This window comes from Narcine bancroftii, chromosome 11, assembly GCF_036971445.1.
Source record: "Narcine bancroftii isolate sNarBan1 chromosome 11, sNarBan1.hap1, whole genome shotgun sequence".
Classification (NCBI taxonomy): domain Eukaryota; kingdom Metazoa; phylum Chordata; class Chondrichthyes; order Torpediniformes; family Narcinidae; genus Narcine; species Narcine bancroftii.
In genome coordinates, this window is record NC_091479.1 from 58,820,046 (window position 1) to 58,892,134 (window position 72,089).

The 72,089-nt window shown below is 45.0% G+C and overlaps 1 protein-coding gene across 2 annotated transcripts; it reads left to right on the forward strand.

Annotated features, from left to right (window-relative positions):
- The first annotated feature begins 317 nt into the window (after positions 1-317).
- Positions 318-35,132, forward strand: LOC138745788 (interferon-gamma-inducible GTPase 10-like). 2 transcript variants are annotated; one of them, XM_069903085.1, is made up of 2 exons: positions 318-434; positions 33,087-35,132. In XM_069903085.1, exon 2 carries the CDS (start codon positions 33,094-33,096, stop codon positions 34,264-34,266), a length of 1,173 nt encoding a protein of 390 aa, XP_069759186.1. In that variant the 5' UTR covers positions 318-434; positions 33,087-33,093; the 3' UTR covers positions 34,267-35,132. The 2 variants fall into 2 exon arrangements, with proteins under 2 accessions (XP_069759186.1, XP_069759185.1); XM_069903084.1 differs by lacking the exon at positions 318-434 and adding an exon at positions 540-629.
- The last annotated feature ends 36,957 nt before the right edge of the window (positions 35,133-72,089 follow it).

The window sequence follows — 72,089 nt, forward strand, 5'->3', positions numbered from 1 at the left end:
GCCTGTAGGACTTTCAGCCTCTTCTCCTCTAAGTCGACCACTCCAGCAGCAGCTTCCAGGAAGTTGTTGAAGCAATTGACCTACTGCTCAAAGAACTCTGAAGCACCTGGGACTTGAGGATCCACTTCTAGCCATTCAGGATGCAGCAATTTCTCCATTACTGGAGAAGATTACAATTTTATGTGTAATAAATTGTTGGGCACTACCGTTGCCCCAGTAATTACAGAGACAAAGACTGAGGGGAACGATAGACTTTATTACACATAAGACTGGTGCTGGCCCGGATCCAAGCCCCTCCTCACCCCCCTCTCCCTCCACTCTTTCTTCTGCAATGTGTGGGCTGACGACTGGATTTCATGTTAAATGGTCCGAAAATTCATTATATTAAAGCTATCACTGAGATTGTAACATCAAGAAGTTGGTGGGGAAAGGAGGTAAGGAGAAGGGAGAAGGCGAGTGTGGGAAGCATTGCCCACGGTCGGGGGGGGAGTCCCGTCCACACCTTATCACGGAAACCTTTTCACTCTGGTTTCACTTTCACTTGGACCGTTTCACCGGCCGGTCGTGCAGCGACTGAACCCGTGTGGAAACGTTCTCAGCCTCCCAGAGCCCGAAGAGAAGGGCAGTGGGTGAGAATCGGGGTGGTGGGGGGAAGCGTCTCCGTCCCGTCCCGGCCTCGTTGCTCCGGCCGCTCCTCCTCTAGGGACCCCCGTCTGATGTTGGGCTCCGTTGGCCGATGGGGTGGTGGGATCCCAGGGACCGGGGTGGGGGTGTGCTCAGCTCGTGGATCCGGCTGGCCGCGGGGATATGCCGGCTCTCTGCGCTTCACCGTGAGCTGCTTTCAGGTGCTCGGAAGCAGATAATGCGCGAGCAGACACGGCTGGGGGAGGTGCAGCTGGGACGCTCAGGTGACCGCGAAGAAAATGCCTTTTTGTCGCCAGAAGTGCAATGTGGACTGTGGCCATAGTCCCACTGCTGCTTTCAGGTACAAAGGGGGATTCTTGGAGCCGGAGAATATACCTACAGGAGGAGGGTTAGGTAAGTGCTCCTCCTGGCCAGGTTCTCCACTTTCAGGTGGCCACCTGACAGCCACACCAGGGTATTTTGGCCACCTGAAAGTGCCTAGGGTCTCGGTCCAGTTTGGATGCAGAGTGAACGCTGCCCACTCAGGTTTGGGGACTTGTTCTTGGCAGCAGCTGGTGGGAGACACTGAGTGACAGGTGTCCATCATCAAGGGACAGCAACAGCTTTGGGATCAGGGGTTCAGGTGTGGAGCAAATGGGAAACACGGTTCAAACCCAGCACAGGCTGGCGGTGACGGGCCACCTCAGTCCATGCAAACCAATGAGCCGAGGGGGTAAAGTGCACGGCACCTATGATGGGACCAGGGAACACACAGGTGTGTGGGGACTCAGGCCAACACCCAATCTGTGCCCGCTGTATGTTATATCAATCATGGCAGTTACTTGGGAGGCTTCTTAAATAACGTAGGGATGCAAGATCCAAATTAACAGAAGAGACTTTACTTACTGATGCTTTCCACCATCTCCAGAAACTGATCACACTCTCATACAAACACCCCACTACAGTGTATTCTTACACGGTTACAAAATAGTGCATATCATCCTGACTATATAACATCCCTTCTTCTCAAAATAAAGAAAAAATTAGTGTTCGTTATCACTTTCCAGTGCAACTTAAGTAATTGAACGTTTACTTACACAACTGTTTTAAATAGTTCTTATCGATATCGCACTGGCAGCAGTATGTTCCTTCACCATCTTGTGGATTTGGCTGCGACCATTGGGCTCTGTGTTGCTGGTACACGGTGAACTGGAATTCATGTCTATATATTGTTCTGATGACTGGCCCCTCCCCTGGCTCCTCCCTCACCTACCCCAATATAAACCCTGGTTCTCCCACCTTACCTCAGATTCACCCTAGGGTGATTGTATCTACCAGCCATTGATTGTAAGCTATTAAAAGCGTGCTTGTGCTCCTCTCAAGTCTCTGAGTGCAATCAGTCACGTTACAATTTTAATAGCTTAACTTTGAACCAGGATTGTTGAATTGTTGAAGCCAGGCATGGTCCAGGTCAACCCTCCGTCCCCAGAGGCCCTGGAGGAATTTGCCTACTGGCTGGAGTGTTTCCAGTCTTACCCGACAGCCACACAAGATGTCTTCAACTCCGATAGTCTCTGGAGATTGGCATTTCTCTCTCAAGGTTCCAAAGAGGTTCACTGTCATTAGGGACTGTGCTACCTATGAGTCGGCCCTAGAAGGCTTGGAGCCCACTACATGAGACCCCAGAATGACATGCTTGTGAGGCACCAACTCTCTAAACGTCGGCAGCACCCGAGTGAGACGCTGGATGATTATGTCCTTGAACTGTGGGCCCTGACTAGGAAATGCCACTACGAAGCGGCCATGGCCTGGGTGAGAGAGGAGGAATAAATCCAGGACACCCACGTGGCAGGAGTGAGGTCAAGGTATGTGACTGCTGGAGTTGGAGAAGAAGGACTTGGCCAGTGCAGTTGGCAAAAGCTCTCGAACAGGCCCAACTGGGAGCTGATGACTTCACAGGTGAAACCGGCACCCTTTCAGAGGACCAAGTCATTGGGGCACCTGTGACCCCTGTAGTCCCAGCGCCGACCACTGCAGCCATGCATGATTGGGGATTCTACTGTGGACAGGGATAGCACCCCCATACCCAATTCCCCTTGAAGGACTCCATGTGCGCTGGATGCAGTAAGCGAGGGCACTGAGTGAAAGTCTGCCAGGCAAAAGGGAACCCAAAGAGGGGGACCGCGTATGCAACCCCTGAATCATCGCTCAACCCGTGCCCAAGTCCCGAAGGACCATCCTCCACCACTCTGTGCTGTTTGCCGCCAGCATTTTGCTGTGCCTTGTGGTGGGACACACCACCAGAAGTGAAGCATCACTTGAGGGCACGGCGACCATCTTGTTACGCCTCGAGGTCAACTCCACCCAGTCCTTCATCAGATCAAGATGGAGGGTGACCATTTTGTCATGCCTCAAGGTCAGCACTGCCTACTCCATCATTAGTTAAAAATGGAGGCAACCATCTTGCTGCACCTTGTGGTCGATGCCGTCTCGTCTGCCCATGCACCAAGGAGAGAGTCAACATCAATATAGGGAGTGACAGGGTTTCTGAAGCACTGGCATCGGTTGTTCTGGATCAGGCAATACCTCACTGATTGAATCCTTCAATGATGGAGGTGAGAGTAAATGGACATTTCTCTGATTGTTTGAGAGCTTTATAAACTCTGCGATGGCTCTGTGGTACAACTTCAGAGTTGACCTGACGGACTATCGTATTTTTCTAGCTTCACACTCACACTCTGCGATGATCCAGCAGTATTGTATAGTACATCTAACAATAAAAGGGTCGGGGGGGGGGGGCGGAATTGTATTTACTGAAGGATTTGTATGCTCCTGTGTTGCTGGGCCTGGACTTCCTGTGTCATGTTAAATATCTGACCATGGAGTACTTTGGCCCACTCCCTCCAATCACGGTTCCCAAATGTCGGACGCCACATGCAGTCTCTCCGTCCTAAATATTAATCACCACCCCCCCCCCCCCCCATTTCTGAACCAGAGCAGGCGATACATTGCAGGGGATTGGGAATTTATCAGAGCCGAGAAAAAGCAGCTGCTTAAAGAAAACATAATTGAGCCCAACAACAGCCATGGAGAGCCCAGGTGGTAGTCGTGAAAGGGGAAGAAAAGTCCAGGCTAGTGATTGACAATTAATTGGTTCACACTCCTCAACACGTACCCCTCTTTCAAATTTCAGACATTGTAAACGATATTGCGCAGAACCGGGTCTATTCAACCATTGACCTGAAAGCCACAACCATCAGTTACTGATCCGTTCTGAGGACCACCCCTACACAGCATTTGAGGCAGAGTCAGTTCTGGAGGGTCCCTTTTGGTATCACCAATGGGGTCTCGATCTTCCAGAGACACATGGACAAAATGGTTGACAAGTACAGACTGAAGGCCACCTTCCTTTATGTCAACAACATACCCATTTGTGGACACTCTCTGGAAGACCATGACACCAACTTCCAAAAGTTTCTCCACATGGCCAAGGCCCTGACCCCGATCGTATATGCCCCCAGTAAGACCTCATGATCCCGAGGACCATGAAAGCCTTAGGGAGGTGCCTAGGTTTCTTCTACTATATCCAGTGGGTCCCTGTCGGGGAAATCTCTTGTCAGAACGACTCAGGCTGAGACTTCAGAGTTTGCTCTGAGAGCTTCAGGCATGGACTCTCACCCCAGAATACAAACAGCAGACCTTTATACAAATGAACAATCAAGCAAACAAATCTTATCTCTCTGCACACAATACATATTCCAAAGTCTCCCATTTCAGGGGCCCCGTTTTGCAGACCAGTTGAAACTGGCTGGTTCCTTAACTTAAATAGATAAAGAAAAGGGCTTTCATTTTACAAAAGAAATAGACATGCAACACTTTCAATATAATAAGATAATTTTTCTACTACATCTCCCCCCTTGCTGATCTAACTGATCAACACTCTAAGGGCAGATATCCTGATCATCATATGGGAGTCGGTAACCCTCAAGAAAAAGGTGGATGTTTAAATCAAGCCTCTCAATCATAGCAATCTAATTTTTTTAAGAGTGTGGCGAACAGTGATGTAAGGCTGTAAGATTCACTGTGGAAGTGCTGAATGCCTTGCACCGTACGGTGTGTAGGGGCTGAAGCATAATGCCATCCAAATAGACTGCATGGATCCCTGAAATACAAACAGCATTTCTCCCTGTCTCATAAATAACCATATCGGTCTCTGGTTTCAGCTCCCACCTACATGTTCCTGCAGAGTGCTGCAAAGTACATGGTTCATATTCCGCCATCTCATAGGGGCAAACCCATTCAAAGGGCCATTGCTCACAGGCTTTCGTTGAATGTATCTTTCTCTCATCAGTCCAGTCACCATTAAAAATTGGATACCAGAAATTCTGCCCGTATAAGTGCGGAAGAACTTGAAAATGACACCACGTGTGTTGTCTCCTTGTAACCGGCCTGTTTCAGAATAAATCACTCGCCCCTATGGTTCCCCCTACATCGTCCTGTCTAATTTCTCCTATCTGATCTCCTGTTAGGAACATAGGAAGTAGGAACAGGAGTAGGCCAAAAATGGCCCATCGAGCCTGCTCCGCCATTCAATACGATCATGGCTGATCTAATTTATGACCTAACTCCACCTACCTGCCTTCTCCCCATATCCCCTAATTCCTCTATCATGCAAAAATTTATCTAACCGAATTTTAAATATGTTTAATGAAGCAGCCTCAACCACTTCCCTTGTTAGAGAATTCCAAACATTCACTACTCTCTGGGAAAAACTATTTTTCCTCATCTCTGTCCTAAATCTACTCCCCCGAACCTTGAGTCTGTGTCCTCTCGTTTTTTGTTTCCCCAGCCAGCTCAAAAAGCCTTCCTACATCTATCCTATCCATACCCTTCATAATCCTATATGTTTCTATAAGATCTCCTCTCATTCTTCTGAACTCGAGCGAATACAATCCTAGACGATTTAATCTTTCATCATAAGTCAACCCCTTCATCCCAGGGATCAACCTAGTAAACCTCCTCTGGACCGTCTCCAAAGCCAATATATCCTTCCTCAAATATGCAGACCAGAACTGGACATAGTGCTCCAGGTACGGTCTCACCAGTACCTTATACAGTTGCAACATTACCTCCCTACTCTTGAATTCAATTCCTCTAGCGATGAAGGCCAACATTCCATTTGCCTTCTTAATAACCTGCTGCACCTGCAACCTAACTTTTTGCAATTCATGCACAAGCACTCCCAAGTCCCTCTGGACAACAGCATGCTGCAGTTTTTCACCCTTTAAATAATATTCAGCTCTTTTATTTTTCTTGCCAAAGTGGATAACCTCACACTTACTAAGATTGTACTTCATCTGCCAGACCTTTGCCCACTCATCCAGCTTAACTATATCCCTCTGCAGACTCTCCACATCCTCATTACAATTTGCTCTTCCACTCAATCTGGTGTCATCCGCAAACTTGGCTACACCACATTTTGTCCCCTCCTCCAAGTCATCAATGTAAATGGTGAACAGTTGTGGGCCTAAAACTGACCCCTGCGGCACCCCACTTATCACTCTCTGCCAACCTGAAAAACTTCCATTTATCCCGATTCTCTGCCTCCTGTCAGACAACCAATTTTCAATCCAGGTCAATATACTTCCCCGGACTCCACTTTCCTGTAACTTACTGAGAAGTCTCTTGTGCGGCACTTTATCAAATGCTTTTTGGAAATCCAAATATACAACATCAATCTGTTCCCCTCTATCCACCGCACCCATTATATCCTCAAAGAATCCTAACAAGTTTGTCAAACAAGATCTTCCCTTTCTAAAACCATACTGCGTCTGCCTGATTGAACCCTGACGTTCCAAAAGTTTCACTCTTTCAACTTTAATGACGGCTTCAAGCATTTTTCCAACTACAGACGTCAAGCTAATTGGCGGATAATTTCCAGTCTTCTGCCTACATCCCTTCTTAAAAAATGGCGTGACATTTGCTGTCCTCCAGTCTGCCGGGACCTGCCCAGAAACCAAGGAATTTTGGTATATGACCACCAATGCATCAACTATAACTTCTGCCATTTCCTTTAGAACCCTTGGATGCATATCATCAGGACCAGGTGATTTGTCTGGCTTTAGTCCCATTAGTTTCTCCATCACTACTTCCTTTGTAACAACTATTTTATCAAGGCATCCTTAACATTCACATCCTTAACTCCGCACTTGGGCATGCTGGACGTGTCTTCCACCATGAAGACTGACACAAAATATTTGTTCAATGCCTCAGCCATTTCCTCATTTTTTGCTACCAGTTTTCCTTTCTCATCCTCCAAGGGTCCTATGCTAACTCTGGCCACCCTCTTCTGTTTTATATATTTATAAATTTTTTTGCTTTCTGCTTTTATATTTCATGCTTTCATAATCCTTCTTCCCATTTCTTATTATCCGCTTGTTGTCACTTAAAGTTATCCCAATCTTCCAGTTTCCCACTGCTCTTTGCAGCTTTGTACACCTGCGCCTTCAATTTTATACTCTCCTTTACTTCCTTTGTTAACCACGGTTGATTTTTCCCTCTCTTGCTGCCCTTTTTCCTGACTGGAATATATTTTTGTTGAGCATTACAAAATATTTCTTTGAAAAACTTCCACTGTTCCTCAACTGTTTCATCAATTAGCCATTCTGCCCAATTCCTCCCTCATCCTATGGTAGTCACCCCTGTTTAAGCATAATATATTAGTTTTAGATCTAACTATTTCCCCTTCCATTCTGAATGAGAAATTCAATCATACTATGATCGCTTCCTTTTCTTCATAAAGTAGGCTGACTTTACTTAAGTGCTTGGGTTGCAGTTTGCAATTTACAGTTGATTCGATAAGTGTTGATCACTATTTCCCAGATGGTCTCTGACTATTACATCATTTACTCTACCTTTCTCATTGCTCAACACTAGATCCAGGAGAGCATTTTCTCTTGTGGGTTCCTTAATATGCTGCTTAAGAAAGCTATCGCGGATGCATTCTATGAAGTCCTCTTCCAGACTCCCATGACCAACTTGATTTTCCCAATCTATGTGGAAGTTAAAGTCCCCCATGACTACTGCCGTATCATTATACTCCCATGTTTTCCCTCTGGGCTTATGTTTTAAAGTTAGCAGTTTTGTGTAACCTTGGGGATGAAAATATTTTCCTTCTTTTTGTTTTAAAAGGCACTTTCAGGTGGCCAATTGCCCCACTTGTAAAACTGTATATTTTGGCAAAATGCGGCTGTGGAAGGCACGTGAATGTGCAGGAGGCGCCTGCAAGGCAAGCTTGGTAACCCTCCTCCAAGAGGGATAATCCCCACAGCACAGTGGCCTTCCCAGTCATCTGAATGCAGCCACCTAAAAGAGGCTGCATTTGGATGACTCAGCTGGCCAGCGCCTGTCCCAGTCCCCACACTGTTGAGAGGCCGACACGGGCTGTTCCCACACTGTGGGGACTGATTTCGGGTGTGGGGAGAAGGGGGCTGGAGCAGCCGGCGGGGGAGGATGGGGCTGGCCAAAACAATACCGGTACCCGACCCGAGCGCCTCCTTCTCCCCCGCCAGTGCTCCAGCCTCCTTCTCCCCCACCAGTGCTCCAGCCTCCTCCCCAACCGGTGCTCCAGCCTCCTTCTCCCCCACCAGTGCTCCAGCCTCCTTCTCCCCCACCAGTGCTCCAGCCTCCTCCCCCGGCGGCTGCTCCAGCCCCCGTACTCACCCGCCAGCCGCTCAAACCTCCTTCTCCCCCACCGGCCACTCCAGCCCCCGTACTCCCCCCCCCCACCGCTGGACGCTGCAGCATCCTCACCCCACCGTCCATTCCAGCCCCGTGAGTGAGGAGAGAGCGGGGCAGCGGGATCAGTGTGGGGATGTTCCAGCTGATAGCCAACCATCCTGAATTGACAGCCCAAGGGACAGGAGACGGGATACGCTCAGATGCGCATCCCGGCGCAGCTGTCCTTTCAGGTGGCCAGCACTGTGCTTTCAACGTTGCCACCTGAACTGCAATTTAAAGGGCCGCTTCTGCTTCTTCAGGCGCATTGTTAGCGGAGAATGCACCTGAAAAAGCCTATAGAGAGAGAGAAGACAAAAAGTTGCATACAAAAAAGGTCAGAATAAATCACTCGCCCCTATGGTTCCCCCTACATCGTCCTGTCAAATTTCTCCTATCTGATCTCCTGTTACTCCCATGTTTTCTCTCTGGACTTCCTATCCCTAAAACTGGGTTATTTGCAAAATTTCATGCTCAATCTTCAAAGTATTCTCTCTCCCACTCCCTTTGCATCAAACAACGGTCTCCCAAGGAATCTAAGCAGAAAACTTGTCATGTAGTTCTTATCTGCACTGCCTGCATTCTAAAGCCATCTGTTGCTCATATCATTCATGGAGCCTCTCCTCAATCTAGACATCAGGCTTTCATTTTGTATTTTAATTCACTTTAATACTACATTCCTTTTCTTAGTTTTGTGTTTGGTTTATAATTTTTAATTAGCAAACATCACAATTGCATTTATGATATATGACCCCCCCCCCCTCGTGACCCTCCAAATTTCAGGTTAACCAAGCAAGCCATCCATTCTGCCCCTCAGTCCCTGTCTAAAACTAATTATTGATATCTTGTATCAACTCTAAAGATTCATCTGCACCTTTTGTAATGCACGTATCCCCTCTAATCGAGTATACACCACCCTGGGGAGCAAACTGATGATCCTCCGCATATCTGGTTTGTTGTGAGAAAAGCCTCGATTCTACCAATTCTCAATTAACAACCTCCAACCCTGCCACTGTCCCATTGCCCAACGCTGTTAAGCCACAGATAAGAAGATCGTGATTTTTGGCAGCCACCACCCCCGATGATCTTCCAAGGGATATGGAGCTGAGGACTCGCCATCCAATGTCAGATCCTAGGGTAACAGGATTGTTATGATCCTTTGACACTCCTCGGGGATGATCCATCTCTGACTCACATTTTCTGGGCATGGGACGACAAGAGGTCCTAATGTCCCAACAGCAAACAGGGCAGGGAGGCTGTTTCTTGTAACACATGGGCTTTCTTTAACTGATAACACGCGGTGGGGTCTCAGTACATTTGTTATATCAATGTCTAGGATCTCTCTCTCTCTCGCTCTCTCTGTCTGTCTGTCTGTCTGTCTGTCTCTCTCTCTCTCTCTAAGCAAATTCGAGGGTGATTTTCCCTACCCATACTTTATTTTTCCCATTTTTTTCCCCCGCAGCATCCCCACAAACTAACGGTTCCTCGAGTTAAATTCAAACATTCCTTCCTTAAACAAGTACAGGAGAAGTGTCCTTTCTTAATCTCATAATCATGTTCCCAGCAGTGTTCTTCAAAACAAGGCAAATTATCTTTCAATTTTACCATCCCACATCCCCATCTATCTCGGACCATCAAAACACATGGGGTAATTATAATTTAAGAAATATACTGGCTGTGTTAATTCAGAAGTGATTGCGTTGTAAAAGCAAGTATCTTGGTAACCCCTCTAGTCATACTGTCTATCTGATCAAATAAGTGTAGCTGGCATTCTATACACCTCCCTTCAGCTGCTTGGAACCACTTAGCTGATTCATTAGCCAATAGCCCTCACTTCCGATTGGTGCTATAAACATTAATCTTATCAACATATAAGTAAGGCACATTTAAAAAGGTATTATGTTGTCACCAAAAATTCCTCTTTTCAGTCTTGTCTCCAGTTTTCAGTTCAAGGGTGACAAGAGACATAACAATAAAGTTCTTGTATTGTACGTGGGTGTCTCTTTTTCAATCTATTTCAATCTTAATGTCTTAGCTGGGTCTTTTTCCTTCAGTCTGTTTGGAGTATCTAGTGAGGCTGTCCTTCAAGCATTAGTATAGTCAGTGTTATTACCGGGACCTGGAATAGTCCTTTCCAGCGAGTTCCAATTTTCCTCCGATCCAATTTTGTACCAGAATGTAATTCTCAGGTTTGACATTAGGATGTTCACCACTTTGATCTGTTGGATCAGCCTCCTTTAGGTTTGTTTATTTTACCTGTGAATGCATCTCTAAAAAAATTTTAGTTAAATTTCTCAAATATTTGCTTATGTCCTCACCTAATGATAATAAATCCATCCCTACTGGCAGTGCAGGCTTTGCGACCCAAGATATCCTTATTGGCTCTCCATGGATCATCTCTGCAGCAGATAGCCCTGTCTTAGCCCTGACTTAAAACAATGCTAGGGGTAGCACTTTTTAGCCAGTTTTAGCCCTGTTTCCTTAGTCAATTTGGCCAGTTTAGTTTTTTTATTTGCACATTCCAGTATTCCTGCTGTCTAGGGTTAATGGGAATAGTGGAACCACTGTAATCACCAATTCTTTTATCCAATTCAACCAAGTTTCTGCTGAAAACTTAGTCAATTTGTTCTTTAAGGACCCAGGCAAATCAATAATAACAAGACAATACTTATAGTTACGTACTTAATTCTATAAAATCAATCCATATACACTCAAATGGTAGGCATTCAATTTCTTTACTGCTGTAGGCAGATAATTCCTTCCTTTGGAAGGTCCTACTTTTAAATTAGTGACTTGCCCCTCATATGCCACTCATCCTTAGCCAATCTACATTATTGCATATATATAATTAAGTAACCATATAACCATTTACGGAGCAGAAACAGGCCATGTCATCCCTACGAGTCCGCACCACTTCACTAGAACAACTCCACTAGCTCAAACCTCCCACTCTCCGCCAATAACCCTCCAACCCCCTCACCTCCATGTACACGTCCAACCTTCTCTTAAATGATAGAAAGGTCCCTGACGCAACTATCTCATTCGGAAGATCATTCCATTCTGCCACCACTCTCTGAGTGAAAAAGCCACTGCTAATATTTTTCCTAAAGTGTTGCCCCCTTACCCTTAACTCATGGCCTCTTATTCCAACCTCCCCTGCCCTCAGGGGAAAGAGACTGTTTATGTCTAGTCTATCTGTTCCTTTCATAATTTTAAATACCTCTATCAAGTCCCCTGTCAGTCATCTACATTCCAATGAATAAAGTCCCAGTCTCCTTAATCTCTCTCTGTAATCCAGATGCTGTAAGCATGCTGTAACCTTCTCTGCACCCTATCCACCTTATCTATATCCTTTCTATATTTAGGAGACCAGAAATGAGCACAGTACTCCAAACCTGGCCTCACCAATGCCTTAAACAGCTGCAACATCACCTCCCAGCTCCTATACTCTATGCTATGATTTATGAAGGCCAGCATACCATATGCCTTCTTAACCACCCTGTCTACATGTGAATCGACCTTCAGTGAACTCTGTACCATAACTCCCAGGTCCCTTTGCACCTCTGTGTGCCTCAATGCCCACCCCTTAAATGTATATGTCCTATTCTGGTTATTTTTACCTAAATGCAACACCTCACACTTGTCTACATTGAATTCCATCTGCCATCTATCAGCCCACTCTTCCAAACAAACCAAATCCTTCTGTAATCCAAGAAAATCTTCCTCACTATCTACCACTCCCCTATTTTCGTATCATTCACATATTTGCTTACCCAGTTAACCACAAGGGTCCCAGCACTGATCCCTGAGGCACCCCACTTATCACAGGCTTCCAACCTGACAGACAGTTGTCCACCATGACTCTCTGCTGTCTCTCTCCCAGCCACCTCTGAACCCATGTCACAATCTCTCTACTAATTCTTAGTGACTGAACCTTCTTTATTAACCTTTCATCCGGAACCTTATCAAAAGTCTGACTAAAATCCAAATAGATCACATCAACCGCTCTACCTTTATCCACCTTTTTTGTCACGTCCTCAAAAAAACTCAACAAAGATCAAAGATCGTCAAACACGACTTTCCCTTTACAAACCTATACTGGGTGCCCCTAATCAATTTCTGCCCATCTAGCTATGCGTGTATACTATCTCGAAGAATACCTTCTATAACCTTCCCCACCACTGAAGTCAAACTTACTGGCCGATAATTACTTGGTCTACACCTAATGCCTTTTTTGAACAACAGAACTACATTCGCAACCCTCCAATCCTGTGTTACCACCCCCTCCTCCAGTGATCTTTGAAAAATCACTACCAGTGCGCCCGCTATTTGTTCCCTGACCTCCCTTAAAGTCAGGAAAAATCCCATCAGGATCAGGAGACTTATCCACCTTAATTGACCCTAGAAGCTCCAAAACCCTCGCTTTACTAATCCCTATCCTCTCCATAACTGAGCCCTTTGCCTCTCTTATCTCGTATAGCCCAATGTCCCTTTCCCTCATGAATACGGATGAGAAAAAATTGTTCAATATTTCTCCCATCTCTTATGGTTCCTGACATAGTTCACCGGTCCCATCATCCAGTGGACCTAGTCTACCCTTAACCCTCCTTTTACTGTTCACATATCTGTAAAAACCCTTAGGATTCACCTTCGCCTTATTAGCTATGGATTCCTCATATCTTCTTTTTGCCTAATTTCCCTCTTAAGGTTCTTCCTGCAATCTCCTCAATCCCTTGTTTTTTTTAATATTTGGTATAGGCCTCCCTCTTGTCCCGAACCAACTTCTTAATTTCACCAGAAAACCATGGCCCCCATTGCACAAATTGGGATTGTACTCCCTGGAGTTTCGAAGATTGAGAGGGGATCTCATAGAGACATATAAAATTCTGGCAGGACTGGACAGAATGGATGCAGATGGGATGTTTCCAATGATGGGAAAATCCAGAACCCGGGGCCATGGTTTGAGGATAATAGGCAAACCATTTAGGACCGAGATGAGGAGGATTTTCTATACCCAGAGGGTGGTGAATCTGTGGAATTCATTGCCACAGAGGGCAGTGGAGGCAGGTTCATTAAATATATTTAAGAGGGAATTAGATATATTTCTTCAGTATAAGGGTATTAAAGGTTACGGAGAGAAGGCGGGGATGGGGTACTGAACTTTAAGATCAGCCATGATCTCGTTGAATGGCGGAGCAGGCTCAAAGGGTTGAATGACCTACTCCTGCTCCTATCTTCTATGTTTCTATGTTTCTATGAACCTTTAGTCTTCCTTTTCAGCCTGACTGGAACATAAAGATCTGTACTCTCACTCCTAAATGCCTCCCAAATTTCCTTTACATCCTTTCCGGCAAAATGATCAGCCCACACAACTCTCTGAAAATCCCTTCTCATTTCTCCAAATCTGGCCTTCCCCCACTCAAAGACTTTCAACCTCAGATCCAACCTATCCCTTTCCATCATTAAGCTAAAGCTAATGGACCCGTGATCACTGGATCTGAAGTCCTCACCAACGCTTACCTGCCCCATTACATTCCCAAACAACAGATCTTACACTGCTCCCCCTCTAGTTGGCGTCTCAACATATTGCTGCAAAAAGCAGTCCTGAACACAATGCATAAATACTAAGCCATCTTGCCCTTTTACTGTGTGCGATTCCCAATTTATGTTTTGAAAATTGAAATCCCCAACCAACACCACCCTATTTCTACTGCACATCTCAGCTATTTCCTTGTTCATTTTCTCTTCTAGTTCCCTTTCCCCATTTGTAGGCCCATAATATACCCCCATAATAGTAACCTCATCCTTCTTATTTTTCAGCTCTACCCACACTGCCTCCCTCGACGAGCCCTCCAATCTATCTTGCCTCAGCACTGCTGTAATATCCTGCCTGATAAGTAATGCCACACCTCCCCCTCTTAATCTGCCAACTCTGTCATATCTAAAGCAGCGAAATCGTGGAACATTTAACTGCCAGTCACAACCTTCCTTCAACCATGTCTCGCTAATGGCCACATCATAATGCCACATGTCAATCCACACCTTTAGCTCATCCAGCTTCCTTACTACACTCCTCGCAATAAAATAAATGCATCTCAGGGATCTCCTACATCCAACCTGCTGCAGCACCTCCTCTCTACCATTCTCATACTTCCTGCTGTTCCTCCCTCAAATATTTTAAACGTCTCTTTCATTAGCCTACAAACCCTCTCCTTGCTGTCCTGTCCCCAACCATACCAGTAAACCCCCCCCCCCCCCGACAGCCCTAGCAAATGCCCCCACCAGGAGACTGGTCCCTCTCCGATTAAGATTTAACCCATCATTACAGTATAGGTCCCATCTTCCCCAAAAAAGATCCCAGAGGTCCAAGAACTTGAAACCCTTTCTCTTACTCCACCCCTTTAGCCATGTGTTTAACCTCCACCTAATTCTCTTTCTGCCCTCACTGTCACATGGGACAGGAAGCAATCCAGAGATTACCCCCTTAGTGGTCCTCCTTTTAAGCTCCCTACCAAACTCCCTATACTCATTCTGCAGGAACACTTTCTCCTTCCTTCCAACATCATTAATACCAACATGTACCACTATCTCAGACTCCTTACCCTCCCCTTTTAGGATGTTCTGAATGCGCATAGTCACATCCCTGGCACCATGGAGGCAAACCACCATCCGGTTTTTCTTATCACGTCCCAAAAACCTCTGTCTGTCTTCCTAACCATTGGATCTCCTATGACTATCGCCCTTTTCCTTTTATCCCTACCTTTCTGGGCAACAGAGGTTGACACCACACCTCTGCCCACCATAGTCTGACTATCCCCCTCCTCAGTATTCAATGAGGAGGACCCATTTCTGAGGATTGCAGACTCGGGTGCTTGCACATGAACCTGACCCCTCCATTTCCTCCTCCTAATGGTAGTGACCACCTGCTTGTAGCTCCTGTCTATGATAGCCTCATTCTCCCTAAACAGAGAGAGGTCATCGAGCTGCAGCTCAAGTTCCTTGACCCGGTCCTTTAGGCCACACTTTTTGTCCGTGATGGCCTCACTCTCCCTAACCAGAGAGAGATCATAAAGCTGCAGCTCAAGTTCCCTAACATAACATAACATAACAATTACAGCAAAGAAACAGGCCATTAGGCCCTTCTAGTCCGCACCGAACCAAACATCCCTTTCTAGTCCCACCTCCCTGCACAATGCCCATAACCCTCCATCTTCTTCTCATCCATATACCTGTCCAACCTTTTCTTAAATAATACAATTGACTCCGCCGCCACTATTTCTCCCGGAAGATGATTCCACACAGCTACCACTCTCTGAGTAAAGAAGTTCCCCCTCATGTTACCTCTAAACCTCTGCCCCTTAATTCTTAACTCATGTCCTCTTGTTTTAATCTTTCCTCCTCTTAACGGAAATAGTCTATCCACATCCATTCTGTCTATCCCTTTCATAATCTTAAATACTTCTATCAAATCCCCTCTCAACCTTCTACGCTCCAAAGAATAAAGACCCAATCTGTCCAATCTCTCCCCATACTCCAGATGCTTAAACCCAGGCAACATTCTGGTAAACCTTCTCTGCACTCTCTCCACTCTGTTTATATCCTTCCTATAATTAGGCGACCAGAACTGCACACAGAACTCCAAATTAGGCCGCACCAACGTCTTATACAATCTCAACATCACCTCCCAACTCCTATATTCCATGCAATGATTGATAAAGGCCAGCATACTAAAAGCCTTCTTCACCACCCTATTCACGTGAGTTTCTACCTTCAGGGAACGATGTACCGTTACTCCTAAATCTTTCTGCTCTTCTGTATTCATCAATGCTCTCCCATTTACCACATATGTCCTATTCTGATTCTTCTTACCAAAATGAAGCACCTCACACTTATCAGCATTAAATTCCATCTGCCATTTTTCAGCCCACTTTTCTAAGCAGCCCAAATCCCTCTGCAATCCTTGAAAACCTTCTTCATTATCCACTATTCCACCTATCTTAGTATCGTCTGCATATTTACTAATCCAATTCACCACCCCATCATCTAGATCATTAATGTATATAACGAACAACAATGGGCCCAATACAGATCCTTGAGGCACACCACTGGTCACCGGCCTCCAACCTGACAGACAATTATCCACTAATACTCTCTGGCCTCTCGCTTTCAGCCAATGTTCAATCCATTTGACTATCTTAAAATTTATACCTAAAGACTGCACCTTCCTAACTAACCTTCCATGTGGTACCTTATCGAAGGCCTTACTGAAGTCCATATAGACAACATCCACTGCGCTACCCTCATCCACATTCCTAGTCACCTCTTCAAAAAATTCAATCAGATTGGTCAAACATGTTGAGTGCTCCTGATCAGACCCTGTCTACCAGATGTTTATAAGTACTATCTCTAAGAATTTTCTCCATTAATTTACCTACCACAGATGTCAAACTTACAGGCCGATAGTTGCCAGGCTTCCTCCTTGAACCCTTTTTAAATAACGGAACCACATGCGCAATGCGCCAATCCTCCGGCACTATCCCCATATCTAATGACATTTGGAAAATTACCGCCAGAGCCTCTGCTATTTCCTCCTTCACTTCTCTCAATGTCCTGGGGAAAATCCCGTCTGGTCCCGGAGACTTATCCACCTTTATATTCTTCAAAAGCCTTAAAACTACACCTTTTGTAATCTCTATATTCCCCATATTTACCCAATTTGCTTTTTTTATCCCACATCTCCCAATATCCTTCTCCTTAGTGAATACCGAAGAAAAGAAACTGTTCAATATCTCCCCCATTTCTCTAGGCTCCACACACAGTTTTCCACTCTGATTTTCTAAGGGACCAATTTTGTCTCTAGCTTTCCTCTTACCATTAACATATTTGTTGAACTCTTTTGGATTAGTTTTCACCCTGCTTGCCATAGTTTTCTCGTACCTTCTTTTAGCTTTCCTAATTCCTCTCTTAAGATTCCTTTTACATTCAATGTATCTTTCAAACATCTCCTTAATTCCATGCTTCTTATATCTAATGTACGCCTCCCTTTTTCTTCGAACCAAGTTTCCAATATTCCTTGAAAACCACAGCTCTCTCAAACCTTTTGCCCCTCCTTTTAACCTAACAGGAACATAAAGCTTTTGCACTCTCAAAATCTGATCTTTAAAAGACTTCCATCTCTCTACTACATCCTGCCCATAAAACAAATTGTCCCAATGCACACCCTGCAAGTCCTTTCGCATCTCCTCAAATCTAGCTTTTCCCCAATCAAAAACCTCAATCCTTGGCCCTGATTTCTCTCTTTCCATAATGACATTGAAGCTGATGGCATTATGATCACTGGACCCGAAGTGCTCGCCAACACTAACCTCCGTCACTTGACCCATCCCATTTGCCAACAGTAGATCTAACACTGCTCCTTCTTTGGTCGGCACCTCTACATATTGTTGTAAAAAACTATCTTGCACACATTTCACAAACTCTAACCCATCCAGTCCTTTCACTTGGTCCCTTAGTCACTGCAGCTCAGCCCACTTTGTGCACACGTGGATCTCCGGGAGATGCGAAGACTCCATGACTTCCCCCATGTGACACTGAGAGCAGAAAATTGCCCTCACACTCATCCTTCCTCCTTCTCCTCACACCTTATTGAATTAACTGTGAATGTCTTACCTTTAGTCCAGCATGCTCTTCCTCAGCCTCTGCTTGCCTAAGCCATTCACTCACTGGGCCGTTCCATGCTGGCCGCTCCCCTATACTTACCCTCCTTTTATTGGCTCCTTGAGCAATTAAACCCCTCACTCTCTCCAAGCTCCTCCTCCTCCAGATAGTTGCCCGATCTCCAGTCACTGTCTCCTCCGACTCACAGCCCGAACCAAGTAGGGCCAAGCCCCGGTAAGTCCTGGAATTTAATGCTGTGAAAAACAGAAGTACCTTCACAGAAATTGCTCGAGACAAAAATTGAGAACAAAGAACATTTATTATACAACAATGCAAAGTTGGGACTTTCCCCTTATCCTGGGAATACATACACACACTGGGACTCACCCAACTTTTATACAGTTTATTTCAGTATAGAAGTACTCTTCCCCTTACATTCTTCTGCCTCCTGGATAAGTTTGGCATTAGGCAATCCTGTCTGCCTATGTGCTGTTTCTGTGAACTTGAAGGACTAGGGGGTATCCTGTTGGTGTCCCATCACGTCATTGTCCTTATTCACAACTTCCCGACCCTCAGGGCTTACTAACTTCTTATATGCAGAACTTGCTAATTCTGTCTAAGGCTTTTACTAATTACATATGTGGAACTTGCTGATTCTGTCTAAAAGGCTAGAAGACCCTTATCTTATTCAGACTAACTTTACTTCCTACATTCTATTATCTATCCTTATCCTATTCATACTGGCTTTATTCATCTCTCATATTTTCATATTAGTTTTACTCATCTCTCACAATCCTCACTTTTCTTTTAGCTACGCTTCATGAATTTTCAACTGGAATGTAACATTTTAATCGTAATTATCATCTCTTTAATCTGAAATGCTAAATCAGTTTCATATTCTGTAATTGGTGCTGGTCTGTTCCTTATTTCAATTTACTTTTTATTATACATCTTATGTGGAGAAAAGTTTAATTTTAGTCTTAAATAAATATAAGGCGGGAGCTGTCCATCTTTATTAACTTTACTTTGATTACCAAGCAATATTCCAGACGTAATTGAGATCCCCAACATTTCCTCCCCTGTGGTGCCCATTTTCTCTCCAGCTCTTATTCTTATTCATTAGTTGCTTTTCCACGGCTGTATGACTACCATTATAAATTCTCTTCCTGCTCCGTGTAATTGGAACACGAATGTGAGTGGTCCCTTTTCTGATATATCATTACCTTTTTAACTCGACCATAAATTTACCTGGCCAGCCCTTACTTGGCCTCCTGCTCAATTCCTACCTTTTTCTGAGTTGTTCAATTCACTGTCCAATTTAAATTTTCACCATACTTTATAAATAATACATTGCCTGTCCCGGGGTCCCCACATTTTGCTGCTAGGAGTGTTTCCTTTTGTTCCTCTGTTCCATTTCAGGATCCTGACCTTCGTGTGGGGATTTCCCCTTTTAACAACCAGTCTAAGGCAGGGCGTCAGAACTAGGACAACATGTTATGTTGGACAATACTTTTATCTCCTCATCAGGCAAATCCTCAAGCTCTTAACCTCTGTGTGCTTGGGATGCGACACTCATAGTTCATCTGGAGTCCATCATATATAGGGAGGGAGGGATCAATTGACCTTAAGAGAAGAACCGGGAAAGTGTCCCATGGGCCCATTCTTTAGATGCCAGTTCAACTGACACGATCCAGTAAGCATTCCTCAATCATGGACTCCTGGCTGGTTTGCCAAATGTATTGAAACTGCCACTTCAGATGCAAAGAACACAGCACTCAGAATTGGTCCAGTTCACTCTTTATTGAACATTGAGTTAACTGAGAGAAAGAACTCTTACTGTTTTCAAGGCTGCTGGTTTGGTGGTCTCTATTCAACAAAGGGATGCATCAACTTTTATACATTTGCAAAAACAAATTGAACTAAAATATTACTGTACTGACAATAACCACAACAACAGTGCGAGTATAAGACAGCTTTAATAAACTAATATATATGTACACTAAGAGGTCTTGTCTCTCTGCAAGACAAACCTGGAAGGCTAGACTGTAGCACTGGACTGCTTTATATACAAGGTCACTGGGATGACCCCTGGTGACCTAGTGGTGTAATTACATATCAACACATTCACTCCCCCTTAAAAAAAATTTATCCGCCCCCCTCCGTCCTCCTTCCCTTGTTTGTAAGTTCATAAGTCCAACATTTTTCGTGCCTTCCGTTGCCTTCTTGACCTCGGTAGTGGTATAGGGTTGGGGAGTGCGGTCTGCCTTTCGGCCTTTCTTGGTGGAGGTGTGGGAGTGGGAAGTACTGGTTGGTCATGTGGCCTTGTGGGCTGGGGATCCTCTTGTATGGGATTAGATCCTACCATCAAGTCTAGGGTGGTGATATTTTGTGGGGCGGGTGTACCCAGGGTCCTGATTTCCGGGGTGGGTGGTCTAGTCCTCTGGGGTGACTCGATGGACGACTGTTCTAGTGACTGCTGCTGCGCTCCTTGTTGATCCGTAGACATCTGTGTTTCCTCCGCGTTGTTCACACATCTGGCTGGCGCAAGATCCCTGGGGGCCATCGAATCTTCTCTTCCATCTGGGAATGTGACGAAGGCGTACTGAGGGTTCGCGTGCCTCAACTCTACTTGATCCACCAGCGGATCCGCTTTGTGGGGTCTGCAGTGCTTCTGGAGGAGAACAGGTCCCGGTGTCATCATCCATTTAGGCAGCACTGTGCCTGTCGTGGCTTTCCTTGTGAAAGAAAAGATACGTTCATGTGGGGTCATGTTAGTGGCAGTACATAACAAAGAACGTATAGAGTGTCGGGCTTCTGGCAACACTTCTTGCCATCTAGTAACAGGCAGGTCTTTTGCTTTTAAGGTCAAGAGGAACGTTTTCCAGATAGTGGCATTTTCCCTTTCTACTTGTCCATTCCCCCTGGGATTGTAACTTGTAGTGCGACTGGTAGCATTCTTCTCTCGTGCAGGTACTGCTGTACTTCTGCGCTCATGAATTTCAGCACCCCTGTCTGTGTGTATGTAGTTCGGGTACCCAAATATGTTGAAGATGGGTTGGAGGCATTTTATAACAGTGGCTGCTGATACATCAGAACACGGGATTGCGAAGGGGAAATGGGAATATTCATCTATTACGTTTAGGAAATAGACATTTCTATTATTGGACAGGAGCGGGCCTTTAAAATCGAGGCTGAGGCGCTCAAAAGGTTTGGTAGCTTTTATCAGGGTGGCTTTGTCTGGCCGGTATAATTGTGGTTTGCATTCCACAGCTCTTATTCACTGACCTCACTTCCTCTACTGAAAATGGGAGGTTTTGGGTTTTAATGAAGTGAAACAGCGACCCCCGGGTCGCCCAGCTCAATGTGCAAGTTCTGCAACTGGGACGCGTAGTTAAGGATGGCACAAGTGCCTCTGGGCAGCGCATCCGGGGGCTCGTTGAGTCTCCTGGGGCGGTATAGAATGTTGTAGTTAAATATAGCCAATTCTATCTGCCAGCGCAGGATTTTTTCATTCTTAATTCTCCCCCTGTTCTGGTTATCGAACATAAAAGCCATAGACCATTGGTCTGTGACGAGGGTGAAATGTTTGCACGCCAGATAATGTCGCCAGGGCCTTACTGCTTCCACTATGGCTAGGGCCTCCTTCTCTACTGCTGAGTATCTTACTTCTGACCTCTGTAGGGTTTGCGAGAAAAAGGCCACCGGTCGTCCATCTACTTGAAACGGGATCAACTTATCTATTGCATGGTAGCTTTAGCGATATGGTCCCTCATGTCCCTGAATGCTCTGGTGGCTGCTGGGCTCAGTGGGAAAACTGAGGCTTTTATAAGTGGGCGGGCCCTGTCGGAGTAGTTGGGGACCCATTGGGTGTAGTAAGCGAACAGCCCCAAACACCTTTTTAGTGCTTTCTGCGTGTGTGGCACTGGGATGTCTAGGAGAGTGCGCATACGGGCTGGGTCTGGGCTGATTTCCCTGTTCTGCACTATGTAGCCCAGGATCGGCAACTTTCTGGCACTAAAGACACATTTGTCCCTATTGTAAGTTTCTTCGGCTGCCTGGAAGAAGCATTTTAAATTTGTGTCATGATCCTCCTGAGTGTGGCCACAAATTGTCACGTTGTCTAAGTAGGGGAACACCACTCTGGCTTTACCCTACCCTCAATTTGGTCTATGTGTCGGCTGAGTCCAGCGTGCTCGTTGAATGAAGTGATAGGTGAAGGTATTCAGTTTCACAATCAGTTTATTACATAGCACAAGAATAAAGCTTAACAGAGCTCTGGTTCAGTCATTAGTTCATAGGTCACCTGCTTGGTGAGCTATTTCCCAAGACTGACTCTTACCGTCCAGTCTCTTCTGTTTATATATATCAACATTGTTACACTGATCAAGAGTTGGCTTTCTTTGATAGGCTCCTTGCCTAAGATTTATCTCAAACAACTTCCTGCTCTCCAATTATCTATGGTGTAGACCTCCCATCTTAATCCTCCAGGCCAGAACATTCTGTTGTTTTAATCAAGACCTTCTGTGTACCCTTATGACTCCTCATTCCTACACAAGTGGTTTATTTATTTGTTTTACACTGACATTCTCAGTCATGGTACTTTTATCACTTATCCTTGCAATGCACTTATCTTCCTGTCACTGGCCTGTTTCATAATAAATCATTCGTCACTATGGTTTCTCCAACCTCATCCTGTCTAACTTCTCCTATCTGATATCCCGTTACTCCCATGTTTGACTTTGATGTTTTCTTTCTGGACTTGTGCTTTACAATTAGCAGTTTAGTGTAACCTTGGGGATGAAAATATTTTCTCTCTTTGTATTTGGGGTCTTGTTGAGTCTCCTGGGGTGGTATAGAATGTTGTAGTTAAATGTAGACAATTCTATCCTCCAGCGCAGGATTTTTTCATTCTTAATTCTCCCCCTGTTCTGGTTATCGAACATAAAAGCCATAGACCATTGGTGTGTGACGAGGGTGAAATGTTTGCACGCCAGATAATGTCGGCAGCAAATTCTACACAGCCAACTTTTCTACATACTGTGGCTGTTACTTAATTACATTAATATTTCCCCTAAATAGTATAATTGAAGTACTTAGTAAATTGTTACATAGTAATGGATTAATAAATACATACTTTCCATGATTACTGTGATAGTACAGATCTATCACCAATGTACATAGTGTATATAGTTACTGTATCTAGACTGTGCTTACAGCGATTGGCTGAGAGCTAAGCCACACCTATTGTTTGGGCCTTAAAGGGTTGTGTCCCTAGCCAGGTCGGATCATTCCGGACTGGTCGGCCACCTGTGAAGAGCTCCGGTCTTTTGCTAATAAAAGCCTTGGTTTGGATCAACAAGTCTTTGGTTCTTTCGACGAGCTCTACAATTACTTAACCCCTTGGTTCCAACAGAACTCATCTACTATTCGGTCCATTTTTCTCTGAAACAGGGAGACTCCATTGGTGACACCGAAGGGAAGTCGCAGAAATTGAGAGAGCCTGCCGTTTGCCTCAAATGCTGTGTAAATGCGATCACTGTTTCTAATGGGCAGTTGGTGGTATACTGCCTTCAGGACTATGGTGGAGTACACCTTATACTGCACAATGTTGATGACCATGTCTGCTATGTGTGGCAGAGGGTAGGCATCTAGTTGTGTAAATTTGTTGATTGTCAGGCTGTAATCCACTACCATATGCAGTTTTACTCCTGACTTTACTACAATCACCTGGGCTCTCCAGGGGCTGGCGCTCTGCTCTATGATGCACTCCTGTAGTAGCCTGTGGACCTCTGTCCTAATGAAGGCTCTATCCCTCGGGCTGTACCTCCTGCTCTTTGTGGCTATTGGTGTGCATTCTGGGGTCAGATGTGTGAACAACGGAGGGGGTTCTATGTTCAGGACAGACAGGCTGCAGTGTTGTTTCTTTGTAAGGCGTAGTGGGGGGATGAGGCCCGTTGTGCACTAATGTAATGCTTTCTAACTGGCACTGAAAATCTAACCCCAATAGTACCGGGGCACAGAGGTGAGGGAGTACTAGTAATTTGAACCCTTCGTATTTTGTGCCCTGGATTTCTAGAGCAACCCTGCAAAACTGTTTTACCTCAGCCGCAAGACTGCTGGCTGCTAACAGGATCTGGTGCTCACTCGGGCATGTGGGGAGGGCAAGGTGGCTGACTAACCCCTGGTCAATAAAACTTTCAGTGCTTCCACTATCTATTAAGCCACACATGTCAAACTCAGGCCCGCAGGCCAAATTTGGCCCGTGATATAATTATATTTGGCCCGCAAGAACATATCAAATATGTATTAGAGCTGGCCCGCTGGCTGCCGCGCCAGTATGGCGCATGCACAGGTAATACTACAAATCCCAGAATGCTTTGCAAATGCATTGGCGCCAGCCCACTAATCGCCCCCACCTCCTCTCTTTACTTTCATTAGCATCTGTGACCTGTCGCCCAACTCACATGTAATAAACCCCTTACGGAAAATGGCCAAACGAAAGACAGAAAACAGGACCTTTCAAGACAGGTGGGAGGCAGACTATATGTTCATCAGTTTAAAAGACAAACCTGTTTGTCATTGAAGCAAGTTGTTATTTTTTTGACTTGTTGGCTTGTGAAAAAAAAATACATTTAAAAGGAGCTTAAATATTATTTATTGAATATTTTATTTCTCATTTGTTAATCCTTCTTCTGGAAAGAGTTTAACCAAAACTATTATTAAACATTTATTTTAATAAAAGTTTAACATTACATATGTTGAAAGAAGAGAAAACATGCAGATGTTGTTGAAAATTTTCAATAAATATTTAGTTTGACCCACGACTTAGTCCAAGTTTTTAATTTTGGCCCTCCGTGAATTTGAGTTTGACACCCCTGTATTAAGCAATTTACCCTCACATCATTAATTTTGTGGCACACAGTGGCGTCAGATAAATTGTGTGGACTCGTCTGATTCATGCGTAGGGAAGCAAGTCTGGCATGTCCTTTGTGTCCTTCCATCTGATAGTACTTGGTGTCATATTCATTTTCTGAAAACTGTGTCCTTTGCTCTGTAGCATTTGTCCAAGATGGCCAGCTGCACATGATATTCTTCTTTTTCTGTTTGTCTGTAGAGAAAGAAGAGCTTTCCTGCCTCTCATTAGCATGAGAATGGGCCTTGGCTGTGGCTTTGGGGCTTCTGCAGACTTTTGCATAATGCCCACGTTTTCCACAGTTGGAACAGACATTTTCTTTGGCAGGGCAGAGGGCTCTGGGGTCCTTTCTTTGTCCATAGGAAAAGCACTTTGGACCCTCAAGATGAGCTGCTGCTGCTGTGAATTCCTGTGAGGCACCATACTTTTCTTTTCGTGGGGCTAGAGAGTCCAGCAGTGTGACGTTTGTCTCAGCCCCAGGGTCCTGTGAATACTCCTCCAATTCTTTCCTGGTGCTTTCTCAAGCTTCTGCAATAGTCTCTGCCTCATCTAGCCCCACCATTCCTTTCTCCAGCAATTGATGTCTCGTCTCAGTGGACCGTATGCCCGCAACAATTCTGTCCCTAATAAGGTCCTCCGCATACTCCTGAGCTGATACTGCTTTAAAGTTGCAACCTCTCACCAGGTCTTTCAGAGAAAGTATAAAGTCTCTGGCAGACTCCCCTACTTGTTGCGACCTGGTCATGTGTCTACCAGGAGTGGAGTTCACTATGCCCCTTACTGTAATGCCTCTGTAAAGTGTTCATTGCCTCTTGGTAGGACCTGGCATCGTGTATAAGGGAGTAAGGGTGGTCTCCCAGCTGGGCTAACAGCAGCATTAATAGCTCTTTATCCGATGCCTCAGCACCCTTCACATAATTCAGAAAGCATCTCTGCCAGCTGCCGAAGTGCGTGACGGCTCCAGGATTTCTGGGGTCAAGCTCTAGCCGTCTGGTCGCAGCGCATGGGAAAGCCGCAGTCTCTGGTCCCTTAGATGTAGCAAGGGTGGACCCTCGGGTACTGGAAGCTGCTGGTTGTGGGGCTTGTGTCTGCTGGAGGAGTAACCTGGGTGCTTGGGGCTGTTGGCTGAGTCTCTGGCTTTGGGACATTTGCAGCGGGCTTAGGGGGGATCCCACCGGTAGTGTCAGGTCTCCGTGGTACTGGGGAAACTGCTGCTGGGGGAGTGACGGTAGCGGTGTCTGCTTTCCCTGGCTCTGGAGTGGTTGGGAATTCTGCACATATGTGGAGATCGGGAGCACAACTTGTGGAGATCCTTCCACCTGCACTTGTAGTGGCCCCTTTCTTATCGGACTGGGGTTTAGGGTTGGTGGCGCCTGTATTGGCGAACCCACAAGCAGGCAGGACTCTTAGCCGTTTCTTACCTGCCCTATCGTACTTCTGTGGTCTTCCCTGCATTCCACCACGATTCCAGTACAGCGGTTCCTCGCCATTTCTATCCTTGGAAGCACGTGCGTGCCAGTCATCCCCAGATTCCATTCCTCACGAAGAATCTCCAGGTGGTTGGGAATGCACATTGGAGTCGAAGCAGCTTCCATCCTAGTAGCTATCATATTAATTTATTAAATTGTACTGACAATAAGCACAACAGCACTGTGAGTATAAGACAGCTTTAATAAACTAATATGTACACTAAAAGGTCTTGTCTCTCTGCAAGACAAACCTGGAAGGCTAGACTGTAGCTCTGGACTACTTTATATACAAGGTCACTGGGATGACCCCTGGTGACCTAGTGGTGTAATTACATATCACCACAATTACATCATTATTCTCTTTTCTTTCTTTGGCTTGGCTTCGCGGACGAAGATTTATGGAGGGGTAATGTCCACGTCAGCTGCAGGCTCGTTTGTGGCTGACAAGTCCGATGCGGGACAGGCAGACACGGTTGCAGCGGTTGCAAGGGAAAATTGGTTGGTTGGGGTTGGGTGTTGGGTTTTTCCTCCTTTGTCTTTTGTCAGTGAGGTGGGCTCTGCGGTCTTCTTCATTATTCTACATACAAGGTAAATCACACCCCTTATTACTACTCACCCCACTGCGCAGTTTTTCTGATCACTTCTCTGAACCTCCTGTCATTTCTTTTTTACCATGTCTGCTCATTTCCATGTTTTCTTCTTCATGGCTGGCACTTCCTCCATGGGAGCGGACTTTTGTTTTTCTGCTCTACCGTGGGCATTGCCCATTTTTCTCTTTTAGCCGACGCTTCTTACCGAGGATTTAAAAACAGTTAAACAGACACCACTATCCCTTTATTTACAAGAGTGATCACTGTTGAACTCTTTTCCGCCTCCTTCACCTTCCTGTTATTCTGACAACTTTCATTATCATTTGGTAGCTACCCTTCTTAGCCCCACCCCCTTTCAGCTGGGATCTTGGTCGTTGCTCCCTCTTTCAGCTTGGAGCCACTCAACAGTTTTCCCCCTTTCAGTTAGGAAAACCAATAAATCCTCTTTTAGATCGCTCCCCCTTTCAGCTAGGAGAAATCCAACAGCTTTCCCCCTTTCAGCTAGGAAAACCAAGAATTTCCCCTTTTTAATTTAAATCGCTCCCCCTTTCAGCTTGGACCAAATGACTTTTCCCCTTTTAGCTAGGAAAACCAATAATTTAAATTTGGTTCTTTAGGAACCCAATCAATGGGATCCCATCCTCATCACCAGATTCTGTTGGGGAAATTTCTTGTCAGAATAACTCAAGCTGAGACTTCAAGAGTGCTTCGAGAGCTTTATTACATGTTATCATGGAGAGACCGTCCTAACTGGTGTCAGGTACGGACTCTCACTGCAGAAGACAAACAGCACATTTTTATACAGATGAACAAGCAAGCAAGCAAATCTTATCTCTCTTTGTACACAACGTATATTCCAAAGTATACCATTTCAGGGGCCCCATTTTGCAGACCGGTTGAAACTGACTGGTTTTTTAACTTAGAGAAGATAAAGAAAAGGGCTTTAATTTTACAAAGGAAACAGACATGCAACACTTTCAATAAAATAAGATCATTTTTCTTCTACAGTCGCTCACTATGCGGATAAGGTCCATCCCCTCTTAAAGTCCACCTCTTTCCCATTGTTGGTGAAGCCCAGGTGGTTTAAGACTACGTTCAGCTACATCGCAAAGGCCACCATGCATTTGGTGGATCAGAACATAGCCTTCCAGATGGAAAGTGATACCTCTGACATAGCTCTGGCCGCTACAATTAACCAGGTGGGCAGGCCGGTTGCCTTTTTCTCCAGCACCCTGCAAGGCCACAACCTTCAGAACCTATCTGTGGGGAAAGAGACTCAACCCATTGTAGAGGCCATCAGGCTGGCATAAAATTTACACTGCTCACTGACCAGCGATCACTGGTGTTTATATTTAATAATGCAACAAGGGGCATAATAAAGAATGATAAGTGCTAGGTGGAGGATCAAATTCTCCACCTATAATTATCATATATCATACAGGCCAGATACTCTCAATGAGCCTCCAGATGCCCTGTCACGAGGAAACTGTTGCCTCTGCACACACCTGCCAGTTGCGGTCACTGCATGATGAGTTTTACCACCCAGGTATCACCCGCATGGCTCATTTTGACAAGCATGCAACTTGTCCTACTCCATTGAGGTCATCAGGGAAATGATCAGATCCTGGCAGGTCTCTGTGGAGTGTAAGCCACACTTCTACCGCCCTGACAAAGCACACCTGATAAAGGCATTCCCCACTTTGAATGACTCAGTGTTGATTTCAAGAGCCGCCTCTCCTCCACCAATGGAAATATGTACTTTCTCAACGTCATCGTTTAGTATTCACGTTTTCCATTCACGATCTCCTACCCAGACATGACTACCACTACGGTCATCAGCGTCTTGCACTCTATTTTCTCCCTGTTCAGGTATTCCAGCTATGTCCATAGTGACCGTGGCTCATTATTTATGAGCGAAGAGCTGTGCCAGTACTTGCTCTAAAGGGACATCACCTCAAGCAGGACGACTAGCTACAATACCCGGGGAAACGAACGGACATGTTGAAAAAGAGAATGCAACTGTTTGGAAACCTGTGAAATTAGCCCTCCAGTCTAAAGGCCTACCAGACTCATGGCCATCCTACCCACGGCGCTCCCCTCCATAAGGTCGATCTTATGTGCGGTGACCAACGCAACTCCTCACGAGTTTACGTTTATGTTCCATAGGAAATCCATGTCTAGGACTTCTCTCCCAGCCAGGGCCAGTCCTACTGAGAAAGCACATGAAGAGGAGTAAGACAAACTCCCTGATCGGGAAGGTGCACCTGCTGCACGTGGCAGAGAGGACACCGATCAGAGACCTGGCACCCTCCTGAACTGAGGATCCGATGCCAGGAACTACCTCACTTAGGGTCCCAGAGGACGTTGCTTGGGAAGTAGACCAATCCACCCCACGACCTGAGCCGGAGCTCCTGAGATCCACTGACCCTGTACCATGGGGGGTCCAGGAAGTTCAGGAAACCCAAACTCCTTCAGTACTGCAGCATTCGACCAGAATTACTAGACCCCTGACAGATTTAACATAAATATTTGTAAAGTCAGTCAGTCCTCCAAATTCACGTGCTTTGCTTCTGTTTCTCAATTCAGTCACATAATGATCAATACTTTCTTCCATTTTCTGTTTACATGTGCCTCCCAAACACCACGTTATATTTAGGTATGCAGTATGCCTCAAACTGTTCCATTATTTTTTTCCAGTTTCATTTTGTCTCCTTCAGCAGTAAATGTGAAGTTATTATACATGTCCAGGGCTTCATCACCCACGACATGTAAGAAAAGTGATGCTTTCACTTTATCACTTTTCTTGTCAGCTTTGACTGCCACTAAATACAATCCAAAATGCTGTTTAAATCTGTTCCAATTTTCAGCTGAAGTTACGCTGGTGGAAGTAATCCTTCCATTTTTCACTGTGTTGGCTTCTCTTCACTGCTGACTTTAGATTTTACCTTTTAAAGTATTTCCTTCTAATTTCCTTCATCCCACTTCTGACGCCATGCTTCATCTTGTATTTGTATATGTGAGTTCTTACATAACACATAGATGAAGGAAAAGGCTCTTTACTTTAAAGTTGAAAACACCACCATGAGGCTGCAAGCCTCCATTACACATGTGAACACTGTGTGTCCTGCTCTGTGTCAGCCCCTGGTTGCACCCAAGTCTAATCAAGCAGTAAGGCATTGCTAGTTGCCTTGAAACCACAATCACAACAAAGATCTCTGTGAAAGACCCAACAATCTCCTCTCTCATCTCTTAATAACCTAAAATAGAAGTCATTATAGTGGAACAGGAAAGTCTTCTGATGCTGCGATTGTAGTAGAAACACTGAAATGCTGAGGCACAGCAGGTCTCACAGCTTCCATAGGAGGGAAAATTACATAACTGAGGCCTTCTTCATAAATGCCCATTAGGCCCTTGGGACATTAAACTTATTGTTTAATGTTCTCCAAAAGACAGCATCACTTTGTGCTTGATCTCATTGTGTTCTCCTTGATCAATGAAGTGCTAGTTTAGTATCTTCTGCACATTGACTCCAGGCATATATTCCTTCCTCTGTCCCAAGTCACTCACATCTTCGTGGTGGGACAGGGAGGGACAGGAACATGTGGAGAAAACACATGGGGTCACGGCGAGAATGTCAAGCTCCACGTAGGTTAAGGTTGAAACTGGTGCTGTGCCATTGTGCCACCATAATGAAAGGAGACAGGGGACTGGCTAGGTATAGGGTGATGGGAGTCCAAGGTGAAGATGACATATCCCTAAATTATGTGGGGAAAAACCGTGAAATTCAAACTCAACTCAGAGGAAGCCAGGGTGAGGCTAAACCCAAATTAGAGGAACTGTAGCTCAGATTCCTCTGGTGTTGCCTGCAACCCAACAGCATTGAAAATTTTTAGGGAATCCACACTCACTGATCCTCTCTCTTTCCTTATCCATCTCCCTACTCTCACACACCCTTCTTTTCAACTTTCTCCTCACCCTCATGATACCTCTCACCTATTCACACCTCCCACTGTGTCCCCTATCTGCTCTGCCATTGGCTCCATAACCCACCATCCCCCCATTCTCTTCCACTCATCCCCTTGATGTTTGACTCCGTTTTTCATCCCTTTGTTGCATCTGCTTATCACCATCAAGCCTTTGATATGATCTACACTCTTCCTTCCACCATCAGCCCCTCTCCCCATCCACCTGCCACACATCTGCTCTCACTTCTTTCTACTGGTTATTACCCCATAATGCTCTCAGTCCTGATGCAGTTGCTTGACCCGAAGTTTCAAATGTCCTGATGACCCCAACCCTTTGGTTTCTTCTCCAGATTTCAGGATCTTCAAATTCACATGAAGGTTGCCTGGACCTCATGGTTTGAGCTCTGGAAGTAAGCTGGGAGGGGAGATGGAAAGTACTTCATTTCTTGACAAGAAATGAAATTCAGGAACAGTTCAGTACCCAGAAATCACGGGTAGCAGGAATTTCTTCTCCAGTGTCTGGCTGCCCGATGAAACTTTGAGATCAGTGGGGGTTTTATTAACTGGGAAAAATGGGAAGAGGGGGTTTGTGGTATTGGATCCCACTGCGACTGTGGGAGGTTTTACATCTCCTGGAGTTCTGCTTGATTGCCATTCACAAGTCAGGGAGGAATTTGCCAAAATATTTCCTGAAATTGGCCAAATCAGGTTTTCTCTTTGGTTTTTCGCCTCCCCCAGAAGCCACATTACCAGCATAATATGGCAGAGAGTGTTGGTAAATCCAAAAGAAGCAGTGCCGATAATGTGGAGAGAAATCAAGTTAAAGAGAGACAGAGAGTTAGAGTGTGTGGATATGGCAGCCAAGGCAGGGGAAGGCTCCTCTTGCTGGATGTGGGTCATCAGGAAACCCAGCTGTATCCCTGACAACTTCATCTGCGAGAAGTGCATCCAGCTTCAGCTCCTGACCAGCTGAGTTAAGAAATTGGAGGTGGAGTTGGATAAACTCTGGATCATTTGGAAGGCAGAGTGGGTAGGAGTTATAGGGACATTATTACACCTGGGATGTTGGGAGGTAAGAGGAGGATAGATGAGTAATGGTCCGGAGAGGGAAAGGGAACAGGCAGGCAGTGCGAGTACCAAAGTGGGCATTCCCCTGAATAACAAGTAGACCACATTGAATACTGTTCAGGGGGATGACCTACCAGGCACTAGCCACAGTGATCAGGTTTCTGGCCTGGAGTCTGGTCCTGTGGCTAAGCAGGGAAAGGAGAAGAGGTGAGCTGTAGTGATAGGGATTCCATAATCAGGGGACAGATAAAAGGTTCTGTGGAAGAGATCAAGTATCCCAGATGGGATGTTGCTTCCTTGGTGCCAGGGTCTGAGATATCTCAGTTTGAGTTCAAGGCATTCTGAGGAGGGAAGGTGGGTAGCTAGATGTCGTCCAATGACATGGGTAGGAAAGGTAGAGAGGTCCTGAAAAGAGAGTTCAGGGAGTTAGTCATTAGGTTGAAGGACAGGACCTCCAGGGCTGTGAGGTTGTGCTGGTGACGTTAGAAATAAGAGGATAATGCAGCTCAACACATGGCTAAATACATGGTGCAGGTGGGAGGACTTCAGTTTTCTAGATCATATGACATACACAGTAAATGGGCTGGGCACTGAGGAGTGCAGAGGAACAAAGGGATCTGGAAAAGCAGATACATAATGCCTTGAAAGTGGTGTCACAGATGGACAAGGTTGTGAAGAATACTTTCTTGACATCTTGACCTTCATAAACCAAAGTATTGAGTACAGGAGTTGGGATGTTATGGTGAGGTTGTACAAGACACAGGTGAAGCCAAATTTGGACTATTGTAATGGTTAAAAAGGTAAAGATTGCATTATTGTCACATAATACTACATTTAGAATGTAACATGCATGAAATTCTCTCCCCTCCAAGTACTGACCAGTCCTGAGCCTGCTTAGCTTCCGAGATCAGACAATATCAGGTGTATTCAGGCTATTAGGTATGCAGTTTTGGTTGTCCTAAGTAATTAACACCTCTAATGTTCCCAATGCCCATTGACATTTGTGGATTTCTTTTCCTCCCAGAGATATCATGGCCCCGTCTGTCATGCTCAAGTACTTCAGTGAAGCAGAGGTGGGAAGCCTGCAGTCCATGTACAGCAGTGGTGAAGTGGAATCCACCATCCTTCAGGTGAAGGAGAAGGCAAAGTATTTACCCAGTGTGCCTATTCACATTGCACTACTGGGTGATGCAGGTTCCGGGAAATCCACCTTCATCAACGCCATGAGGGGCCTCCACAGTGATGATCCCAGGGCTGCTCCAACTGGGAATGATGAAGCCAGCATGGTTCCAACCAGATATTCCTACCAATCCCTGCCCAATGTTCTGCTCTGGGACCTCCCTGGAGCCAACCTGGCTGGGTTTGAAATGAACCTTTACCTGAAAGAGGTGCGGTTCGAACGCTATGACTTTTACATCATTGTGTCCCAGTCGCGGTTCAGAGAGTGTGATGGTGTCTTTTCCAAAAAGATCCAGGAGCAGGAGAAAGGCTTCTACTACATCCGCTCCAAAATTGACAATGACGCCTTTTCCATGCAGATGCAAGGCATTGAGTTCAGTGAAGGGGAGAGGCAAATCCGCAAGGATATTTTGAACAACTTCCAAAGTGTCGGAGTTGTACCATCAGCTATTTTCCTGATCTCCAGTTTGGAGGTGAACAAATACGATTTTCCCAAATTAAAGTCTGCCCTTGCTACTGATCTCCAGAGCATCAAATTAAATGCCTTCTCGCTTGCAGTCCCAAATATGGTTCGGGAGATTCAAGAACCTAAACGCAGGAGGCTGATGTGGGGAGTCTGGCTGTTATCCTTTCTTTCTGCGCTGCTGGGCGCTGCGCGAGTGCCAAGTTTCCCTCTCCTCACGGTCATTGGCTGCACTCTTACTGGGTTGATTTACCTCTGGAGGCAGGTTCGTTTCAGTGACCGGGAGCGACACAGTTGGCAGCATCATTCACCCCTTAAGTGGCTCCGAGTACTTCCTAAAGCGCTGCTGGGGGTCCTCACTTTGGGCTGCACAGTAGCTAGCTTCACCCACAGCATCACCCCAGTGGCCCTCTCTGTATGTGGGGCAGTGACCTCCTTTATGTTCACTTTCCTTGTTCTGAAGGATGAACTTGATGCCCAGCTGCGATCAGTACAAAACCGTGCTGGAAGCGCACTTCCACCAGCCTGGGGGACCATCCTTAGTCCATACCTCTCTCAGTGACCCCCAGTGTTGCTTGGTCCAGAATCCTCCTCCTTATCTGGCGTCAACCTGGGAGGGGTCGAGGGGGACTTTTTCTGAGAAGAACTGACACCTTCACACTTTACACATAATTGTACTAGTGAAGAAATAGCTGAGTATTTTGCATTTGTTCATTGTTTCCTGTTGCTCCATGACACCAGTATATCCCCTGGAACATAAATTCACTGAGTTCTCTACCAGGTGAAGGTGCTGGACTCTGTTCCACTGCAGAACTGCTCTTATAGACACCTTTTTCGATACTTACAAATTAGGCATTTTGTTCAGTCCAAACGTTCTGATTTTCCTCAAATCTCTGAAGTGAATATTCTTTTTTTAATTTTTTTTATTTTTCCACACTATGAACCATACTGACCAAAATACACACAAACATTTCCCTCTTGAATATACAGTGTCATTTTCTCCCCTTTTCCCCCCTCCCTTCCCTTCCTCCTTCACCCCCCTCCCCACCCACTCAACGTTCAACATATATGATACATTAAACCCATTAAACAATGTCATCACACAATAAAATAAACAAGAAATTTGTGTCATCTACTTTTACACACTGGGTCAGTTCATTTCGTCTTCTTCTCCTTCTGTCATTTTAGGTGGTGGAGGATCACGGTAGGACTTCTCTGTTGTGTTCCATGTACAGTTCCCAAATTTGTTCGAATACTGTGATGTTATTTCTTAAATTATATGTTATTTTTTCCAATGGAATACATTTATCTATTTCTATGTACCATTGCTGTATTCTCAGGCTATCTTCTAATTTCCAGGTTGACATAATACATTTTTTTGCTACAGCTAAGGCTATCATAATAAATCTTTTTTGTGCTCCATCCAAATCAAGTCCAAGTTCTTTACTTCTCATATTACTTAGAAGAAAGATCTCTGGATTTTTTTTGATATGTTGCTTTTTGTGATTTTATTTAATACCTGATTTAGATCTTCCCAAAACTTTTCCAATTTCTCACATGCCCAAATTGCATGTACTGTTGTTCCCGTTTCCTTCCTTCTTACAGCAAAAACATCTGTCTGATACTGTTGGGTGCCATTTATTTAACTTTTGGGGCATGGTGTATAGCCTGTGTAACCAATTATATTGTATCATGCGTAACCTCATGTTTATTGTATTTCTCATAGTTCCAGAGAATAGCTTTTCCCATGTTTCATTCTTTATCTTTATGTTTAGATCTTGATCCCATTTTTGTTTGGGTTTACAGCTTGTTTCCTCATTCTATTTCTCTTGCAGTTTGATGTACATGTTTGCTATAAATCTTTTAATTATCATTGTGTCTGTAATCACATATTCAAAATTGCTTCCTTCTGGTAACCTCAGCCTGCTTCTCAATTTGTCCTTCAAGTAAATTTTCAGTTGGTGGTATACAAGCATTGTGCCGTGAGTTATACAATATTTGCACTTTATTTGTTCAAAAGATAATAATTTATTTCCCGAAAAACAATTTTCTTTCTTTTGATCCCTTTTCTCTCCCATTCTCTAAAGGAAAGGTTATCTATTGTGAAAGGGATTAGTTGATTTTGCGCCAATATTAGTTTTGGTAGTTGATCATTTGTTTTTTTCCTTTCTACGTGAATCTTCCAAATGGTGCAGTACTGGTGAATTCCCATGTTGCACCAGCTTTTCATCCCACTTATATACTATAGAATACCAGCCCTCTCCAGAAAAGAAGGAAAAAAGTAAAGAAAAAGCAAAGCCCCAAACACACAAACCACAACAAATAAAAAATAAAGGTGTGGAGGAAATCGCACCAAAGAAAGAAAAGCCAAAAACAATGGAAAGAAAAGAAGAAGGAAAGACGCCAGAAGAGAAAGGTGAAGGTCTTACCTGTAAGAAGAAGCAGGGACCCGCCGTGGAAAGAAGAGCCCACTACCTGAGGTCAGTGGAAACCCCGGAGGGTCATGACCCACTGAACGCAGGACTACAAAGATGGCTCACGGAGCCAAACAGGTGCGCAACCGCGCATGACAAAGACAACACCGACGGGAGGGGGGACCAGCTGTGGAGTGGAACTCCACAGCTTTAACAGCTGAGAAAGACCCGACAGCAGGGCTCCCAGTGGGAAGATACAGAAAATAATGGGAACGGGAGGGATGAGAATGAAAAAAGGAAATCAGAGACACAACAGATAACCAGCCCAGAAGAAGAGGACCAACATCAAGACACCATAAAAAAAACCCAACAAACTGAGACAAACAGCCCAACAAGAAAGTCAGAAGAGACACAGATACAAGGAAGAGAAGTACAAGACACAAACCCTAGAGGAGACACAGAAGAAGAAGAAAAAGGAGAACATCAAGCTCTGCATAGTGAAATAGAAGATAAAGGGAATGGACTGTACATAGATTTTTTAAAAAATCAAGAATATATGGAAGCAGTAAAAGAATGGAAGACACAAGAATTTAATGAAATAAAAAGAAAAATAAAAGATACAGAAGAAAAAGTGAGTAGATTAGAGCTGGTCATGACAGAAATAAGGAAAAGAGTAGACAAGGTTGAAGAATGAGAAACAGCCGTAGAAATGGAAGTGGACGACTTAAAAAGAAAATCGGAAGAAACTGATAAAAAAGTTAAAGAAACACAGGAGTTGTTAGCTCAGAAGATGGATATAATGGAAAACTATAATAGGAAAAACAATATAAAGATAGTGGGCCTTAAGGAAGATGAAAAAGGCAAAGATATGAAAGAATTTATAAAAGAATGGATCCCCAGAGTCCTAGGAATGCCAGAAATACAGGAAGGAATGGAAATAGAAAGGGCACACAGAACATTAGCCCCAAAACCACAGCCACAACAAAAACCAAGATCCATTCTAGTAAAATTCCTGAGATATACGACAAGAAAAAATATATTGGAGAAGACAATTTAAAAAATGAGAAAAGACAAAAATCCACTGGAATACAAAGGTAAAAAAAAATTTTTCTACCCAGTCATAAGTTTTGAGCTCCTGAAGAAGAGGAAGGAGTTTAAAGCAGCAAAATTGATCCTATGGAAGAAAGGCTATAAATTTATGTTAAGATATCCAGCGGTGCTTAAAATAGTTAGCCCGGGGCAGCAAAGCAGACTGTTCTTGGATCTGGAGAAAGCACGAGAATTTGCAGAACGCCTGCAAAACAGAAAGAGAGATGAAGAGATGAAAAGACAAGAATGACTAAAAACTTCATACAAAGAAGAAAAATAATGTATAAGTAAGAACTAAGAAGGGGAAGAAAAGGGAAGAAAGGAAGTAAGGGGGGAATTAAGAGGGTGAGCTTTGTTATATGTGAAGATAAAAGTCTTCTGGAGGGGGTTGGGTGGGAGAGAATAACAGTCACTGCAAAATCAGTTGACTCTTGAGAGCAAGTTCGCAATCCAAATGGAGAGGGGAGTTGTGGTTGCCCGGCAAGTATCAAGGGGTTTGGGGAAAAGCATTTGAGGTTAAGGGAATTTTAGATGTGGGAATAGTGGGAATAATTTATATTTTAGAAATGTTGTCTTACAGTGTGTTCAAAAAAAGAAAACAGAAATGGATAAGAAGGAAAGGTGGTGATGAGGAAGTGGAAATGAGAGGTAAACAAAGTATGAAATGGCCATGTTGAACTATATGACTCTAAATATTCATGGAATACATAACCAAATCAAAAGGAAGAGGCTGTTAAATTTGCTGAAGAAAGAAAAAATTAATATAGCATTCGTGCAGGAAACACATCTAACTGAAGTGGAACACAAGAAATTAAGGAGAGACTGGGTAGGACACATAACGGCAGCATCATATAATTGAAAAGGCAGAGGAGTAGCTATATTAATCAATAAAAATATACCAATCAAAATAGAGGAGGAAATAATAGATCCAGCAGGGAGGTATGTAATGATAAAGTGTCAGATATACTCAGAATTTTAGAATTTGCTCAATGTATATGCACCTAATGAAGAGGATCAAAAATTTATGCAAGATATCTTTTTGAAGATTGCAGATACGTAGGGGAATATATTGATAGGAGGGGACTTTAACCTTAATTTGGACTCAAAGATGGACAAAACTGGACAAAGACTAGCAGAAAGAACAAAATAACAAAATTTATAGTTAAATCGATGCAGGAAATGCAAATTTTGGATATATGGAGGAGACAACACCCAAAGGAGAAGGAATACTCATATTATTCGGGTAGACACAAAACATACTCAAGGATATACCTGTTCCTGTTGTCAGCCCACACCCAAGGGAGAGTTAGAAAAACGGAATATAAAGCTAGATTGTTATCAGATTACTCACCCCTGTTATTAGCAATAGAGCTGGAGGACATCCCACCGAGAATGTATAGATGGAGATTAAACTCCATGCTACTTAAAAGACAGGATTTTAGAGAATTAATTGAGCGACAAATTAAAATGTACTTTGAAATAAATACGGAATCAGTGAAAGATAAATTTATAATATGGGATGCGTTCATCAGAGGGCAGATAATAAGTTATGTAACTAAGATGAAGAAGGTCTACAATCGGGAAATAGAACAGCTGGAAAGGGAAATAGCAAGTACAGAAAAATAATTAGCAACAAGGGAAGATACAACAAAAAGAAGAGAATTGGCGGACAAAAAATAAAAAAAATGAAACACTACAAACATACAAGGTGGAGAAGAACATAATGAAGACAAAACAGAAGTATTATGAGCTAGGAGAAAAAATGCACAATATACTAACTTGGCAGCTTAAGACAGAACAAACTAAAAGAATAGTATTGGCATCAAGGAAAAAAAGGACAAAAAAAATTACCCAACGGAGATCAATGAAAACTTCAAGGAATTCTACGAGCAATTATATCAAACTGAGAACGAAGGGAAAGAAAACAAAATAGATGAGTTTCTAGCTAAAATTGAACTACCAAAATTTCAAGAAGAGGAGCAAAATAAATGAATAAAATCATTTGAAATAGAGGAAATACAGGATATATTAAAAAAAACTACCAAGCAATAAAATGCCGGGAGAGGACGGACTCCCAATAGAATTCTATAAAACATTTAAAGACTTATTAATTCCTCCTCTCCTGGAAGTAATGAACCAGATTGAAGAAACACAAAACATACCAGATTCATGCAAAACAGTAATAATTACAGTAATACCAAAGATGGGGAAAGATCCACTAACACCAGCTTCGTATAGACCAATATTTCTACTCAACACAGATTATAAGATAATAGCTAAACTATTAGCAAACAGATTGGCCGACTGTGTACCAAAAATAGTAAAACTAGATCAAACTGGATTTATTAAGAAAAGATGAACAACGGACAATATCTGTAAGTTCATTAAATTAATCCATGCAGTACAAGGAAACAAGACGCCAACAGTGGTGGTTGCATTAGACGCAGAGAAAGCCTTTGACAGAGTAGAATGGAATTATTTATTCAAAGTACTACAGAGGTTCAACCTACCAGAGAAATACATTAATTGGATTAAAGCATTATATAAGGGACCATTGGCGAAGGTGACAGTAAATGGATGTATATCAAACCAATTTAAATTAAGCTGTTCAACTAGGCAGGGATGTCCACTATCTCCCTCACTGTTCGCATTAGCTATAGAACCATTGGCAGAACTGATAAGAATGGAAAATAAAATGAGGGATAAAAGTAAAAGAGAAGGAATATAAAATCAGTCTATTTGGAGATGACATCATAGTATACTTAACAGAACATAGTATACTTAAGTGATGCCAATGAATAATGTGGATTTCACAAAGTTTAAGAAAGAATCACCATTTAGATGGCAAACACAAGCAATCTGATAACTAGGTATTCAATTAGATAATAATCTAGGCCATCTATACAAATTAAATTATTAGCCATTAATGAAGAAATTACAAGATGACTTAGAACATTGGAAATATTTACCACTAACACTGATAGGAAGGGTAAATTGCATTAAAATGAATATCTTCCCAAGGATACAATACCTATTCCAATTGTTACCAATTCACCTAACAGAGAAATTCTTCAAGGAGCTAAAGAAAATAATAAGGAAATTCTTATGGAAAGGGGGGGGGGGGAAACCTAGGATAGCGCTAGATAAATTAACAGAATGGTACAAAAAAGGGGACTTACAGCTACCAAACTTTAAGAATTATTATAGAGCAGCACAATTAAGATACCTATCCGATTTTTATCAAACAAGGGAAAAACCAGATTGGACCAGATTAGAGCTAGATAAAATAGGGGAGAAGTACCTGAACATATACTATGAAGTGAATATTCTTGATATATTTTTTGATTTGCAATTTTCTCATGGAGGATTAATATCGAATATTAATAATAATTTAATGGATTTACGAATGCCCTCAATGGCCAGGATGAAGAACAATTGGGAGAGTAATTTCAATAGAGCATTCTCAGATGAGGACTGGGAAACAACTCTTAATTTGGTTTCTGAGTCATCATTTTAAGCACAACATTGTTGCAGTTTAAGGTGGTGCACAGAATGCATGTGTCTAAAGTGAAATTATTTCATTTTATCCTGATATGGATCCATTATGTGATAAGTGTAAAATTTTTGAAGCCTCATTGATTCATATTTTGGGATTGTCTAAGCTTAGACAGATCACATCAGAGAAGGATCAAATATCTTATGTAAAGGAATTTTATGTGCATTAATTTTAAAGCTTTGGTATTCAATATTGATTTTGACATAGTGCGAGTGATGATTTAATTGTTTAATTATTTTAATTATAGAATTTGATCTCTGGAACCAAACAAGTTAATGCTGTTTATGGAAAAGGATAAGTCTGGTCTTCAAGTTGGGATTCTAAATTGGAGGAAGGCAAATTTTGTGGAAATGAGAAAGGGTCTAGGAAGAGCTGCCAATATATTGACCCCTTTTGGGTTTAGGTCTATCCCATCCTTCTTGTAAAGGTCATGCCTTTCCCAAAAGAGATCCCAATGGTCCAAGAAGCCAAAACCCTGTCTTTTCCACCAGCCCCTTAGCCACACATTCATTTGTCTTATCCTTCCATTTTTGTCCTCAGTTGCACTTGGCACAGGTAGCAATCCAGAGATCACCACCCTGGCAGACCTGTTTCTTAGCTTCTGTCCTAGCTCGCTGTAATCCTTTTTTAGTACCTCCTCCCTCTTTTTATCTATGTCATTGGTACTCACATGTACCAAGACATCAGGCTGCTTGCCCTCTCCTTTCAGAATACTCTGGACCCGATTTGAGATATCCCGTACCCTTACACCAGTGAGGCAGCACACCATGTGGGTATACCTATCTGGCTCACAGAATCTCTTGTCTGTACCTCTGACAATGGAGTCCCCAATGACCACTGCATTCCTCCTTACCTTTTGTACCACCGTGCCAGGCTCAGTGCCAGCGACCTGATCACTGCGGCCAGCTTTTGTCAGGTCATCTCCCTCAACAGCATCCAGAACAATATACTTGTTGCTGAGAGGGGTAGTCTCCATTTTCCAGGCATTTTTCTTCCCTCCCCTGACAGGTACCCACTTACCTGACAGATCTGGTCTCGGGGTAACTATCTCCCTGAAAGTTGAACCTATTAACTCCTCACTCTCCCTTACCAGCCGCAGGACCTCAAATTGCAGCTCCAGATCCCCAACTCGGTCCTTAAGGAACTACATCTCGGTGCACCTGACGCAGATGTGGCTATCTGGGAGGGTGGAACTCACCCATGGTTCCCACATCTGACACCCAGTACAAAGCACTAACCCCATAGGCATGACTGAGTTAAAATAATGCCGCTTACCTTTCTCCTCGCCTGCTTTCGCCTAAGCCTGTTGAGCCAAAGCCTGGAAGTCCCACTCCTTCACTGTGTCGCTCACTCACCGGGCCGCTCATCTCACCCCTGCTCGCCGGGCTGCTCACGTCATCTCACCTCACCGGGCTGCTCACCTCACCTCACCTCACCTCGCCGGGCCACTCACCTCACCTCACCTCACCTCTCCGGGCCGCTCACTTCACCTCCGCTCGCCGACCCACTCACCTCTGCTCGCTGGGACACTCACCTCCGCTTGCCGGGCCACTCACCTCACCTCCGCTCGCCAGGCCGCTCACCTCACCTCACTGGGCCGCTCACCTCCAATTATCATATCCTGTCTAAGCAGTGATATGGATCCATTCCAGTTCGCCTAGCGTAGTAACAGGTCTATGGCAGATGCCATCTCACTGGATCTACACAAAGCCCTGGAACACCTGGACAGCAAAGATACACACATCAGGATGCTCTTTATAGACAACAGTTTGGCATTTAACACCATCATTCCCTCAAAACTGATCAGCAAACTCCAAAATCTGGGACTCAACACTCTATGTGCAATTGGACCCTGGATTTACTCACCTCTAGACCACAATCAGTGAGGATTGGTAAGAACATCTCCTCCACAATCTCCATCAGAACTGGAGCACCACAGGGCTATATTCTTAGTTCCTGCTCCACTCACTTTTCACCAGTGGTTCTCAACTTTTTTCTTTCCACTCACATCCCACTTTAAGTTATCCTTGTGCCATCGATGCTCTGTGATTAGTAAGGGGTTGGTTAAGCAGGGATGTCACTGAGATAAAGGAAGGAGATTGAAAACTTGGCTGAATGGTGCACCAACAACAACTTTGCACTCAATGTCACCAAAACTAAAGAGCTGATTGTTGACTTCAAGAAAGGAAAACCAGAGGTTTATAATCCAGTGATCACTAGGGTATCAGAGGTGGAGAGGGTGAGTACATTTAAGTTGCTTGGAGTCACTAGTTCGGAGAATATTTCCTGGATCCAACACAGTAATGGCATCATGAAGAAAGAATGCCTCTACTTCCTCAAGAGTTTGTGGAGGTTTGGTATGACACTGAAAACTCTGGCAAATGTCTATAAAGGTGGGGTGCAAAGTGTGCTGACCAGCTGCATCATGGTCTGTATGGGAACACCAATACACCTGAGCGTAAACCCCTGCAAATGGTCATGGACACAGCCCAGGACGTCACAGGCAAAACCCTCTCCACTTTGAGAACATTCACAGCAGGGTCCCCAAACGTTTTAGTGCATCAACATGTTCATTAACCCCGATCCCTCATTAACCTGCAGGCATGGAATCCTGGCGCAGGACAGGGAGTATGGGAGCACTGGTCAGGAAGTGTGAGAGTGTGGCTGCACTGGATGGGGAAGTGGAGAGGTTGTGGCACTGGACGGGGGGCTGTTGGGGGGTTGTGGTGCTGGATAGGGGTGGAGGGGTGATGGCACTGGATGGGGGGGTTGTGGGGGGTGGTGACACAAGACAGGAGGTGTGTGAGGGGTGGCAGCACTGGATAGGGAGATGGAGGGATGGCAGCACTGGATGGGGTATTGGGGTGGCAGCACTGGATTGTGGGGAGGAGGGGTGGCATCACTGGATAGGGGGTGAAGGGTTGGCTGCACTGGATGGGGTATGTGGGGGGATGGCAGCACTGGCTAGAGGGTGGAGGGGTTGCAGTACTGGATAGGGGGTGGAGGGGTGGCAGCACTGGATAGGGGGTGGAGGCATGGCAGTACTGGATGGGGTGTGTGTTGTAGGTAGCAACACAGGATGGGGGATTTGTGGGGGGGTGGCGGAACTAGACGGGGTGTTGGTCTGCTGGATGGATGGAGGAGCGGAGGGTGGTGGAAATGGACAGGGGTGCGTGTGTGTGTGTGGGTGTACATGCACTCGATGGGGGTGGAGGGTGGAGGTGCAAGTAATGGGTGGGGCATTGTCGATCCCATGTAATAGTCAACCGCTCTGATTTGTCCTAAAAATCAGATGGGTTTTGGATGTCCCCCCATTTTTGGCCTTAGCCGCAGAGCTCCTGACTATGGATCCTCACCCCAGCGCTCACCCACCCATCTGAGCTTACAACCATGCATCCTCACCCCAGTAACCACCCATCCATCCAAGCTCCCGACCTTGGATTCTTGCTGAAATGGCCACCCACCCATCTGAGCTCCCAACTGCAGATCATCATCCCAGCACTCACCCAACCATCCAAGCTCCTGATTGGATCCTCGCTCCAATGCCCACCCACCCATCAGACCTCCTGACCGCAGAACCTCACGCCATCGCCCACCCACCCATCCGAGCTCCTGACCGTGGATCCTCACCCTAATGCCCACCCACCTATCGGAGCTCCTAACCACAGATCCTCACCCTAATACCCACCCACTCATCCGAGGTCTCGACTGCAAATCCTCACCCCAGCACCCACCCATCCAAGCTCCCGACCGTGGATCCTCGTTCCAATGACCACCCACTCATCTGAGCTCTCGACCACAGATACTCGTCCCAAAGCCCACCCACCTATCAGAGTTCCTGAACACAGATCCCTGCCCCATCACCTACCCACCCATCCGAGCTCCCAACCATGTATCATCGCCCCAAAGCCCATCCACCCATCCAAGCTCGCGACTGTGCATCCTCGCCCTAACACCCACCCACATATCTGAGCTCCTGATCACAAATCCTCACCCCAATGCCCGCCCATCCATCTGAGTTCCCGACCGCAAATCATCACCCAGGCACCCACCCACCCATCCGAGCACCCGACCGTGGATCCTCATTCCAATGCCCACCCACCCATCTGAGCTCACAACCATGGATCCCCACCTCAGTGCCCACCCACACACCCAAGCTCCAAACCGTGGATCCTCACCCCAGTGCCCACCCATCCATAAAAGCTCCCAACCATGGATCCTCACTCCAATGCCCAGCCACCCATCTGAGCTCCCGACCACAGATACTCACACCAATGCCCGCCCACCCATCTGCACTCCCGACCACAGTTACTCGCCCCAATGCCCACCCACTCATCAGAGCTCCTGACTGCAATTTCCTCACCCCATCACCTACATACCCATCCGAGCTCCCAACCATGCATAATTGCCCAATGCACACCTACCCATCCAAGCCCCTGACCGTGGATCCTCACATTAACGGCCACCCACCTATCTGAGTTCCCGACCACAGTTACTCGCCCCAATGCCCACCCACTCATCAGAGCTCCTGACTGCAATTTCCTCGCCCCATCACCTACCCACCCATCCGAGCTCCCAACCATGCATAATTGCCCCAATGCCCACCTACCCATCCAAGCCTCTGACCGTGGATCCTCACATTAACGGCCACCCACCTATCTGAGCTCCCGACCACAGTTACTCGCCCCAATGCCCACCCACTCATCAGAGCTCCTGACTGCAATTTCCTCGCCCCATCACCTACCCACCCATCCGAGCTCCCAACCATGCATAATTGCCCCAATGCCCACCTACCCATCCAAGCTCCTGACCGTGGATCCTCACATTAATGGCCACCCACCTATCTGAGCTCCTGACTGCAGATCCTCACCCAATGCCCACCATCCTATCCAAGCACTCGACTGCAGAACCTCTCCCCATCGCTCACCCACCCATCAGAGCTCCTGACCGCAGAACCTCACCCCATCACCTACCCACCCATCTGAGCTCTCAACCGTGGATTATCACCCCAATGCCCATCCACCCATCCGAGTTCCTGTCCACAAATCCTCACCCCAGCACCCACCCATCCAAGCTTCCGACCATGGATCCTCGTCCCAACATCCACCCACCTATCAGAGCTCCTGACCGCAGATCCTCACCCTAATGCCCACCCACCCATCTGAGCTCCTGACCACAAATCCTTGCCCCAACACCCACCCACCCACGCATCCGATCTCCTGACCGTGGATCCTCGTTCCATCGCCCACCCACCCATCTGAGCTCACAACCATGGATTCCCGCCCCAGTGCCCACCCACACATCCAAGCTCCAGACAGTGGATTCTAAATCTAGGCCACCCACCTATCTGAGCTCCTGACTGCAGATCCTCACCGCAATGCCCACCCACCCATCCAAGGTCCTGACTGAAGATTTTCATCACAGCACTCATCTACCCATACAAGCTCCTGTCTGCAGATCCTCGCACCAATGCCCATCCACCCATCTGAGCTCCCAAACGTGGATCATCACCCCAATTACCACCCGCCCATCTGAGATCCTGACCACAAATCCTCGCCCCAGCACCCACCCATCCAAGCTCCCAACCATGGATCCTCATTCCAATGCCCACCCACCCATCTGAACTCCTGACTACAGATATTTGTCCCAACACCCACCCACCTATCAGAGTTCCTGACTGCAGATCCTCAACCTATCACATACCCACCCATCCAAGCTCCTGACCGTGCATCCTCACCCTAACGCCCACCCACATAACTGAGCTACTGACCGCAGATCCTCACCCCAATGCCCACCCACCCATCTGAGCACCCGACCGCTAATCCTTGCCCCAGCACCCACGCACCCTTCCGAGCTTCCGACTGTGGATCCTCATTCCAACACCCACCCACCCATCTGAGCACACAACCATGGATCCCCACCCCAGTGCCCACCCACACATCCATGCTCCAGACCGTGGATCCTCACCCCAGTGCCTACACATCCATCCATGCTCCCGACCTTGGATTTTCACTCCAATGCCCACCAACCCATCTGAGCTCTCGACTGCAGATACTCACCTCAATGCCTGCCCACCCATCTGAGAACCCGACCACAGATTCTCACCCCAATGCCCACCCACTCATCTGAGTTCCCAACCACAAATACTCGACCCAATGCCCACCCACTTTTCAGAGCTCCTGACTGCAGATCTCCGTCCCATTGCCTACCCACCATCTGAGCTCCCAACTGTGGATCATCGCCCCAATGCCCACCCACCAATCCGAGCTCCCGACCGTGCATCCTGGCCCTATCGGCCACCCATATATCTGAGTTCCTAACCCAAGATCCTCACTCCAATGCACACCCACCCATCTGAGCACCTAACTGCAAATCCTCACCCCAGCACCCACCCACCCATCCAAGCACCTGACCGTGGATCCTCACCACAGTGCCCACCCATCCATCCAAGATCCCGACTGCAGAACCTCTCCCCATCACCCACCCACCCATCAGAGCTCCCGACCGCAGAACCTCACCCCATCACCTACCCACCCATCTGAGCTCCCAACTGTGGATCATCACCCCAATGCCCACCCACCCATCCGAGTTCCTGACCACAAATCCTCACCCCAGCACCCACCCATCCAAGCTCCCGACCATGGATCCTCATCCCAACACCCACCTACCTATCAGAGCTCCTGACTGCAGATCCTTGTCCTATAGCATACCCACCCATCCAAGCTCCTGACCATGCATCCTCGCCCTAATAACCACCCACATAACTGATCCTGACCGCAGATCCTCAACCTAATGCCCACCCACCCATCTGATCTCCTGACCGCAAATCCTTGCCCCAGCACCCACCCACCAATCTGAGCTCCCGGCTGCAGATACTCACCTCAATGACTGCCCACCCATCTGAGCTCCCGACCACAGATACTCACCCCAAGGCCCGCCCACCCATCTGAGCTCCCGACCACAGTTACTCACCCCAACACCCACCGACTCATCAGAGCTCCTGACTGCAATTTCCTCGCCCCATCACCTACCCACCCATCCAAGCTCCCAACCATGGATCCTCGTTCCAATGCCCACCCACCCATCTGAGCTCCTAACTACAGATCCTCACCCCAATGCCCACCCACCCATCTGAGCTCCCGGCTGCAGATACTCACCTCAATGACTGCCCACCCATCTGAGCTCCCGACCACAGATACTCACCCCAAGGCCCGCCCACCCATCTGAGCTCCCGACCACAGTTACTCACCCCAACACCCACCGACTCATCAGAGCTCCTGACTGCAATTTCCTCGCCCCATCACCTACCCACCCATCCAAGCTCCCAACCATGGATCCTCGTTCCAATGCCCACCCACCCATCTGAGCTCCTAACTACAGATGCTCACCCCAATGCCCACCCACCCATCTGAGTTCCCGACCACAGATACTTGTCCCAACACCCACCCACCTATCAGACCTCCTGACTGCAGATCCTCGTCCCATCAAATACCGACCCATCGAAGCTCCTGACCATGCATCCTCGCCCTAACGCCCGCCCACATAACTGAGCTCCTGATTGCAGATCCTCACCCCAATGCCCACCCACCCATCGGAGCACCCGACCGCAAATCCTTGCACCAGCACCCACCCAGCCATCTGAGCTCCCGACCGTGGTTCTTCTTCCAACACCAACCCCCCCATCTGAGTTCACAACCATGGATGCCCGCCCCAGTGCCCACCCACACATCCATGCTCCGGACCGTGGATCCACACCCCAGTCCCCACCCATCCATCCAAGCTCCCGACCTTGGATCCTCACTCCAATTCCCACCCACCCACCTGAGCTCTCGACCACAAATACTCATTCCAATGCCCACCCACCTTTCAGAGCTCCTGACTGCAGATCCTCACACCAATGCCCATCCACCCATCTGAGCTCCCAAACGTGGATCATCACCCTAATGCCCACTCGCCCATCTGAGGTCCTGACCACAAATCCTCGCCTCAGTACCCACCCATCCAAGCTCCCAACCATGGATCCACATTCCAATGCCCACCCACCCATCTGAACTCCTGATTACAGATATTTGTCCCAACACCCACCCACCTCTCAGAGTTCCTGACTGCAGATCCTCAACCCATCACATACCCACCCATCCAAGCTCCTGACCGTGCATCCTTGCCCTAACGCCCACCCACATAACTGAGCTACTGACCGCAGATCCTCACCCCAATGCCCACCCACCCATCTGAGCACCCGACCGTGGATCCTCGTTCCAATGCCCACCCAACCATCTGAGCTCCCGATTGCAGATACTAACCCCAATGCCTGCCCACCCATCTGACCTCACAACCATGGATCTCCACCCCAGTGCCCACCCACACATCCAAGCTCCAGACCGTGGATCCTCACCCCAGTGTCCACCCATCCATCCAAGATCCCGACTGCAGAACCTCTCCCAATCACCCACCCACCCATCAGAGCTCCCGACCGCAGAACCTCACCCCATCACCTACCCACCCATCTGAGCTCCCAACCGTGGATCATCACCCCAATGCCCACCCACCCATCCGAGTTCCTGACCACAAATCCTCACCCCAGCACCCACCCATCCAGGTTCCCGACCATGGATCCTCATCCCAACACCCACCCACCTATCAGAACTCCTGACTGCAGATCCCCGTCCTATCGCATACCCACCCATCCAAGCTCCTGACGATGCATCCTCACTCTAATGCCCACCCACATATCCGATCCTGACCGCAGATCCTCAACCTAATGCCCACCCACCCATCTGAGCTGCTGACCACAAATCCTTGACCCAGCACCCACCCACCCATCCGATCTCCCGACCGTGGATCCTCATTCCAACGCCCACCCACCCATTTGAGCTCACAACCATGGATCCCCACCCCAGTGCCCACCCACACATCCAAGCTCCAGAGCGTGGATCCTCACCCCAGTGCCCACCCATCCATCCAAGTTCCCGACCTTCAATCCTCGCTCCAATGCCCACCCACTCATCTGAGCACCCGACTGCAGATACTCACCTCAATGACTGCCCACCCATCTGAGCTCTCGACCACAGTTACTCACCCCAATGCCCACCGACTCATCAGAGCTCCTGACTGCAATTTCCTCGCCCCATCACCTACCCACCCATCCGAGCTCCCAACCATGGATAATTGCCCCAATGTCCACATACCCATCCAAGCTCCCGACCGTGGATCCTCACACTAAAGGCCACCCACCTATCTGAGCTCCTGACTGCAGATCCTCACCCAATGCCCACCCACCCATCCAAGCTCTCGACCGCAGAACCTCTCCCCATTGCCCATCCACCCATCAGAGCTCCCGAACGCAGAACCTCGCCCCATCACCTACACACCCATCTGTGCTCCCAACCGTGGATCATCACCCCAATGCCCACCCACCCATCCGAGGTCCTGACCACAAATCCTCACCCCAGCACCCACCCATCCAAGCTCCCAACCATGGATCCTCGTTCCAATGCCCCCCACCCATCTGAGCTCCCGACTACAGATCCTCACCCCAATGCCCACCCACCCTTCTGAGTTCCCGACCACAGATATTTGTCCCAACACCCACCCACCTATCAGAGCTCCTGTGTGCAGATCCTCATCCCATCAAATACCGACCCATCGAAGCTCCTGACCGTGCATCCTCACCCTAACGCCCACCCACATAACTGAGCTCCTGATCGCAGATCCTCACCCCAATGCCCACCCACCCATCTGAGCACCCGACCGCAAATCCTTGCTCCAGCACCCACCCAGCCATCTGAGATCCCGACCGTGATTCTTCATTCCAACACCCACGTACCCATCTGAGTTCACAACCATGGATCCCTGCCCCAGTGCCCACCCACACATCCATGCTCCAGACCTTGGATCCTCACACCAGTGCCCACCCATCCATCCAAGCTCTCGACCTTGGATCCTCACTCCAATGCCATTTGAGCTCTCGACTGCAGATACTAACCTCAATGCCTGCCCACCCATCTGAGAACCCGAACACAGATTCTCACCCCAATGCCCACCCACTCATCTGAGTTCCCGACCACAAATACTCATCCCAATGCCCACCCACCTTTCAGAGCTCCTGACCGCAGATCTTCGTCCCATCACCTACCCACCATCTGAGCTCCCAACTGTGGATCATTGCCCCAATGCCCACCCACGAATCCGAGCTCCGGACCGTGAATCCTCGCCCTAACGCCCAACCACCCATCCGAGCACCCGACCGTGGTTCCTCGTTTCAATGCCCGCCCACCCATTGAGCACCCGACTGCAGATCCTCATTGCAATGCCCACCCACCCATCTGAGCACCCTACCGCAAATCCTTGCCACAGCACCCACCCACCCATCCGAGCTCCCGACCATGGATCCTGATTCCAACACCCACCCACCCATCTGAGCTCACAACCATTGATCCCCGCCCCAGTGCCCACCCACACATCCATGCTCCAGACCGTGGATCCTCACCCCAGTGCCCACCCACCCATTTGAGCTCTCAACTGCAGATACTCACCTCAATGCCTGCCCAGCCATCTGAGAACCCGACTACAGATTCTCACCCCAATGCCCACCCACTCATCTGAGTTCCCGTCCACAAATACTCGTCCCAATGCCCACCCACCTTTCAGAGCTCCTGACCGCAGATCTTCGTCCCATCGCCTACCCACCATCTCAGCTCCCAACTGTGGATCATCGCCCCAGTGCCCACCCACCAATCCGAGCTCCGAACCGTGCATGCTCGCCCTATTGCCCACTGATATATCTGAGCTCCTGACTGCAGATCCTCACCCCAATGCCCACCCATCCATCTGAGCTCCCAACCGCAAATCCTCACACCAGCACCCACCCATCCATCCGAGCACCTGACCGTGGATCCTCGTTCCAATGCCCACCCACCCATCTGAGCCTCTGACAGCAGATACTAACCCCAATGCCCACCCACCCATCTGAGTTCCTCACCACAGATACTTGTCCCAACACCCACCCACCTATCAGAGCTCCTGACTGCAGATCCTCATCCCATCACATACCCACCCATCCAAGCTCCTGACCATGCATCCTCGCCCTAACGCCCACCCACATAACTGAGCTCCTAATCGAAGATCCTCACCCCAATGCCCACCCACCCATCTGAGCACCCAACCACTAATCCTTGCCCCAGCACCCACCCACCCACGCATCTGAGCTCTTGACCGTGGATCCTCGTTCCAACACCCACCCACCCATTTGAGCTCACAACCATGGATCCCCGCCCCAGTTCCCACCCACAGATCCATGCTCCAGACCATGAATCCTCACCCCAGTGCCCACCCATCCATCCAAGCTCCCGACCTTGGATCCTCACCCCAGCACCCACCCACCCATCCGAGCACCCGACCGCGGATCCTCGTTCCAATGCCCACCCACCCATCTGAGCACCCGACTGCAGATCCTCACCCCAATGCCCACCCAGCCATCTGAGCACCTGACTGCAGATCCTCACCCCAATGTCCACCCATCCATTGGTTTGCTGTTTGAAGAGGGTAATGTGGTTTTCTGAGAGAGAGAGAGAGAGAGAGAGAGAGAGAGAGAGAGAGAAAGAATTCAGTTCTACAGTTTTACAGTCAGCAGCAGCAGCTGGGACTGGAATAGGACAAGCTGGCAAGCTTGCGGAAAACCCTATTTTTGAAGATGGAATGTGATTTCATAGTTCAGCCTGGTCAAAGGGCTTGTGGTTCATGCAAGAAGAGATGACTGGCTGTCTAATGTTTCACATAGAATAAGAGAAACAAAAAGGAACACTGTGGTGACCTGAATGTAAGAGGTTATTATCTGGAGAACCCTGAGGGGGCAAGATTCTTCGACAAGACATTGAAGTGGCTGATTAAAAAGGAGCCTGTTTGTGTCCAAGAAGCAACAAATCTCTCTGAAATCCGACAAGAAAATTCCTGAGCGGTAACCATTTACCTTTCAAGCAACAACGCCTGGTGAACTTCATAAATGTTAAAATCTGTGCACAGTATAATAATTTCCTGCAACCAGTGAACTTGGAAGAGTGAGAAGTGAGATTCGACTGTGAATTAAAGAACTTTTCTGAACTTACACACACATTACATACACGTACATTTAAAATTGCAAGGGGGTTAAGTTAAAGTGTGATTGTGTTTTTGTGTTTAAAGATAATTAAAAGCAACTTTTGTTTAAGTAACTATTTGTCTTAATGAACTTCTATTGCTGCGGGGTTTTAGTGTCCACTGGGCCCATAACATTTGGGGCTTCATCTTTTTTGGATTGAAAATTGGAGTTTTGGGATATTAAACTTTTGGAATTTTTGTAATTTATTAGTTAATTGTTTTTTGTAAGATAATTTAAAGCTTGTTTGTGGAAAAACAGCAGCAATGGATGTTGAAACATTTTTGTTACAACCATCACCTGCAGAGCAAGAGAAAAGAGGAACTGATGGTCATTTCTAAGGCATTAAAACTGACTGAAGTCAAGCAATGGATGAGGAAAATACAAGTACAGAGGATTATAGTGAAATATTATATAGGTGATTAAAAATTTGCTGAGAAAAATTATTTTGTATTTTATATTGTACATAGATATGTTTTAAAGGAGATAAATTTTGGAAAGTTTTTTTTTAGTGTAGGTCATATACAAACACTTCAAAACAGTTCTCATTTAAAATGCTGGAGCTCTGCTCAAGCCAGACAGTCCAGGCTCCAGATGCTTTTGCAAAAACTTTGAAGAATGCTGATAAGGACTTCACAGCTAGGGTGGATGGTCAGCACCATTTTCCTGAGCAACAACACCCAATACCAGATGACGTCTGGTTGAGGTGAGTGGAGGAGAGTTTTGGGAAAATGTCAGAGGTAAGTGGTTTTTACTCAGAGAGTAGAATGAATTTTCAGGGTTTGTGGTGAAGGCTGGTACTTTGCGGATATTCAAAAGACTTTTAGATAGGCACATGGATATCAGAAAAAAATACAGGGTTATGGGTGGAGTTAGGGAAGGGTCTTGATGATCTTGAAGGAAAATGATCTTGATGCATTAATTTTTGCTAATTCGTTGCCATATTTGTGAGGGAATGGTCGGTCTTCATTGTTGTCACCTAAAAGAAGGGCAAATGGAAATCAGAATGAGAATGAGGAGCATGGAAAGACTGGAAAGAAATAAGACCTGACATAAAGTCTTCTTGATATTGAAGACCCAGAACAATAATTGGGGCTGGAATCACTGGGTTGAATATACTTACTATATTTGATTGTGTTTAATTAAATAATGTATATATGTCTGGCCGGGGGGTGGTGGATGGCACTGAAATCTTTGATAGTCATCTGCCGCTAGTCTGCTTTACCACACCCAGATTTTTAGGGCGTTCCTACTTTTTGGTGGTTTTTTTTTTGGGGTGATTTTTCTTTATTTTTTTTCAATTTTGCGTTTTATAGGGGGAGGGTTTACGATTTTAAGGGGAGTGATATTTTGTAGTGTATGAGTATATTATTAGTTTGTAGGAATGTCTAATTTGAAATTTGCAACCTTTAATGTTCAGGGGTTGAACAATCCAATTAAGTGGAAATGAGTATTGGCCTATATATAAGAAAATGAAAGTTGATAGTGCTTTTTTGCAAGAAACACATTTGACTGAAAAAGAAGACTTGAAATTGAAGAGAGAGTGGGTGGGTCATGTGTTTTCTTCTTCTTTTAATTTTAAAGCGAGAGGCAAAGCGATTTTAATTCATAAGAGTTTGCCATTTGAATTAGAATCATTGGAAGGATACACTGGGAGAGTTTTGAGGGTGAACTGTAAATATTTTGCTGAATCTTGGACTTTGCTTAATGTTTATGCACCTAATATAGATGATGAACAGTTTATTTCAGAAGCTTTTTTGTTGTTAAATCAAGCTAATGAAAATATTCTAGTCGGGGGAGATTTTAATTGCATTTTGGATCCTTTATTGAATAGATCTCCGAAAAGTATAAGGAAATCAAAGATGGCGATATAAATCAGGGCCTTGATGGAAGATTTAAATTTGGTGGATATTTGGAGAAGAATTATGGAGAAAGATTTTTCTTTTTATTCATCTCGACATGATTCATTTTCCAGAATAGATTTAGTTTTTGGTACCAGCACATTTACAGTGTAGAGTATTACAGGCTGAATATAAAAGTAGGGTTATATTTGATCATTCTTTATTGTTCTTTTCTTGTGTAAGCTCAGAAGTGGTACGTTCATCTTACAGATTTAAAATATTGAAAAAAAACAGAGTTTGTTACTTTTGTTAAAGAACAGATTACTTTGTATTTGGCTGAGAATGTTAATTCTGTAGATAGTCATTTTGTACTATGGGATGATTTGAAAGCTTACTTAAGAAGGAAGATTATTAGTTATACTACGAAAGTTAAGAAACAATATATGGCAGAAAGTTTAACATTGGAGAAACAAATTGATGAATTAGAGAAAGATTTTCAGAAAGATGCGACAGAAGATAAAAAAGCTTCTTTAGCAAATTTGAAACTACATTATAATACATTACAAACTTATCAATTTGAGCTTTTAATTAATTGATCTAAACAGCATTATTATGAATTGGGCGAAAGGACACATAAGGTACTTGCGTGGCAATCAAAAATGGAACAGATATCACAGACTATTAATGCTGTTGAAAAGAATTCAATAGTTACCTAAAAACCTCAGAAAATTAATGACCAGTTTTATTCATTCTATCAAAAACTATATACTTCTGAGGGGAAGCAAGATAATTGTTTTATTGAATCTTATTTATCCAAATTAACACAACTGGTATTAGGGGAGGAAGATGTTATGGAATTGGAATCTCTGTTTATAGATTTTGAGATTAAGGAAGCTATACAGGAGATGCCAAATTGAAAGTCACCAGGGGATGATGGATTCTCTGTGGAATTTTATAAAATCTTTTATGAAGATTTATCTTCTGTATTTGGGGATGTATTGCAACAAATAACTGAAGAACAGGTGTTACCGGAATCTTGTTCGAGTGCCTTAATTACTGTAATTCCAAGAAAATATAGAGACCCATTGAAAGTGTCTTCATGTACACCTATTTCTTTATTGAATGTAGATTATAAAATTATAGCAAAATTGTTAGCAAATCAGCTTGCTAAGTACTTACATAAGTTGATGCATATTGATCAAACAGGTTTTATTAAGAATAGGAATGCGTCAGATAATATTCTTTGGTTGATAACATTGGTCAATGCATATTGAAAGCAGCTGGATGCGGAAAAATCATTTGATAGGGTTGAATGAGATTTTTTATTTAAGATGTTAGAGAAGTTTAAATTTGGTCCTTTTTTATTGGTTGGGTTAATGTTTTATATACAAACCCAATTGCCTGGGTGGTGACAAATGGCCAAGTTTCTTTGCCATTTAAATTGACACGCTTTACTCAACAAGGTTGTCCATTGTCACCAGCCTTGTTTGCATTGGCTATTGAATTGTTAGCTCAGAAAATAAGACAGAATTATAAGATAAGAGGGATGAGAATTATGGATGATGAATATAAGATTAATTTATTTGCAGATGATGCATTGATTATTTGACAGAACTAAAACAGTCGTTGCCACAGTTGCAAGAATATCTATTGCAATTTGGAGAGCTATCTGGATATAAAGTTAATTGGAATAAGAGTGAAATCTTGCCAGTTGGAGAAGGTGATTATTCAGAATATGAAAATATCATAAAATTAAAATGGTCAGATAAAATTAAATATTTAGGAGTAATTGTAAATGCTGATTATCAATCTTTGTATAAATTAAATTATGTTCCTTTATTAAAAAGGATTAAAGCAGATTTAATTAAATGGAAATATCTTCCGTTAACCTTAATTGGTTGGGTAAATTGAATTAAAATGAATATTTTTTATCAAATTCAATATTTGTTTCAGTCGACACCATGTTTCCTTTCAAAGGGTTTTTTTCAGGATTTAAATCAAATGGTGAGGGAGTTTTTATGGAAAGGTAAATTACCTCAAGTAGCATTGTATAAACTCACATGGAAATATCCATTAGGTGGACTTCAGTTACCTCATTTTCAAAATTATTTCGAAGCAGCTCAGTTGAAATTTGTTAGTAGATTGATGGACTTGGATCAACACCCAAGTTGGGCAAAAGTGGAGATGGCTTGTATTTCTGAAGTTGAGGTACATCAATTTATATTTCAATGGAATATGAATTTGTTGTGTGAATGTAATATGCCAGTATTAAAATATTTGTTAAAGGTCTGGACTAAAAGAAATATGGTTTTAGGATCGAAAGGTAAATTATCAATTTTAACTCCATTATATAATAACCAGCTTATCCCTTTTTCTATGTTTAATAATCATTTAAAGGCTTGGGATTCTAAGGGTATAAAGATAATACAGGATTGTTTTGAGGAAGGACAGTTTCTTTCTTTTAATCAATTGAGGAAACTATTTGATATATCTGTAAATTCTTTGTTTGTGTACTACGAACTTAGAGCTTTGGTAAAAGATAATTATGGTAAAGAGATGAATTTACCTATATTGACAAAATTTGAATCATTGATTTCGTTTCTACCAAAGAAGGGTTATATTTCAGTTATGTATCAAGTGTTACAAGATAGTATGGATAAAGCGGAATGGGAGAAATCTAGGCTTAAATGGGAAAAGGATTTAATGCATATTTTTCCGGAAGATAATTGGGAGGATAGGAGCTATGATAGTGTAACTAAATTGATAAATGTAAGATATGGAAAGGTTAATTATAATTTTCTACATCAGTTATATTTAACTCTGGAGAAATTGAAAATCTATGATTTTAGTAATTCGGATTCTTGTTTTAGATGTGGTTTATGAAATGGAACTTTTTTACAAATTTTACAAATTTGTGTTAAAGTACAAACATTTTGGGAAGGAATTAGGTTAGTTTTGGAAAAAATTATATAACATTAAATTACCATAACACTCATCGATTTTTTTATTGGGTTATATGGTTTCTTTGAGGGGATTAGGGTTGGATAAGTTTCAAATTGCATTTGTACGCTTAGTTTTGTTTGTAGCATGAAAATGTGTAGCTAGTACTTGGAAAGATAATATAGAGATTAATATAGAATGCTGGAATAATGAATTGGAATCTTGCATTATTATGTAAAAAGTTACATATAATTTGCATGACAATTTTTTTTTTGTTAATAAGTGGTATCCTTACTTGGAGTATATGCATTGAGATATATTTTGATTTATTGTAAATATTTTCAGTTTTTCTTTATATTCATATCCTTGGGTCTCCTTAAGAGAACTGGCTGATGGGGTGGGCATTTTGTTTTCTTTTTATACTTATACAAATTTGATTTCTTTCTGTTATTGGAATATGTTGGTTTTTTTAAAAGATCATTTAAATAAAGTTTAAAGAGAAAGTGTGCCAGGTTGGCGCATGCTCAGTGTATTTAGGTGTTAATGTGCCAGGTTGGAGAATGCTCAGTGTGTTCGGGTGTTAGAGAGCCTTGTTGAAGCATGCTCAATATGTTTGAGTGTTAGAGTCCCAAGTCAGATCAGGCTCAGTGCATTTGGGTGTTCGAGTGACAGGTTTTGGCCAACTTGAGAGTGTTCGGGTGTTCAAGTGCCAAGTTAGAGCATGCTCAGTGCGTCTGTGTTTTAGAGTGCCAGGTTGAGGCATGCTCAGTGCGTTTGGGTGTTAGAGTGCCAGGTTTTCATCAACCATATTGCATTCGGGTGTTAGAGTGCCAAATTGGAGCATGCTCAGTACCTTCGTGTATGAGAGTTCCAAGCTGGAGCATGCTCAGTTTGTTGGGGTGTTAAAGTGCCAGGTAGGCACATGTTCTGTGTATTCGGATGTTTGAGTGCCAGGTTGGAGCATGCTCAGGTTTTTTCGGGTGTGAGAGTACGAAGTTAGAGCATGCTCTGTGCTTTCCGGCATTTGACTGACAGGTTGGCGCATGTTCATTGCATTTGGGTGTTAGAGTGCCTGGTTCATGGATGCTCAGTGCATTCAGACATTAGAGGGCCAGGTTGGAGCATGCTCAGTGCATTTGGGTGTTTGAGTGCCAGGTTGGCGCATGCTCATTGCATTTGGGTGTTTGAGTGCCAGTTTGGTGCATGCTCATTGCATTTAGATGTTTGAGTGCTAGTTTGGCGCATGCTCATTGCATTCGGGTGTTTGAGTGCCAAGTTTGAGCATGCTCAGGGTGTTTGCATTTTTGAACGCCAGGCTTTTTTCAACCTTAGTGTGTTCGTGTGTTGGAATGCCATGGTGGAGCATGCGTATTGCATCTGGTTGTTAGAGTTCCAGGTTGGTGCATATTCAGTGCATTTCAGTGTTCCAGTGCCTGGTTGGAGCATGCTCAGTGCATTCTGGTGTTAAAGTGCTAGGTTGGCACATCTTCATTGCATTCGGGTGTTAGAGTGCCTAGTTGCAGCATGCCGAGTGCATTCCATTGTTTGAGTGCCAGTTTGGCGCATGCTCCATGTGTTCTAGTGTTAGTGTGCCATGTTGGAGCATACTCAGTGCATTTGGGTGTTAAGGTGCCAGTTTGCCACATGCTTGGTGCATTTCGGTGTTCGAGTGCCTGGTTGGAGCATGCTCAATGCATTCTGGTGTTAATGTGCCAGGATGGTGCTTCCTCATTGCATTCGGGTTTTAGAATGCCAAGTCGGAGCATGCCCAGTGCGCTTGGGTGTTCGAGTGCCAGGTTTTGTTCAACCTTAGTGCGTTCGTGTGTTCGAGTGCCAGGTTGGCGCATGCTTAGTGTATTCGGATGTTTGAATGTCAGGTTGGCGCATGCTCAGTGCATTCAGGTGCCAGAGTGCCCGGATGGACCATGCTCAGTGTGGTCGGTGTTAGAGTGACAGGTTGGAACGTGCTCAATGCATTTGGGTGTTAACATTCCCGGTTGGAGCATTCTCAATACTTTCGGCTCTTAGAGTGCCAAGTTGGAGCATGCTCAATGCATTTGTATGTTAGACTGACAGTTTGGATCATGGTCTGTGGATTTTGATGTTAAAGTTCCCAGTTGGTGTATGCTCAATACTTTCAGCTTTTAGAGTACCAATTTGGAGCATGTTCAGTGTGTTCAGGTGTTAGAGTGCCATGTTGGAGCATGCTCAGTGCATTCCAGTGTTTCCTTGCAAGTTCGGCGCACGCTCAGTGTATTGGGATGTTGGGTGCCAGGTTGCTGCATGCTCAGTGAATTTGGATGTTAGAGTGCCAGGTTGGTGCATACTCAGTGCATTCAGGTGTGAGAAGGCCTGGTTGGAGTATGCTCAGTGCATTCGGTTGTTAACGTGCAAGGTTGGTGCATGCTCATTGCATTTGGGTGTTAGAGTGCCAGGTCGAAGGATGATCAGTGCGTTTGGGTTTTGGAGTGGAGATTTTCATCAACCTTAGAGCGTTCGTGTGTTAGTGTGCCACGTTGGAGCAAGATCAGTACGTCCGGGTGATAAAGTGTCAGCTTGGGGCATGCTCAGTGTATTTATGTGTTAGAGTCCCTGGTTGACAGATGCTCATTGCGTTCGAATTTTAGAGTGCCAGGTTGGAGCCTGCTCAGTGCATTTCGGGTTTTGAGCGCCAGGCATTTGTCAACCTTCATGCGTTCGTGTGTTAGAGTGCCACAGTAGAGCATGCGCATTGCATCTGGTTGTTAGAGTTCCTGGTTGGCGCATGCTCAGGGCGTTCGTGGGTTATATTGCCAGGTTGGAGCATGCTCAGTTCATTTGGGTGTTTGAGTGCCAGGTTGCGCCTGCTCATTGCATTCAGGTGTTTGAGTGCTAAGTTGGATCATACTTCGTGCACCTGGGCATTAGAGTGCCGGGTTGGGGCATGCTCAGTGTATGTGAGTGTTAGGTGGTTGGTTAGCGCATCCTCAGTGCGTTTGGGTGTTAGAGTGCCAGGTTTTCGTCAACCTTATTGCATTCGGGTGTTAGAGTCCCAAGTTGGAGTATGCTCAGTGCCTTCGTGTATTAGAGTGCCAAGTTGGAGAATGCTTGTATGTTCATGTGTTCGAGTTCCAGGTAGGCGCAGTGCATTCCGGTATTGTACTGACACCTTGGTGCATGTTCAGTGCATTTGGGTATTAGTTGAAGCATGCTCAGTGTGTTCGGGTGTTCGAGTGCCAGGTTATCGTCAACCTTATTGCGATCAGGTGTTAGAGTGCCAAGTTGGAGCATGCTCAGTGTGTTCAGGTGTGGGAGTGCCATGTTGGGTCATGCTCAGTGCGTTTGGGTCTTTAAGTGACATGTTGGAGCATGCTCAGTGCATTCCAGTGTTAAAATGCCAGGTTGGCGCATCGTCATTGCATTCGGGTTTAGAGTGCCAAGTTGGAGCATGCTCAGTGCGTTTGGGTGTTAGAGTGCCAGGTTTTGTTCAACAGTACTGTGAGAAGTGCCTTCACATTCACAAAATATGCTCGAGACAAAAGTTGGGAACAAAGAACATTTATTTACATTTACAACATTGCAACGTTGGGTACTCTCCCCCTACCTCGGGAAAGTACACCGAGGGCAGGAAGCTTCTTTGTTTTTATACATTTTTCAATTCACCTCCCCTTACATTTTTCTTACATTTATCCTTCTTGGATTGGTTTGGCACTTTTCCCTATTCACCTGACTCTTGACTGACTCCGACTTTCTCCTATCCCGTGTTCACACCTCCTTTCCCCACCCTCTATTAAACAAGCTCTTTGTGTGTGTACGTGCATATTTCTTAAATTCCTGTTATCTTGTTTACTCTGTTCTGCTGTTTTTCATGAGGCATTTTACACAAAGAACATTTTAGCTTTTTTCTTGCTTTTTCTCTCTACCTTCTATCACTGTTTTAGAACTCCTAACATTAAAATAATAACTGTTTCTAAACTCCTACATTACTGCGTTCGTATGTTGGAGTGCCAGGTTGGCGCATGTTCGTGCATTCGGGTCTTAGACTGCCAGGTTGGAGCATGCTCAGTGCATTCCGATGTTATAGTGCCGGTTTTTAGCATGCTCAGTGTGTTCGGGTGTTAAAATGTTAGGTTGGCACATGCTCATTGCATTCGGGTGTTTGAGTGCCAAGTTGGAGAATGCTCAGTCCGTTTGTGTCTTTCAGTGCCAGGCTTTTTTCAACCTTAGTGCGTTCGTGTGTTTGAGGGCCACGGTGGAGAATCCGCATTGCATCCGGTTGCTGGAGTTCCAGGTTGGAGCGTACTCAGTGCGTTTGGAAGTTAGACTTCCATGTTGGAGCATGCCTAAGTGCGTTCGGGTGTTTGAGTGCCAGTTTGGAGCATACTCCGTGTGTTCTGGTGTTAGTGTGCCAGTTTGGTGCATGCTCAGTGCATTTCGGTGTTTGAGTGCCTGGTTGGCGCATCCTCATTGCATTCGGGTTTAGAGTGCCAAGTCGGAGCATGCTCAGGGCGCTTTGGTGTTAGAGTGCCAGGTTTTGTTCAACCTTAGTGCGTTCGTGTGTTGGAGTCCCTGGTTGGAGCATGCGCAGTGCATTCAAGTGCCAGGTTGGAGCGTGCTCAGTGCGTTTGGAAGTTAGATTTCCAGGTTGGAGCATGCTCAATACTTTCTGCTCTGAGAGTGGCAAGTTGGAGCATGCTCAATTCATTCCAGTGTTTGCATGCAAGTTTGGCGCATGCTCAGTGCATTCGAGTCTTAGACTGCCAGTTTGGAGCATGATCAGTACTTTCGGGTTTTAGAGTGCCAAGTTGGAGCATACAAAGTGCGTTCATGAGTGAGAGAGCCAGGTTGGAGCATGCTCAGTGCGTCCCAGTGTTAAAGTGCTAGTTTTTAGCATGCACATCGCATTCGGATGTTTGAGTGCCAAATCGGAGCATGATCAGTGAGTTTGGGAGTTAGAGTGCCAGGCTTTTGTCAACCTTAGTGCGTTTGTGTGTTAAGAGTGCCACGCTGGAACATGCACAGTGCATCCGGGTGTTAGAGTGCCAGTTTGGGGCATGCTCCGTGCATTTGGGTGTTTGAGTCCCTGCTTGGTGTATGCTCAGTGCGTTTGGGTGTTAGAGTGCCAGGTTGGAGCATGCTCAATGTGTTCCGGTGTTAGAGTGCCAGGTTGGGGCATGCTTAGTGCATCTGGGTGCCTAGTTAGTGGATGCTCAGTGTGTTCGGATGTTAAGAGTGCCAGTTTGGCGCATGCTCGTTGCATTCAGGTGTTTGAGTGCCAAGTTGGAGCATGGTCAGCGCGTTTGGGTTTTTGAGTGCCAGGCTTTTTTCAACCTTAGTGCGTTCGTGTGTTAGAATGCCACGGTGGAGCATGCGCATTGCATCCGGTTGTTAGAGTTCCAGGTCGGGCCATGTTCAGTGCATTCGGGGGTCTGACAGTGCAAGCTTGGAGCATGCTCAGTGTGTTCGGTTGTTGGAATGTGAGGTTGGCGCATGCTCAGAGCATTCGTGTGTTAGAGGGCCTGGTTGGAGCATGCCCAGTGCGTTCCGGTGTTTGAGTGCCAGTTTGGCGCATGCTCCATGTGTTCTAGTGTTAGTGTGCCATGTTGGAGCATACTCAGTGCATTTGGGTGTTAAGGTGCCAGTTTGGTGCATGCTCAGTGCATTTCGGTGTTCGAGTGCCTGGTTGGAGCATGCTCAGTGCATTCCGGTGTTAATGTGCCAGGATGGCGCATCCTCATTGCATTTGGGTTTTAGAATGCCAAGTCGGAGCATGCTCAGTGCGCTTGGGTGTTCGAGTGCCAGGTTTTGTTCAACCTTAGTGTGTTCGTGTGTTTGAGTGCCAGGTTGGCGCATGCTCAGTGTATTCGGATGTTTGAATGTCAGGTTGGCGCATGCTCAGTGCATTCGGGTGCCGGAGTGCCAGGATAGAGCGTGCTCAGTGCGGTCGGTGTGAGAGTGTGACAGATTGGAGCATGCGCAGTGTATTCGGGTGCCTGAGTGCCAGGTTGGAGCGTGCTCAGTGCGGTCGGTGTGAGAGTGACAGATGGGAGCATGCGCAGTGTATTCGGGTGCCTGAGTGCCAGGTTGGAGCGTGCTTAGTGCATTTGGGTGTTAACATTCCCGGTTGGAGCATTCTCAATACTTTCGGCTCTTAGAGTGCCAAGTTGGAGCATGTTCAGTTCATTCCAGTGTTTGCGTGCAAGTTTGGCGCATGCTCGGTGCATTTGAATGTCAGAGTGGCAGTTTGGCACATGGTCAGTTTATTTGGGTGTTTCAGTGCCAAGTTGGAGCGTGCTCAGTGTGTTCGAATGTCAGGTTGGCGCATGTTCAATAACCTTGTTGGAGCATGCTCTGTGCATTCGGGTTTTTGAGTGCCAGGTTGGAGCATACAAAGTGCGTTCGTGAGTGAGAGAGCCAGGTACATGCTCAGTGTGTTCGGGTGTTAAAGTGCCAGGTTGGCACAAGCTCATTGTATTCGGGTGTTTGAGTGCCAAGTTGGAGAATGCTAAGTGCGTTTGTGTCTTTGAGTGCTAGTCTTTTTTCAACTCAGTGCGTTCGTGTGTTAAAGTGCCAGGTTGGAGCATGCTCATTGCATTCGGGTGGTTGAGTGCCAAGTTGGAACATGCTCATTGCGCCTGGGTGTTAGGGTTCCGGTTTGGGACATGCTCAGTGCATTTAAGTGTTAGGTGCCTGTTTGGTGCATGCTCAGTGCGTTTGGGTGTTAGAGTGCCAGGTTTTCGTCAACCTTATTGCATTCGGGTGTTAGAGTGCCATGTTGGAGCATGCTCAGTGCATTTAGATGTTCGAGTTGCAGGCTGACGCATGGTCAGTGCATTCGGGTGTGACAGTGCCAGGTTGGAGCATGCTCAGTGTGTTCGGGTGTTAGAGGGCATGGTGGGAGCATGCTCAGTGCATTCCGGTGTTAAAGTGCCAGGTTGTTGCATCCTCATGCATTCGGATGTTAGAGTACCAAGTTGGAGCATGCCCACTGCGTTCCGTGTGTTCTGATATTAGTATGCCATGTTGGAGCATGCTCAGTACGTTCAGGTGTTGGACTGCCATGTTGGAGCATGTTCAGTGCATTTGGGTGTTAGAGTGCCAGTTTGGTGCATGCTCAGTGCATTTCGGTGTTAGTAGGGTGCCAGGTTTTCGTCAACCTTATTGCATTCAGGTGTTAAGAGTGCCAAAGTGGAGCATGGTCAGTCCCTTCATGTATTAAGAGTGCCGAGTTGGATCATGTTCAGTATGTTCGTGTGTTCGATTGCCGGGTAGGCGCATGCTCAGTGTGTTCGGGTGTTCGAGCGCGAAGTTAGAGCATGTTCAGTGCATTCCGGTATTTGATTGACAGCTTGGCGCATCTTCAGTGCATTTGGGTGTTAGTTGGAGCATGCTCAGTGTGTTCGAATGTTAGAGTGCCTGGTAGGCGCATGCTCAGTGCGTTTGGTTGTTGGAATACCATGTTTGAGCATACTCAGTGCTTTTGCTTGTTAGATTCCCAATTTGGCGCATGCTCAGTGCGTTTGTGTGTTAGAGTGCCAAGTTGGAGCATGCTCAGTATGTTTGGGTGTTGGAGTGCCAGGTTGGTGCATGGTCAGAGCATTTGGATGTTAGACTGCCAGGTTGGATCATGCTCAGTGAATTTGGGTGTTAAAGTTCCTGGTTGGAGCATGCTCAATACTTATGGCTCTTAGAGTGGTATGTCAGAGCATTCTCAGTGTGTCCGTGTGTTAGAGTGCCATTTTGGGGCATACTCAGGGCGTTTGGGTCTTTGAGTGCCATGTTGGAGCATGCTCAGTGCATTCCAGTGTTAGCGTGCAAGGTTGGTGCATGCTCAGTCCATTCGGTTGTGACAGTCCCAGGTTGGAGCTTGCTCAGTGTGTTCGGGTGTTCCAGTGCCTGGTTGGAGCATGTTCAGTGCATTCTGGTGTTAGAGTGCCAAGTTGGAGCATGCCCAGTGCGTTCTGGTGTTTGAGTGCCAGTTTGCAGCATGCTCAGTGTGTTCTGGTGTTAGTGTGCCATGTTGGAGCATGCTCAATGTGTTAGGGTGTTAGAGTTCCAGACTGGCACATTCGTAGTTATGTATGATGTGCTGGGGAGCTTCAGTTAAAATTATAGACATGTTGATAGAAAAGGGTGAGTGAAACACCCATAACTTTAGTTGACCATTTACACTGATGTAATTCTGTATTCACGTCAACGTTAAGGAAGATCATTCCAAGTTTGCATGTGAAATAAAGGATTAAAATACACGTGGGCTTGTATTGAAACTAATTGAAAACCCATCGTTAATAGGTTTTTCACTTATCCTTGAAGCTTTTATTGGATCTAAGTCACTATTAAAAATGGGGTGAATCAGCGTACAGGAGGGAAATTGAAAACATTGCTGGTCCACCAACAACACTCAATGTCACCAAAACCAAGGAGCTGATTGTTGACTTCAGCAAAGGAAAGCCAGAGTTTTACAATCCTGTGATCATTGGGGGAATCAGAGCACATTTAAGTTCTTGGGAGTCACTATCCTGGATGAACTTCCCTCGACATAAAATACTACTAACATTGTCAAGAAAACACATTAGTGTCTCTACTTCCTCAGGAGTTTGAGGAGGTTTGGTTTGACACCAGAAACCTTGGCAAACATCTACAGATGTGTGGTGGAAAGTGTGCTGACTGGCTGCATCACAGTCTGGTGTGGGGACACCAATACCCCTGAGCATAAACCCCTTCAAAAGGCAGTGGACATTCCCCAGGACATCACAGCCAAAACCCTTCATAGTGATGAGAACATCAACAGGGAACACTGCCATTGGAGAGCAGCAGCAATCATCAATGATCCACACCACCCAGCACATGCTCTGTTCTTGCTGCTGCCATCAGGAAAGAGATTTAGGTATCACAAGACATGCACCACCAAGTTCAAGAACAGCTGCTCCCCTTCCACCATCAGACTCCTCTCAACAAACTCAATCAGGGACTTATTTATGTGATGTCATGTATGTCCTCTTCAATAAATCAAAAGTTGCAGCGGCACCTGCCTCTCGCACCTCCTCCTCTGACAGCCCATTCCGTTCACCCACTGCCCTCTGTGTTTAAAACAAATATTTGTGCTTTAGTAATTCAGATTCCTGTTTTAGATGTGGTATGTGTTGGAACTTTTTTACATGCTGTTTGGTCTTGTATGTATGCACAACCATTTTGGGAAGAAATTAAGTTAATTTTTGAAAATTGATTAAGTTTGTTACCATTAAATCCATCTGTTTTTTTTTACCGGGTTATATGATTCCTTTAAAGGGATTGGGGCTGGATAAATTCCAAATTGCATTTGTATATTTAGCGTTGTCTGTAGCTCGAAAATGTATGGCAAGTACATGGAAGGATAATACAGTGATTAATATAATGCGATGGCAGAATGAAATTAAAGCTTGTATTGTTATGGAAAGAATTACATATGTTTGCATGATAATTATTTTTTTCTTAATAAGTGGTCATTATATTTTGAATATATGCACTTAGATGTACCTTGATTAATTTTATTTTTAGTTTTTCTTTATATATTTCTTTGGCTCTCCTGAAGAGAGCTGGCTGAAGGGGTGGGGTTTTTTTCTATATATATATAAATTTTGTTGTGAAATGTATTCTGTATGTTTACCAATAATTTTTCAAAAAATAAAGTTTTTAAAAAATAAATAATTTTTCAAAAAATAAAGTTTTTAAAAAATAAATAAAACAATTTTTCGGCATAATCAGCATCTGAACCTGTTCTCCAGAGCATGGTGACTACAACTAAATGCAAAACTCCAAACGTGACCTTATCATCATCTTCTACACTGCAACGTGGCCAACATAGAACATTATTCTCCTCATCTCAAAGAATCTGGGCTGAAACACCCCCTTCACTTTGATATCTCCATGCTGACCATCATCCTCATCTACGCTGATCCCATTCACCACTCATTGGTACGTGGATTTCTATGCTTCCACAAACCAAGTGGTCATTCACATGACTCTTAATGTAATGCAATTATCTGCTTCCATCTCACACTCAGGCAATGCAATCAGGCTAACAATCAGGATGGGGAGATCATTCTTCATTGGTCCCCTCCAATGCACTGATATCTCATCCTAAACAGATTCCAAGAGATCCACACTCCAGTACTTTTGGCAAAAGTATTTTTGAATCTGAACCTGTAGCTTCACGCTCCTTCACTCCAAAAATAACACACCCAAGTCAACTCTTTCCTCATAACTGAAATAGTACATCCTGGATAACAACCAGCTGAGCTTTCTCTGCACCCCCTTAAGCCCAATAACATCCTTACTTATTTCATGAGGCAGCGGAAACTTCTTCCTTGAACAGACACACTACACTTTGGGATAAGTAGTTACTCCTCTGTTTTACATCTGCTCCCCGGAATCCTGAAGACATGCTCATTGGAAAAAAATCCTCTCTGCTTCCGTCTGATCTGTTCAATTTATCACAAGTTTCTAAAGGATTCCCCCTCATCCTTCCAAATTCAAAAGAGCTATTGAAATGGTTACATTTTTAAACTGTTGCCCCTCCAGTGCACCAAATTTACACTAGTTGACCATGATTTCAATCCCTTATTGTAAAATAACCATAGGATGATGGAATGCAACATCACTGGAATGGACCCCTTGTCAAGTGTGTCCAAACTGGCCATCAAGTCACTTTCCACATCAAGTGTGTTCATGAACATCCCATTCTTTCATCATTTCATGTACCCCTCCTATAAACGTTTTTTTAAATCTTATGAGTGCACCAAACACCATTGAAATCACTATAGAGGTGATTCAGACACCAATGAGACCCTGACTGAAAATATCTTTCATCACAACCTCTGAAAACCTCACATACCACACTTTAAAACTTTGTCTCTCATTCCAGATATCTTTTGTATTCGAATGTTTTGCCTCTGAGATTATTTTATAATTTATTAGGCCATTCTCCACCTCTTCCCATCTTACTTCACTTCAACGAAAATGAATCCACATTGTCCATAACTGAAATATTCCATCCTAGACAATGCCCTGGTGATCCACCTCTACACCCTCTCCAGCGCGATCTTAGCCTGGTGTCGGGTATTGTGCTGATTTGGAACAGGGACAACTGGGAATAAAAGCTGTTGTACAGAATGAACAGCGAGTAGAGAGAATGAGAACAGAAAGATGTGAGAGTGCGATGAAGTTTCATTCCCCAGTGTTTGCTGTGCACTAGAGAATGCAGATCTTGGGTCGATCTGTGACTGTGTACAATAATGACCTTTGGAATGAGTGAATGGGATGCACGGAGCACGCAAGGAGGAAGGTTCTAGTGAAACATTAAGGATAATTGTGGATTTGACAAAACCAATCGACAAAGGATAGTTTTCTGGGAAAAAATAAGTTAGATGCAGTGGAGTACTGATATGAGGGATTGAAACCAGTCACGCATAAATGTCAAAGAACAGGAGATTTTGCACCTTACAAGAAGAAAAACTTGTTGAAAATAAACTGGGAGAGGAAGATAATAACATGTTTATGAATAATCGGTGCAACAATTCTCAGATCAAGAAACACGAGGCACCCTCTGCCCCACTGATAAATTGTGTTGTTTTAATAACAGCTATAAAGCAATTAAATTATAAAACTACAACCAGTCATCCAACCAACTAGAACACAGAACTTGACAGCACAGTACATGCCCTTTGGCCCACAATGTTGTGTTGTCCTATATTACCCTACTCAACAATCTAAACCTTCCTAACCTTGCAACCAAAACCCTCTTTTTTTTCATCATGTGCCTATATAAGGGTATTTAAATGTTTCTAATATATTTCCCTCCACCAGCACACCCGGCAATACATTCAGGCACCTACCACCCTGTGTGTAGAGAAATATTATCCCTGACTTCTCCCTTAAACTTATCTACCCGCACCTTCAACACATGTCCACGTGTATTTGCTACAGTCACCCCAGGATAAAGGCATTCGATCTAGACCTCCATTAAGTAATCTCTCATCCTTCTTTGCTCCAAAGAGAAAAGCCTGAGATCTGTTAACCTAGCCTATTTCTCCAATCCAGGCAACACCCTAGTAAATATCTGCACACTCTCTCTCTCTTGTTTCCACATCCATGGAGAATGAGAGTAAAGCTGTTTAAAATTGGGGACGTTATGCCATAACCTATATCTCACGTGCAGTTAGTTTCCAAAAGCCATAATCTTATTAGGTATAATGTTACTCACTTACTATCAAAAAGAGTAATTAAGGCCAATGTTGAGATCCCTATAACCTTATAAGAGTTTATGGCATGCAAACAGGCCATCTTGGCCCTACAAATCCACACCGGTTCACTCAAACAACTCTGCTAGCTCCCCCCACCTATTCTCCGCCCATAACCCTCTAACCCCATCTTATCCATGTATATATCCAGCCTCCTCTTAAATTAAAGAATTGACCCTGCCTCAACTATTTCCTCCGGAAGATTATTCCATTCAGCCACCACTCTCTGAGAGAAGAAGCATCGTCTAATGTTTCTCCTAAAATTTTGCCCCCTTACCCTCAACCTTTGTCCTCTTGTTTCAACCTCCCTTGCTCTCAGGGGGAAGAGTCAACTTGCATCTAATCTATCTATTCCCTTCATAATTTTAAACACCTCTATCAAATCCCCTCTCAACTGTCCACATTCCAATGAATAAAGTCGTACCCTCTTCAATCTTTCTCTGTACTCTAGGTATTTTAAGCCAGGCAACATCATAGTAAATCTTCTCTGCACTCTCTCCACCTTATCTATATCATTCCTATCATTTGGAGACCAGAACTGAACACAATACTCCAAACCTGGCCTCATCGACACTTTAAACAGTCGCAGCATCACTTCCCAGCTCCTATACTCTATGCTGTGATTTATGAAGGCTAATATACCAAATGCTTTCTTAATCATTCTGTCCACCTTCAAGGAACCCTGCACTATAACTCCAAGATCTCTTTGTTATTGTGCATTCCCCAATGTCCTCCCCTTTACAACATATGTCCTATTTTGATTATTTTTTACTAAAATGAAGCAGCTCACACTTCTCTACATTAAATTCCATCTGCCATCTTTCAGCCCAACTCTCCAGACAAACCAAATTCCTCTGTAATCCCTGAAAACATTTTTCACTATCCACCACTCCCCCTATTTTTGTATCATCTGCATATTTACTTACCCAGTTAACCACCCCAGCATCCAAATCATTAATATAAATTATGAACAATAGGGGACCTAGCACCGATCCTTGAGGCACTCTGCTCATCACAGGCTTCCATCCTGACAGACGGTTGTCCACCATGACCCTCTGCTATCTCTCCTCCAGTCACCTCTGAGCCCATCTTACTATTTCTCTATTAATCCCTAGTGACTGGACCTTCCTTACTAACCTTTCATGTGGTGCTTCACATTACTGGTGTTGTCTGTTGAACGAGATACTTGGTTCAGAATTTCTATCAGAAATTCTGAGCATTTATTTTGAAATTCCTGTTTTACTTTGTTTCTACCCCTCCAGGCAATGAGCTCTAGGTCATATCTTGTCTGCTTATAATTTATCCTGGATTCTTTTGATCACAAACCAGGAAACCAGCACAGTTGGCATAGCAGTTAGCGCAACATACTTTGAGCATGTTCTGCCACTTTCAAACATTTATAAAATGCCCTTTAGAACTGTGCTTTCTTAGTTTTTATTCTTTCTGTCAATATATCACCATACTTACCTGCTACATTTCTTCTCTCACTTATTTTTCACGTGGACTCAGTCTGTGTATGTTGCACTTTACCCTGTAGCACACTTGTATTCTTTTGAATCTTCAGTAAATTTGGAAAGTTTATTCTTCACACCCTCGCAGAATAATACTTTATCAATAATTTATCAAAAATAATATTTTTTCTTTGGGGAAATACCACACTTAAGAATTAAAATTAATGTCATGAAAATGTCACAAAATTTGCTGTTTGTGGCAGTCCCACAGGGTAAACATTTGTTTAAAGCACCTTACAAATAAATGAACATAGTGAAAGCAAACATCAAAGTAAGGCAGTGACTACGGTTCATTGAATTTTCAGGAATCTGATGGCAGAGGGGAAGAAGCTGTCCTTGAGCTGCTGAGTGCTTTTCTGCAGGCTCTTGTACCTTTTTCCCAATGGTAGTGGGGTGCAGAGGACATGTGGTAGGGTTCTATGGTGTAATCTTTTAGATTACCATTATCCAGTCTTAAAACCATCAGTGATCAACCATCAACCAATCTTTTTTTGTCTTGAAGCCAATTTGCACAGAACTGAAGTCTGTAGTACTGCTAATTTCATGAGCCACAATGATGTTCCATCAGCTTGTTGTGTTGGACTTTAGATGATTCCTTCCAAAGAAATAAATCCTGATATCCAGCACATTTTTTGAACTTTTCA

Coding starts and splice junctions, on each gene's coding strand:
- LOC138745788 (XM_069903085.1), top strand. CDS start 33,094: ATGGCCCCGTCTGTCATGCTCAAGTACTTCAGTGAAGCAGAGGTGGGA.